The sequence below is a fragment of the Hordeum vulgare genome, chromosome 4H (assembly GCF_904849725.1).
Source record: "Hordeum vulgare subsp. vulgare chromosome 4H, MorexV3_pseudomolecules_assembly, whole genome shotgun sequence".
Taxonomy (NCBI): Eukaryota; Viridiplantae; Streptophyta; class Magnoliopsida; order Poales; family Poaceae; genus Hordeum; species Hordeum vulgare.
In genome coordinates this window covers 460,042,027-460,114,115 of record NC_058521.1, presented here as the reverse complement: position 1 = coordinate 460,114,115, position 72,089 = coordinate 460,042,027, and positions in this window count along the sequence as shown.

Here is a 72,089-nt window from a genome sequence, read left to right as displayed (position 1 = left end):
TACCACATAACATATGAAGTGATAAAAATATAGCATGGAGATGGATGAACTAATGATTGTTGATAGAGAAGGTTATGCACGGGGGCATCCCCAAGATTAGACGCTTGATTCTCCTTAAGTATTTCTTGGGGTGCATGGGGGCATCCCCAAGCTTGAGCGCTTGACACTCCTTTATCTTCTTTCATCATCTCCCATCGCATACTTGAAAACTCCCTTCATACAAAACTCATCATAAGATGATTAGAGTGGTTAGTACCCTTAATAAAATAATTCATTACCTACTGGAAAGAAATATTTTCATGAAAAGCTACTATTTCTCATGATTGCCAAAATGTTTTCGCAAAGGAAAAACAAGCTTAAGATTTGCAAAATGAAGAAAACACAAAACGTGGCAGAATATGTGAAAAACAGAACAATAGGTAGTAAATAATATATTCGGGGCACTTCTGCATCTCAAATCAAAAAACTCAGAACATATGCCAGAAAGGAAATTATATAAAGCATGCTGTCAAAAAATCATATCAAAAAGATGATCTGGTGATTTTTGCGAATTTTTTCGTCACGCAGACAGAATCTGTTTCTGGATAGGATGTCACAATTTTTGAACTTTCTTGCAATCGGAGGCTATAACTTGGCACAAAGCTTAAAAATAAAGATACAATGATGTTGCTACAGTAGTAACAAGCATCAAGACCACTAAAACTGAAAGTAAAAAAATAATTGGGTTGCCTCCCAACAAGCGCTTTCTTTTATGCCTTTGAGCTAGGCATAATGCAAGAAGATCAAGTGTTATCAACTCCAAAATAATAACTTGCCCGAGTAACGGACTCATAAGGTAACTTAATCTTCTTTTGAGGGAAGTGTCCCATTCCCTTTTTAAGGGGGAATTGAAATTTAATGATTCCCTATTTCATGTCAATGATAGCACCAACGGTGCGGAGAAAAGGACGTCCCAAAATAATTGGACATGAAGGATCACATTCAATGTCCATAATAAGAAAATCAAAGGGAACATAATTATCATTGACAATAATAAGAACCTCATCAATTCCCCCTAAAGGTTTCTTGATTGAAGAATCAACAAGACGAACACCAAAAGAACATGGATCATAAGGTTTCCAATCAAGCATATCATACATTCTTTTGGGCATAACGGAAGCACTAGATCCAACATCACATAAAGCAAAGCAAGAGATATTATTCAATTTAATTTTGACCATAGGATCCGAACCATCTTCTAGTTTTCTAGGAATAGAAGTCTCTAGCTTGAGATTCTCCTCCCTAGCTTTGATAAGAGCATTGGTAATATGCTCAATGAAGGCAATATTGAGTGTACTAGTGTGGGGGTCTTTAGCCATTCTTTATAAACAAAGATCACTTCGGAAAGACTACAATTGTCAAAATCAAGATTACTACCATTAATTAAAGTGGTAGTAATGCCATCTAAGCTCATTATTTTAGTAGTCTCTAAATTCAAAGGACCTTCTTGTCCTATATTTGAGGTATTAGCATCACCATTAATAGGTCCATTGGGACTAGGAGTGTGATGGGTGCTAAAAGTTTTGAGATCCTCAACAACTTGTATAGGAGCAATGGTAGTGTGTGTAGGAAGGCTCTTAATTCTCTCTTCCTCTTCTTTTTCCCTAGCCTATCTATCCTTAAGTTTGGCTAGCATTCTTATGTTCTCATTAATTTGGACTTAGATAGCATTCATGGGTGTGGTGTTCCTTTCCTCAAGTGGGGAAGTTCTAATTTTAAGCATCTCTACGTCATGAGCTATGTTCTCCACCTTCAAAGAGAGACTATCTAATTTTTCTAGTTTCTCTTCTACATTCTTGTTGAAGGCACTCTTGAAGAATTCGTCCGATTAACCAGTTAACTTATCAGTTAATCGCTACTCTTAGGGTGACCGAATCGAATAACACCTATTCATCGTGTTAACTTGCCATGCCAATTAATTGGCCAGTTAGACGGATTAATGAGTTGTCATACCGATTAATTAGTTGCCAGACCGATTAATCACTACTCGCCTATTAACTGGTGGGCAAACGAATCCCAAAATTTTGGCACATAATGCCTCCCACCCCCTCTTTCTAGTAAATACCTAGGGTTTGGCCCTCCTCGCACTTCCTCATGCTCCTTTCATCCCCGCCTAACCTGACTGATGGCTAGTCGTGTTCTCACCGGTGCGAGTCTCCACACTACACCTGCAAGATCTAGTTGCTCCGCCATTCTGGTCGCTTGCCTCGACCCCACCATCCTCTCCCATGGGATGCTCTCCAATCTCTTCCTCAATGGCGTTAGCAGCAGGCAAGGTACTAGCATCTTCCCCCCATATCTTAGTGGAGAGTCCAACATTCATATATTAGTAGATTATGAATTACAATTTTGTAGATGGATGGATGGAACTCTTGGGTTTGGCTGTTATCTGTAGTATATTATGTGATGTATGTTAGCAAGTATATGGATAATTTTAAATGTTTAATTGCTCATTCTAAATTTTGAGATTTTATATATTTGGATGTATAACGATTATTAATTTTGCCTCTTATTTATTTTTTATATGCCTACAATAGAATATTTTAGTATATTACATAACTAGGTGCATGGAATTATGATATGATACATAAATAATAGAGATATAAGTTGGCAAATTTCTGTTTAATATACCGATTAATGGTCGACCGATTAATCCCGTTAATAGGCCGATTCACCGATTAATCGCTACTCCCAAGCCAACCGAGCAGCTACCAGTTACCGATTTCTTGAACAATGGTTAAAGGCTTTTTTAGAAGTGATAAAATCTTTAAGCATGCTCTCTAATTCAGAAGTGGAGTTTTTGGTGCTAGGATAATTGTTGTTCTTCCCATAGTTGTTGGATGGAAGCGGTCTAGGATTGCTACCAAAATTACTCCTATAGGCATTATTATTGAAGTTGTTCCTAGAATAAAATTAAAATCAACTTGCTCTCTTTCTTGAGCAACCAAAGAATTTAAAGGAACATCATGAGGATCAATAGGAGCTTGCTTAGTAAGCAGAGTCATGATCATGTCAACCTTATCATTAAGGGAGGAGATCTCCTCAACAGAGTTTACCTTCCTACCTGTTGGAGCTCTCTCGGTGTGCCATTGAGAATAATTTGTCATCATCTCATCCAATAGATTTTGTGGCAGCACCAAACGTAGTTGACATAAAGGTTCCTCCCGCGACCGAGTCTAAAAGATTCCACGAGGTAAAGTTTAATCCTGCATAGAAAGTTTGGATAGCCATCCAAGTAGTCAAGCCATGTGTAGGGCAATTCTTAACAAGATATTTCATACGTTCCCAAGCTTGAGCAAGATGTTCATTATCCAGTTGCCTAAAATATATAATGTTACTTCTTAAGTGGATAATCTTAGCAGGAGGGTAGTACTTCCCAATAAAAGCATCTTTGCACTTATCCCAAGAATCTATTCTATTCCTAGGCAAAGATTGAAACCACACTTTAGCTCCTCCTCTCAAGGAGAAAGGAAAAAGCTTAAGTTTAACAATATCACCATCTACTTCTTTATATTTTTGCATGTCACAAAGATCAACAAAATTGTTCAAGTGGAAAACAGCATCATCTCCAGCACCGGAGAATTGATCTTTAATAATAAGGTTTAGTAAAGCAGGTTAATCTCATAGGACATAGCCCCAGTGGCGGGAGCAGCAATAGGAGTGCAGATAAAGTCATTGTTGTTGTGACTAGTGAAGTCACACAACTTGGTGTTTTCAGTGGAATCCATAGCAGCAACAACAAGCAAGAACAAAAAAAATAAATTTTTGTGGTTTTTGGTATACGACTCTAAAGGCAAAACTAAAAAGAAAATTAACAAGACTAATAAGCAAAGGTAAAGGATAGCAACTCCCCTATCTTGAAGAATGGAGTCCCCGGCAACGGCGCCAGAAAACTTTGCTTGATGACGAGATGATGTACATACTTCTCGCTCCTCGTTGGTTACCCCAAGTGGAAGGTTGAGATGTAGTCAGCAGCAAGTTTTCCCTCACACAGATACTGTAAGGTTTATCGAACTAGGAGGACTCCTAGGACCAACAAGTAAGTGTCTTCCAGCCTTGCGCTAGCAGAAGACGTGGACCTACACACACACACAAATAACTTTGCTCCCAATGAGTACAGAGAGGTTGTCAATCTCTCCGGCCTTGTAGTTTGCAAAGGATCAAAACACACGCGGGAAAAGTAATAGTGATTGCAACAGAAAAGTAAATGAAAACGGTAAATCATGAAGGTGTAAACAATGATGGTGATATGGACCGGAGTCACATGATGTTCACTAGTGATGTCTCTCTCCCAAAAGACGATAAAGAACTATGCTTGGGTAAACAAATTATAGTTGGGCAATTGACGGAATTATGAACACACCACAATGCTAATTATGCTACTTGATAATTAGAGGTTCAATAGTAATGGGTAGTACGCCAAGACAAGTAGACCGTTTATTCATCAACATCTACTTACTAATCATCCACCTTGAGATATCTATCCAGAACATCTTGCCGGTATTAAGTTGCGAGCCCCACCCAAAGTGGAAACCCCAAACAACGGACAACTTCATTAACAAACTATGCGTAAGGTAAAGAAACCTAGCAACCGTGGTCACAAACACCATTGTTTTCTACCTGGTGGCAACATCACATCCCCTAGTCTCATGTTTTTATCACTCAAGCTAGACATCGAGGGGCATGAACCCACAATCATGCATAACGCTCCCTCTTGGAGTTGCAATCTACTACTCGGCCAAAGCAATAAATAGCAACGAAGAACATGCATGAATCACTAAGGAACATAATATAAAAGGATAATGAAATATATAACTCATAATAATCTCAACATAATCTCATAATCTCATAATAATCCCAACAAACTTAGCATAGCAATAGCAAGAGAATTACATAGATGCCTTGATCATGTAGGGCAGCTCAGAAGGACTAACCATTGAAGCACAAGATTGGAGCGAAGACATCACATAGCTACTGGTCATGGACTCATGGTCCAAGGAGGACTACTTACGGCAGGTCCGGGAAGCATCCATGGTGGTGGAGAAGCTCCCGGAGGTCAATCCTCCCTCCGGCAGGGTGCCGGGAAGAGATCTCTTGACGCTCTCGATCTCGGAAGCGCTGCGGCTGTGGAAGGAAGGAGAAATTCGCAATTCTGGATGTGATGGACGGGTTTTCTCACGAAGGAGTAAATATAGGCCAAAGGAGGGCACCGGAGGAGGTGGGACCAACCCAGGCGGCCTCTTGGCGCGCACGAGGGGGTAGGCCGCGCCCACAGGTTGCCTCGGCAGACCCTGGCCCCGCTCTGTCCCATCTTCGGTGATCTGGAAGCTTCCGGTACGCTGATTTTTATATATTTTCTCAGGATTTTTCGGGCTTCGGAAAATTGGTTAAAAGCCCTTGGAAAGAAGACATCAGCAGACAGGAACTGGCACTGCGTGCACCAAGTTAGTAGGTTAGTCCAAATATGTGTAAAAATATATAAAAGTGTAGCAAAACATATAACAATATCACCCAAAAGATCATGGAACAAGCAGAAACTATAGATACGATTGGGACGTATCAACAGGTCGTTGATGTCGCACGAGAGGTTGATGGTGCCAACCGGCAGCAGCTCATCGCAGCTAAGCACCTCGGTGGGGTAGCTGTTGATACGTCTCCAACGTATCTATAATTTTTGATGGTTCCATGCTATTGTCTTGTCAACTTTGGATGTTTTATATGCCTTCTATATCTTTTTTGGGACTAACCTATTAATTCAGTGCCAAGTGCGAGTTCCTGTTCTTTCCGTGTTTTTGACCCTTTTTCAGGCGGAGTCCAAACGGAATAATTCTTTCGCGATGATTTTTTATGGAAAATATCAAAAATACCGAAAGAAAAAGATACTGGAGGGCGGTCCCGAGGAAGCCACAAGCCCAGTCGGCGCCGCCCCCCAGGCCGCACCAACCAAGCTTGTGGGCCCCTCAGGGGCCCACTTGACGCAACTCCACCACCACCTGGTCCTATAAATTCAGAAACCCCCAGAAAGAAACCTAGATCGGGAGTTCCGCCGCCGCAAGCCTCTGTAGCCACCAAAAGCCAATCTGAGCCTGTTCCGGCACCCTGCCGGAGGGGGAATCCATCTCCGGTGGCCATCTTCATCATCCCGGCGATCTCCATGATGAGGAGGGAGTAGTTCTCCCTCGGGGCTGAGGGTATGTACCAGTAGCTATGTGTTTGATCTCTCTCTCTCGTGTTCTTGAGATGTCTTGATCTCGATGTACCATGGGCTTTGCTACTATAGTTGGATCTTATGATGTTCTTCCCCCTCTCCCTCTTGTAATGAATTGAGTTTCCCCTTTGGAGTTATCTTATCTGGTTGAGTCTTTGAGAACACTTGATGTATGTCTTGCACGTGTCTATCTGCGGTGATCAACTTGCGGGTTTGTGACATTTGGAACCTATGCATATGGGTTGGCACACGTTTGATTCATGTGAGTACTCGATGTATGTTTTGGTGATCAACTTGTGGGTTCGTGACATTGGGAACCTATGCATAGGGGTTGGCACGCGTTTTGACTCTCCAGTAGAAACTTTGGGGCACTCTTTGAAGTTCTATGTGTTGGTTGAATAGATGATTCTGAGATTATGTGATGCATATCATATAATCATGCCCACGGATACTTGAGGTGACAATGGAGTATCTAGGTGACATTAGGGTCTTGGTTGATATGTATCTTAAGGTGTTATTCTAGTACGAACTCTATGATGGATCGAACGGAAAGATAGCTTCGTGTTATTTTACTACGGACTCTTGAATACATCGATCAGAAAGAATAACTTTGTGGTGGATTCGTACCCGACAATAATCTCTTCGTTTGTTCACTATTAGTGACTTTGGAGTGACTCTTTGTTGCATGTTGAGGGCTAGTTATATGATCCCATTATGTGATCTTTGTTGAGAGAACTTCACTAGTGAAAGTATGAACCCTAGGCCTTGCTTCTACGCATTCCAATACCGTTCATGCTCACTTTTGTTACTAGTTACCTTGCTGTTTTTGTAATTTCAGATTACAAAAACCTTTATCTACCATGCATATTGGACTTGTATCACCATCTCTTCACCGAACTAGTGCACCTATACAACTTACCATTGTATTGGGAGAGATAGCTGCTATTTTGCCTGCTAGAACTAGCTCCCCTAGATATGAATTGCCTGATATGCTTGAGTGTTATGTTATGGAGGGAGAGATAGCTGAGGACTTTCTTGCTTGTAAGGATAGCTATGATGTTTAGAAATTACTGCTCAAGTGGAAAGAAAAATCTCTGAACGATAGGATGAAATACGACCCAAAGTTTGCTACTTCGCCTATCTTTGTGACCGATAAGGATTATGAATTCTCTGTGGACCCTGAGTTAATCACTCTGGTCGAATCTGATCCTTTTCGCGGTTATGAGTTTGAACGGTTGTAGCCCATCTTACCAAACTACACGATATAGCCACCCTATTCACGAGTGAGGAAAAGATCTGCCACTACTATCTCCTCAAGCTGTTTCCTTTCTCGCTAAAGGATGATGCTAAGACCTGGTTCACTTCTCTTGCTCCTGGTTGTGTGCTTAGTGTTGGGGAACGTCGCATGGGAAACAAAAATTTTCCTACGCGCACGAAGACCTATCATGGTGATGTCCATCTACGAGAGGGGATGAGTGATCTACGTACCCTTGTAGATCGTACAGCAGAAGCGTTAGAGAACGCGGTTGATGTAGTGGAACGTCCTCACGTCCCTTGATCCGCCCCGCGAACAATCCCGCGATCAGTCCCACGATCTAGTACCGAACGGACGGCACCTCCGCGTTCAGCACATGTACCGCTCGACGATGATCTCGGCCTTCTTGATCCAGCAAGAGAGACGGAGAGGTAGAAGAGTTCTCCGGCAGCGTGACGGCGCTCCGGAGGTTGGTGATGATCTCGTCTCAGCAGGGCTCCGCCCGAGCTCCGCAGAAACGCGATCTAGAGGAAAAACTATGGAGGTATGTGGTCGGGCAGCCGTGAGAAAGTCGTCTCAAATCTGCCCTAAAAGCCCCATATATATAGGAGGAGGGAGGGGGACCTTGCCTTGGGGTCCAAGGGACCCTCAAGGGGTCGGCCGAGCCAAGGGGGGGAGGACTCCCCCCCCAAACCGAGTTGGACTTGGTTTGGTGGGAGGAGTCCCCCTCCCTTCCCACTTCTTCCCTCTTTTTTTTCTTTTCCTTTGCTTTCCTTCTCTTGGCGCATAGGCCCCCTTGGGGCTGTCCCACTAGCCCACTAAGGGCTGGTGTGTCTCCCCAAAGCCTATGGGCTTCCCCGGGGTAGGTTGCCCCCCCCGGTGAACTCCTGGAACCCATTCGTCATTCCCGGTACATTCCCGGTAACTCCAAAAACCTTTCGGTAATCAAATGAGGTCATCCTATATATCAATCTTCGTTTCCGGACCATTCCGAAAACCCTCGCGACGTCTGTAGGAGAGGAGAGAGGAGTGTCTTGCGACAGAGCTGCTAGCATACATTTTCCCGTGCTTCAGTACTTCTCACTATTCGTGGGAAAATGTTTGATTGGCCGTGGGAAAGCTGGGTCCGTTAGCTCCCCAGATCTTGCGGTCTTGCGCGAAGCCCTTTATAATGAAAATACTTATAGCTTGGGCGCTATAGTAGCTCAATGGTTGAACACGAACCATTCTAAAGGCCTTGTCTATGGAAGTATCTATGCTACCCGTCTTGCTAGACACTTTGAGATACCTATTAGACTGGACGAAGAAGAAGAGATTCTTCTTCCCGAGAGATATCTAGATTATGATAGCATGGTTCGCCATGACTTTCTTGATAGAGATATATAAAGAAGGATGATTTATAACCTGATATTTAGTCAGGGTACTCGTGAGACTATTACTTTGCCTACTCCTTCTTTGTTCAATCTTCATGCAGGTAGGTACATTATTATGCCCTTGGACATCTACGCATATTGGGTCATAGCCCAACCACAGGTGCCCGTGCCTGAGCCACCAGTCGCGTACCAGACGCCAGTTTATCAGTGGGAGCCAGAGGAGCTCACACAGCAGTGGCATCCTCAGTCCACTCTGGAGTACCCTGGAGCTGGTTATTTCCCTCCATGGGAGTAGACCAACTTAGGCCAAAAGCCTAAGCTTGGGGGAGTACGTGTTTCTCACCGACTTTATATTCTTGCTTATGTTTTCACTTTGTTCGTCGGTGTTCACACTTTGCCACTGTATCATCCATGCTAGTTTATTTTCTTTTTCTCGTTTTCTTTTCGTGTGTCTGTCTAGTTTGACAAAACCCAAAACGATTTTCTTGTTCTTCTTTTGCTTGTTGGGAGCTTTCCCGTGTAAACAATTTTCTTTTTTCTTTGGGTCAAGGTAGAAGACCATGGTTACAATGTTTAGTGGCTCTCGCATGCGTATCTGTTTATCTGTCAAAGCGCCATATTACTTTGTCTTCTCCTTTGTGTTTGCTTGCAGATTCCAGCTTTAGACCAAGGCACGAGCACTCTTATTATTGTTCACATCATTCGGTCATGCAAGTGAAAGGCAATAATGACGATATATGATGAAGTGACTCAGCCTGGAAAAGCTGGTATGAGCTCGATCTATATTTTTTGTAAATATGACTAGCTCATCGTTCCTAGTTCAGCTTTGTTGTGAGAGAAACATGTTTGCAATGACAACTTAGAGATCATAGTTTCTGATGCCATGCTTAATTAGCTAGGAGCTTATAATGGTTTGTCTTGGATGTCCACATGAATTTTGAGATGACTATGATGTAGTATGATAGGATGGTATCCTCCTTTGAATGATTCAAGTGGCTTGACTTGGCGCATGTTCACGCATGTAGTTGAAACAAAATCAACATAGCCTCTATGATATTCATGTTCATGGTGATTTATGTCCTACTCATGCTTGCACTCAATGTTAGTTAATCTCAATGCATTTTGATGACTGTTGTCGCTCGCTAGTTGGTCACTTCCTAGTCTTTTGCTAGCCTTCATTTGTACTAAGCGGGAATACTGCTTGTGCATCCACTTCCATAAACCCAAAGTTGTTCCATATGAGTCCACCATACCTACCTATATGCGGTATCTACCTGCCGTTCCAAGTAAATTTGCATGTGCCACTCTCTAAACCTTCAAGAAATAATCTGTTTTGCATGCCCGAACCACTCAGGTGGTGACAGGGGGCTATCAGTATCTTCCATGCTAGGCGTGTTATCCTCGATATGCGTTTATTCACTATCATTCACGAGAAAGGGGCCGATAATTGGAATGCCCAGTTCCATGCTCAAATCGTAAAGATAATTGCAAACAAAACTCGACGGCACCCGAGTATTCGGCTAGTCGTGGAGTGTGATTGATCGGTGGTGGGGGAGTCAAAACTTTACTTTTCTATTTGGGAACCTCCTATAGCATGTGTAGCGTAGAAGATGGTGAAAACTCTTGGTCATTGCGTTGACAATGAAAGCATGCCACCCAAAATTATTATCTCTGTTTTCAAAGCTTGAGCTCTGGCACCTCTGCAAATCAATGCTTCTCTCTGCGAAGGGCTTGTCTATTTATGTTCCTGTTGAGTCATCCTCCTCTTATAAAAGCACCAATTAGAGAGCACCTCTGTCATTTTTATGCTTTGCTTTTAACTGTGATTGAGTATGACTGTGACTGGATCTTCTTTGCCATGAATTACAATGTTTAGTCAGTCCTTGGTCTTTGAAGGTGCTCTGCATTTATGTTTTGCGGTCCTAGAAAGAGATGGCGAGATACCATCTGTTCGTACTGCTTCATGATTGTTTTGATTGAAGTGTTGACGTTTGAGACTTATTATTATTTGCTCGCTAGTTGATTATGCCATTGATATGAGTTTACCATGAGACCTAGATGTCATTTGCTTATGTGGTTAGCTTGTGATCTTGCTGAAATTCTGGTTATGAGTTAGACATAGTTGCAACAACAAGATCACACAGAGTTCGTAAAAGTTTTTCTTTTGTCTCTTTCAGTTTGTCAACTGAATTGCTTGAGGACAAGCAAGGTTTTAAGCTTGGGGGAGTTGATACGTCTCCATCGTATCTACTTTTCCAAACTCTTTTGCCCTTGTTTTGGAGTCTAATTTGCATGATTTGAATGGAACTAACCCGGACTAACATTGTTTTCAGCAGAATTGTCATGGTGTTGTTTTTGCGCAGAAATAAAAGTTCTCGGAATGACCTGAAAATTTACAGAGAATTTCCGTGGAATATATAAAAAATACTGGCGCAAGAATCAGCGGAGGAAGTGGAGCGTGGAGCCCACAAGCCCACCAGGCGCGGCACCCCCTGGCCGCGCCTGGCAGGCTTGTGGGGCCCACAAAACTCCACGGCCTCCAAATCCATCTCTATTTAGCCCGGAAAAAAATCTTGGAGAAGAGTTCATCGCGTTTTACGATACGGAGGCACCGCCACCTCGTGTTCTTCATCTAGAGGGCAGATCTAGTGTCCGTTCTGGGCTCCGGAGAGGGGAAATCGTTTCCATCGTCATCATCAACCTTCCTTCATTGCCAATTCCATGATGCTCTTCACCGTTCGTGAGTAATCTCATCGTAGGCTTGCTGGACGGTGATGGTTGGATGAGATCTATCATGTAATCGAGTTAGTTTTGACGGGGATTGATCCCTAGTATCCACTATGTTCTGAGATTGATGTTGCTACTACTTTGCCATGCTTAATGCTTGTCACTAGGGCCCGAGTACCATGATTTCAGATCTGAACCTATTATGTTCTCCCAATATATGTGTATTCTTGATCCTATCTTGCAAGTTGTAGTCACCTACTATGTGTTATGACCCGGCAACCCCGGAGTGACAATAGCCGGAACCACTCCCGGAGATGACCATAGTATGAGGAGTTCCTGTATTCACCAAGTGTTAATGCGTTGGTCCGGTTCTTTATTAAAAGGAGAACCTTAATATCCTGTAGTTTCCATTAGGACCCCGCTGCCACGGGAGGGATGGACAATAGATGCCATGCAAGTTCTTTTCCCTAAGCACGTATGACTACATACGGAATACATGCCTACATTACATTGACGAACTGGAGATAGTTACATTTCCCTCCGTGTTATAACTGTTGCATGATGAATAGCATCCGACATAATCATCCATCACCGATCCAATGCCTACAAGTCTTTTACTACTGGTCCTTGCTACGTTACTTTGCTGCTACTACTGTTACTTTGCTGCTACTGTTGTCACTTTGCTGCTACTGGTTACTATTGCTACTGCTGCTATCATACTACTTTGCTACTGATACTTTTCTGCTGATACTAAATCTATCAGATGTGGTTGAATTGACAACTCAACTGCTAATACTTGAGAATATTCTTTGGCTTCCCCTTGAGTCGAATCAATAAATTTGGGTTGAATACTCTACCCTCGAAAATTGTTGCGATCCCGTATACTTGTGGGTTATCATCGTGGTATTTCCGAGACAGATGCCATGGGGTGGCTTAACTCGTGGTTGGGGGCCGATGGGCTCCGATGGCGTCTAGGAACGGGTGTTGGCGCAACAAACATGACGCCGGTTTACCCTGGTTCAGGGCCCTCCGACGAGGTAAAACCTTTAGTCCTGCCTGTGTGACTATATGAGAATCACAATACCAAGGTTGCTCCTTCAGCTGTTCGTGAGGAGGGAGACAGAGCGCTGGCTGCCGGTCTCGCTGCCTCAAATGGCGTTCTATGTATGTATGGTGTCTCTCTATGGCTTGCTGAACGTGAGCCCCCCACTCTCAGTGCGTTGAGGGGTGGCTTTATAGTGTAGCCATGTGATACAATGGTAGGGGTAAGATAGGAGGTGGGGCCGGCTGCCAACATCTTGGGTCGGCTGCGGGGCCCACCTGCTATTGAGCCTTGTTGCGGGGCCCGACGGACGTGTGGAGCAACGGCTGACGTGTCGGGCTGTCAGCATGCGTGCTGAGGGGGGTCATGGCTACAAGGGCCGGCACGCCCGATCAGGGTCGGTGGCGACGGGTGGTCTCGTAGCCATGATGACCCTCCCATCATCACGCCGCAGCAGGCCGAACATGTTAGTGCGCACTGCCACCATGATAGCTTCTGATCATCCGTCTTGTCTTGTCTCTCGTACGATGGTACGACCGAGTGGGACGGGAGTCGGTCGTCCGACTGGCGGCATGCCAGCCGGCCAGATGAGCCCCGCCAGCCGGCCGGTCTTGGGTTTGTCGTAGGGGACGGCTATCGCCAGCCGGCCATAATGTGTTGGCCAAATAGGCCGGCTATCGCGAGCCGGCCTCGGGGGGCCAGGCGGCCCCAAATATCTTGGAGATGGCAAATCCACGCTCTTGGTATACTGAGAGGCACTAGCCCCATCAATGGGGAGTAGGAACTCCCCCTGCCCGTCCATAACCCCTCGCGGTTTCGACTGCACGGTAGTACCGCATGTCATCATGGTAGTACTGCCTGGCCAACGGTAGTCAAAAATTACCAACGCTTGCTGGGCGGTCGTACCGCTCTTCCAATGGTAGACAAAAAATATTGTCGCGCTGGATGCAGTAGTACCGTGCCGGTGCTGCTACTGCACGAGTGCGTCAGTAACACTTCTCCAGCGGTAGTACCGTGGCAATCCACTGTAGTACCGCTCAACAAAGAAAAGGCAGATTCGGGCCTTTGTAGGTAAAAACGAAGAAACACAACAAGCTCCAAGCGAAAGGGACACACACTAGAGAGGACAAACAAATCAAATCAAACACGAACAACAAACACGGAAACGAATCCTCTCATGAAGAGAGGGCGATGGCCGGAGCCACCTATGCTTGAGACAATTGGTATGACACCGCGAAAAATTATTCTTGGGTCCATGACCAAAGCTCGACTTTTAAGCACAAGTGCCACCAACAATGGCTAATGTGAAAGACGTGATCAATATATGCATAATGGGGGGAGGGAAAGTTCATTGAGAGAACAACACCCCCCCTATGTCCATGCCTACACCTAGAGCAAGATATAATGATGAGTGTGGTGCGGTGTTCCTAGTTTCAAGACACATTGCTCGAATCAATGATATTTAGCTCATGCCTTAACTCTCGAAACCTTGCTTCATCTATAGGCTTTGTGAAAATATCCGCAAGTTGCTCTTGTGTGTTGATGTAGATGACCTCATTATCTCCATGCTTGATGTGATATCGAATGAAAGGATGATGAATCTCAATATTCTTGGTATTGCTCTGTTGCACCGGATTGAGAGAAATCTTGATAGCACTTTCATTGACACATAGAATAAGCACTTTGTCACAAGTGACACCGTAATCCTTTAAAGTTTGCCTCATCCATAGTAATTGAGCACAACAACTTGCGGCAACATCATACTCGGCCTCGGTGGAAGAAAGTGACACAAAATTTTAACTCTTCGAATATCAACTTACCAGAGAGCGACCAAGGAATTGGCATCCTCCAGAAGTTGACTTCCTCTCCAAACAGTCTACACCCAATCTGAGTGAGAGTAACCCACAAGATCAAAGCTTGCGCCTTTGGGGTACCATAAGCCAAAGTTTGGGGTATGGGCCAAATATTGAAAGATTCGCTTGGCTGCCGCTTAGTGGCTTTCCTTTGGTGTGGATTGAAACCATGCACAAATTCCTACACTCAACATGATATCTAGTCTAGATGCACAAAGGTAGAGCAAGGATCCAATCATGGAGCGACATACCTTTTGATACACTTCTTTACCATTGGGATCACTGTCAAGCTTGCATTTGGTTGGCATGGGAAACTTGACCGGCTTGATGTCCTCTAGCTTGAATCTCTTGAGCATGTCTTGGGTGTACTTGGCTTGGTTGATGAATGTTCCTTCTCTTCTTTTCTTGACTTCGAACCCAAGAAAGAACTTCAACTCTCCCATCATAGACATCTCAAACTTCTCGGCCATTAGTACAGCAAACTCTTCATTGAAAGATTTTTTAGGAGAACCAAATATAATATCATCAACATATAGTTGGCATATGAACAAATCCCCTTTGACCCTTTTGGTATAAAGGGTGGGATCAATTTTCCCAATTTCAAACCCACGATCTTGCAACAACTCGGTAAGGTGCTCATACCACGCACGTGGAGCTTGTTTAAGGCTGTAGAGTGCCTTCTTGAATTTGTATACATGAGTAGGGAACTTGGGATCCTCGAATCCCGGGGGTTGTTTCACATATACCAACTCATTCAAGGGACCATTAAGAAATGCACTCTTCACATCCATTTGTTGCAATTTGAAATCATGATGAGATGCATATGCAAGCAACATGTGAATAGATTTAAGACGAGCAACGGGGGCAAAGGTTTCACCGTAGTCGATACCCTCGACTTGGGAGTAGGCTTGAGCCACCAATCTTGCCTTGTTTCGAACAACAACGCCATTCACATTTTCCATGTTCTTGAAGATCCATTTGGTCCCAATGACATTATGTTCCTCCTTTGGCCTTGAAACTATTTCCCAAACTTTATTGCACTCGAAGTTGCTAAGTTCGTGATGCATGGATTCAAGATAATCCTCATCATCGAGCGCCGCATGTACCTTTTGGGGTTCAACACACGAAACAAACGCGTGATGCTCACAAAAGTTTGATAATTGTTTACGAGTAGTTACCCCTTTTCTCAAGCTTCCAAGCACATTTTACAAGACATGTTGCTCATGCTCGATCTTGGAAGCCACCTTGGCGGTGCGGCACTCCAAGAGTTCCTCAATAGGTAATTGAGGATCCTCATATTGATCATCTTGAGCACCGTCTTGAGCTTGCTCACAAGCTTGTCGTGATCTTGTGGTTGCACTTGATCTTGAGCAAGCTTGGAGTCTTGAGCATGATCTTGGACATCATTTGGTGCATCACCATCTTCATGAGGTTGATCTTGTCCTTGATCTTGTTCATCGTGTTGAGGGCCTTCACTTTGTTCTTCGGAAGCATGTCGGTGTGATGTCTACTACACAACCTTCTTCTTGTAGACTCGTGTTGGGCCTCCAAGCACAGAGTTTTCTACGACAATATCAAGTTTCTCTCAAGTGGATGACCTAAGGTTTATCAATCTATGGGAGGCATAGGATGAAGATGGTCTCTCTCAAGCAACCCGGAAATCAAATAACAAAGGGTCTCTTGTGTCCCCAACACACCCAATACAATGGTAAATTGTATAGGTGCACTAGTTCGGCGAAGAGATGGTGATACAAGTGTAATATGGATGGTAGATATAGGTTTTTGTAATATGAAAATATAAAAACAACAAGGAGACTAATGATAAATGTGAGCACAAACAGTATTGCAATGCTTAGAACAAGGCCTAGGGTTCATACTTTCAATAGTGCAAATTCTCTCAACAATACTAACATAGTTGAATCATATCTTAATACCTCTCGTGCGACAATGAGTTCAGTCCAATTTCACAAATAGCGGAGAACTAACGAAAAAATTATTGTAGGGTACGAAACCCCTCGAAGTTACCTTTTCTGATCAATCTTATGAGCTATCCCTATAAGTGTCACGAACAACCTTTGAGTTCATACTAAAATAACACCTTAAGACACACATCAACCAAAACCCTAATGTCACCTAGATATTCCAATGTCACCACAAGTACCCATGGGCTTGATTATACGATATGCATAACACAATCCCAAATTCATCATGTTCAACCCAACACAAAGAACTTCAAAGAGTGCCCCAAAGTTTCTATCCGAGAGTCAATACGAAAACGTGTGCCAACCCCTATGCATAGATTCCCAAGGTCACGGAACCCGCAAGTTGATCACCAAAACATACATCAAGTGGATAAATAGAACATCCCATTGTCACCATGGATATCCCATCGCAAGACATACATCAAGTGTTCTCAAATCCTTAAAGACTCAATCCGATAAGAAAACTTCAAAGGGAAAACTCAATTCATCACAAGAACATAGAGAGGGGAAAACTCCATATGATTCATCTATAATAAAGCTCGCGATACATAAATATTGTTCCTTCTCAAGAACATGAGAGAAAGAGAGAGAGAGAGAGATCAAACACATAGCTACTGGTACGTACCCTCAGCCCCGAGGGTGAACTACTTCCTCCTCGTCATGGAGTCCGTCGGATGATGAAGATGGCCTCCGGTGGTGGTTTCCCCCTCTGGCAGGGTGATAGAACGGGCTCCTGGTTGGTTTTTTGTGGCTCTGGAGGCTTGCGGCAGCAGAACTCCCGATCTAGGATTTTTTTTCTGGGGATTTTGGTATTTATAGAAATACTTGGCGTTGGAATCACATTAAGGGGGTTCTCAAGGAGTCCACAAGCCACAGAGGCGCGACCTAGGGGGGTGGTCGCGCCTAGGAATCTTGTGGCCTCCTCATCCACTTCCTGGCCGAGCTCTTCGCTCCAGTATTTTTTATATTTTCCAAAAATATTCTCCGTAGATTTTTAGCCCATTCCGAGAACTTCTATTTGTGCACAAAAACAACACCACGGTAGTTCTGCTGAAAACAGCGTCAGTCCGGGTTAGTTCTAATAAAAGCGTACCAAAATCATATAAAATTATTGTAAATATGTCATGAATAATTCATAAATTATAGATACGTTGGAGACGTATCAGCATCCCCAAGCTTAATTCCTGCTCGTCCTCGAGTAGGTAAACGATAAAAGAAATAATTTAGGAAGTGTGAATGCTAGCAAGTGCAGAAGTTTGATCAATGATACTTCCAATCACTTTTTCTAGCATCAATATAAACCATAAACAGTAGCTCATCTCATTAAACTTATCATGATCAATTAACAAGCTATTCACAATTTAAAGTATAGACCATAAAGTATCTTCAAAACTAACAAACCATAATCCTAGTCATCGAACAATTGCAATTCATGTTATTTTCGAAGGGTCTATGTAAGAGCTTTGATTTGGCAAATTCCACATACTCAACTATCATATAGTCTTCCATGATTATTGACAGTCAAAGCATATTCTTAGAACAAATAACATCCATCAAACATAGAGAAAGATAGGGGCTTAATGTTTCGCCTCCCAACTTATTTATCATATAGATAATTGTCAACAATAATAATTCATGATCAAATATATTTGTGTGGATATATATGTCTAGATCATTCCCCAACACATGATGCTTGCCAAGAGAAAAAGGCGAAATATAGGAAGTGGTGAAGATCACCATGACTCTTGCATAAAGGTAAGTACTAGAAAGTAAAAGATAGGCCCTTCGCCGAGGGAAGCATTGATTTGTAGAGGTGTGAGAGCTCAAGCTTTTAAAACAGAGACGAATAATAATTTTGAGCGGTATGCTTTCATTGTCAACATAACAACTGATAGATCTCGGTATCGTCCATGCTAGATACATTATAAGCGGTTCCGAAAAAGAATGGTAAAGTTTTTACTCCCACTTCACCAGTCAATCACACTCCATGGCGAGCCGAATCCACGGGTACCGTCCATACAAACAACAATCCTGGGGGAGTTTTGTGTCATTATATTTTGATTTGATTTTTTGAGCATGGAACTGGGCATAGCGAATACCAACCACTTTCTCGTGAATGATAGTGAATCACCACATATCGTGAGAATAACCCACCTAGCATGGAAGATACTGACAGCCCCTAGTCACTAAATGAGCGATTTGGGCATACAAAACGAAATATTATTTGAACGTTTAGAGTTTGGCACATGCAAATTTACTTGGAATGGCATGTAAATACCGCATATAGGTAGGTGTGGTGGACTCATATGGAACAACTTTGGGTTTAAGGTTTTTTGGATGCACAAGTAATATTTCTACTTGGGGCGGAAGTTTTGTCTAGTATGAGGTGGAAGCAAGCAACACATGTTGGAGGATCCATAACAACATAACTTCTATACAAATATACCCAAGCATAACTCATTACATTGTCTTCCTTGTCAAACTTCAACTAATTTGCTCAATTTTGAAAATAATTAATGGGTATTCACAATCATAGAAGATTTCCAAGATAGTATATTTATATGTGAAATCTCTCTTCCTTCAATATTCTTTCATGAATTGTTCAAGTGACCAATGCGGTGTTTGCTAACTTTCAATAATTTTACCACCTACATTTATTATATGTGAAGTCATTACTCCACATGGGATAAGTATATAAAACATATATAATTTCAGATTTATGATATTCAATTCATTCAAACATTTACTCATAGGATATAAGTGAAGCACGAGAGTAAATGACAAAACTACTCCAAAACATATAAGTGAAGATCAATGTAGTCAAACAGTGAAGTAGCTATGTGAGGACTTTCTCTCTGTCTCTCTCTCTTAGCAAATATTTTCAGATCTGAGTGTTTTATTTAAGCAGCAAGAAAAATAAAAATAGCACTCCAAGAATAGGACGCATCATGTGAACGAATAAAAATTTAGGCTCAACATAGGCTAGACGATAATTGTTGATGAAGAGAGGTGGGATGCATAGCATCCCAAGCTTATATGCTTGAGAGTTCTTGAAATATTTACTTGTGGTGCCTTGGGAATCCCCAAGCTTGAGATTTTGTATCTTGTTCAATACTCTCGTATCCCAGTTTCACCTATTCTCGGAAACTTCATCCACACAAAACTTGAAAAGAACTTGTGAGATAGGTTGGTGCACATAATAATAAATCAACTCCTTACGTACTGCCAAGACAACTTTTATAATAATTGCAAACATCATCTACTGTTTACTATCATTCCCATAATTCATATCTATCAATATAGGACATGGAAACTATATGATAAGTAGATAACAAAACTATGATAGAAATCTGTTCAAACAGAACAGTTTGTAGAAATTTATGAAAACAGTGTACTTATGTAACTCAAAACATTATTAAAAATTAGTACATGCTATAAAATGTATATGATAACATTGTGTAAAAAATGCAGAAACTTTTCACGTTCCAGTAAAATATGAAAATTCAAACACTACAACACCAGTTTCTGTTTTTACACAACACCTATCAAAGCATGCAATGCAAGCATCCTAATGCAATTCTCAGAAATTTTTATTGAAAAACAAGATTATAAATAACGCCTAAAATAGAACAAAAAAATAAAATGGCACTCCAAGCAAAACTCAAATTATGTGACGAATAAAGATATAGCTCCAAGTGAGATATACCGATAATGTTGAAGACGAAAGAGGGGATGCCTTCCAGGGCATCCCCAAGCTTAGGCGCTTGATTCTTCCTTGGATATTAGATTGGGGGTGCCTTGGGAATCCCCAAGCTTAGGTTCTTGTCACTCCTTATTCTCCTCATATTGGTTTCTCATCCAAAACTTGAAAACTTCAATCACACAAAACTTAATAGAACTTCATGAGATGCGTTAGTATAATAAATAATGATCATTCACTTAGGTACTGTCAGGAAAAGATTCATAATTGTCCCTACATGATACCTACTGTATTATACTATTCCCATAATTTAGATCACTGAATATAATCTATGGGAATACTAAAACAAGCAAACTATGCACGCAAAATAGAATCTGTCAAAAACAGAACAGTCTCTGACGATTTGTAGTGTAACCTTACTTCCCTGTCTCTAAAAATTCTGAAAAATTAGGACAATACAGGCAATTCGTATATAAATCGTTTATAAAAAAGTTAGTTCAAAAGCACGTTCCACTGAATTTACAAAATTCCTGGACTGAGAGCAAATGTTTCTGTTTTTGCACAGAATCAAGTCAACTATCATCCACACTATCCCAAAGGCTTTACTTGGCACTTTATTGAAATAAAAGGCATAAAATATGATTAATACAATAGATTAATCATGTGAACACCAAAAAACAGAAAGTAAAAGTGTTGGGTTGTCTCCCAACAAGCGCTTTTCTTTAATGCCTTTTAGCTAGGCATGATGATTTCAATGATGCTCACATAGGAATAATTATAACATGCAAAAAGCATCATGAATCTCATGACAAGGACATTTAAGTCTAACTCACTTCCTATGCATAGGTATTTTGTGAGCAAACAATTTAAGGGAGCAATAATCAACTAATATAGGAAATTAAAATAAGCACAACTTCAGAACTTTGAACACACAGGGAGGAAACTTGATATTATTGCAATTCTTACAAGCATATGTTCCTCCCTCATAATAATTTTAAGTAGCATCATGAAGGAATTTCACAATATAACTATCACATACAACATTATTTTCATGATCTATAAGCATAGAAAATTTATCACTCTCCACATAAGAAAACTTCTTCGCATTGATAATAGTGGGAGCAAACTCAACGAAATAACTATCATGAGGTACTTGATTGACATAACCACTTTGAATATTAAAATCATGATAAGAAGTTTCATGGTTACTATCACTCTTTATATCATACATTTCATCGCAATAATCATCATACATAGGAGGCATGCTATCATAATAATAGTTTTGCTCATCAAAACTTGGGGAAATAAAATTATCATATTCATCAAGCATACCATCCCCAAGCTTGTGGATTTGCATATCATTAGCATCATGAATATTCAGAGAATTCATACTAACAATATTTCTATCATGCTCATCACTCAAATATTTAGTGCCAAACATTTTAATAACTAATTCTTCTAACACTTGAGCACAATTTTCCCTTCCATCATTTTCACAAAAGACATTGAAAAGATGAAACATGTGAGGCAACCTCAATTCCATTTTTTCATAGTTTTATTTTATAAAAACAAACTAGTGAAAAACAAGAAACTAAAAGATTTAATTGCAAGATCTAAACATATACCTTCAATTACTCACCTCCCCGACAACGGCGCTAGAAAAGAGCTTCATTGACGGGATGTGAGTGCCGCTTACCTAACCCCCCCCCCCCCCCCCGGCAATGACTTGACGTCCTATAGCTTGAATCTCTTGAGCATGTCTTGGGTGTACTTGGCTTGGTTGATGAACGTCCCTTCTCTTCTTTGCTTGACTTCGAACCCAAGAAAGAACTTCAACTCTCCCATCATAGACATCTCAAACTTCTCGGTCATTAGTGCAGCAAACTCTTCATTGAAATATTTGTTAGGAGAACGAAATATAATATCATCAACATATATTTGGCATATGAACAAATCCCCTTTGACCCTTTTGGTAAAAAGTGTGGGATCAATTTTCCCAATTTCAAACCCACGATCTTACAACAACTCGATAAGGTGCTCATACCATGCACGTGGGGCTTGTTTAAGGTCGTAGAGCACCTTCTTGAGTTTGTATACATGAGTGGGCAACTTGGGATCCTCGAAACCTGGGGTTGTTTGACATATACCAACTCATTTGAAGGACCATTAAGAAATGCACTCTTCACATGCATTTGTTGCAATTTGAAATCATGATGAGATGCATATGCAAGAAACATGCGAATTTATTCAATATGAGCAACGGGGGCAAAGGTTTCACCGTAGTCGATACCCTCGACTTGGGAGTAGCCTTGAGCCACCAATCTTGCCTTGTTTCGAACAACAATGCCATTCACATCTTGCTTGTTCTTGAAGATCCATTTGGTCCCAATGACATTATGTTCCTCCTTTGGCCTTGGCACTAATTCCCAAACTTGATTGCGCTCGAAGTTGTTAAGTTCATCATGCATGGCTTCAAGACAATCCTCATCATCGAGCGCTTCATGTACCTTTTTGGGTTCAACACGCGAAACAAACGCATGATGCTCACAAAAGTTTGATAATTGTTTATGAGTAGTTACCCCTTTTCTCAAGCTTCCAAGCACATTTTCCAAGACATGTTGTTGACGCTCGATCTTGGAAGCCACCTTGGCAGTGTGACGCTCCAAGAGTTCCTCATTGGATAATTGAGGATCCTCATCTTGATCATCTTGAGAACCTTCTTGAGCTTTCTCACAAGCTTGCTCGTGATCTTGTGATTGCACTTGATCTTGAGAAAGCTCGGAGTCTTGAGCATGATCTTGGACATCATTTGGTGCATCACCATCTTCATGAGGTTGATCTTGTTCATTGGTCTGAGGGCCTTCACTTTGTTCTTCAGAAGCGTGTGGGTCTGATGTCTACTACACAACCTTCTTCTTGTAGACTCGTGTTAGGCCTCCTAGCGCAGAGTTTTGTAGGACAATAGAAAGTTTCCCTCAAGTGGATGACCTAAGGTTTATTAATGCCTGGGAGGTGTAGGATGAAGATGGTCTCTCTCAAGCAACCCTGCAATCAAATAACAAAGGGTCTCTTCTGTCCCCAACACACCCAATACAATGCTAAATTGTATAGGTGCTCTAGTTCGGCGAAGAGATTGTGATACAAGTGTAATATGGATGGTAGATATAGGTTTTTGTAATCTGAAAATATAAAACATCAAGGTAACTAATGATAAAAGTGAGCCCAAACGGTATTGCAATGCTTATAAAAAGGCCGAGGGTTCATACTTTCACTAGTGCAAGTTCTCTCAACAATACAAACATAGTTGAATCATATGTAAATACCTCTCGTGTGACAAAGAGTTTAGTCCAAAGTCAGAAATAGCAGAGAACTAACGAATAAATTATTGTAGGGTACAAAACCCCTCAAAGTTATATTTTCCGATCAATCTTATGAGCTATACCTATAAGTGTGACGAATAGCCCTAGAGTTCGTACTAAAATAACACCTTAAGACACACATCAAACCAAAACCCTAATGTCACCTAGATACTCCAGTATCACCAAAAGTACCCATGGGCTTGATTATACAATATGCTTCACACTATTTCAGATTCATTATGTTCAATCCAACACAAATAACTTCAAAGAGTGCCCCAGAGGTTCTACGGGAGAGTCAAGACAAAAATGTGTGCCAACCCCTATGCATAGATTCCCAAGGTCACGGAACCCGCAAGTTGATCACCAAAACATACATCAAGTTGATCAATTGAACATCCCATTGTCACTGCGGATATCCCACTACAAGACATACATCAAGTGTTCTCAAATTCTTAAAGACTCAATCCGATAAGAATACTTCAAAGGGAAAACTCAATTCATCACAAGAACATAAAGAGAGGAAAACTCCATATGATTCATCTATATTAATAAAGCTTGCGATACATCAAGATCCTGCCATCTCAAGAACACGAGAGAGAGAGAGATCAAACACATAGCTACTGGTACATACCCTCAGACCCCAGGGTGAACTACTCTGTCCTTGTTATGGAGACCGCCGGGATGATGTAGATGGCCTCCGGTGATGATTTCCGCCTTCGACAGGGTGTAGAAATGGGCTCCCTATTGGTTTTTCGTGGCTCTGGAGGCTTGCGGCAGTGGAACTCCCGAGCTAGGTTTCTTCCTGGGGGTTCTGGTATTTATAGAAATACTTGCCATTGGAATTGCATTGAGGGGGTGCTCGAGGAGTCCACAAGTCACAGGGGCACGGCCTAGGGGGGTTGTCGCGCCTAGCAGGCTTGTGGCCTCCTCATCCACTTCCTGGCCCAGCTCTTCGCTCCAGTATTTTTTATATTTTCCAAAAATATTCTCCGTAGATTTTCAGCCCATTTCGAGAACTTTTATTTATGCACAAAAACAATACCACGGTTGTTCTGCTAAAAACATCGTAAGCCCGGGCTAGTTCTAATAAAATCATACCATAATCATATAAAATTATTATAAACATGGCACGAATACTTCAGAAATTATAGATACGTTGGAGACGTATCAGGGTCTAGCGAGGGTCATGGCTCCACTTGGGTAGAGCATTATCCTTCTCCTTCGGCCACAAAGGGTTCCTCAATGGGGAGTATTTGACCAATCCCCATTCTTATTACGGCTCGAGGAGGAATTTCATAACCTACATCACAAATACCACTTTGCTCCACTTGGAAGCCATTATTTCATCAAACTCTATGTTACACGTCTCTTCAATGAGTTCGGTGGACTTGTTGAGGACACGGTAAGCAAGAGAGTTTGTAGCATAACCAACAAATATGCCCTCTTGAGCTCTAGTATCGAATTTAGACAAACAAACACCTTTCTTGAGAATGAAACACTTACAACCTAACACCCGGAAATACTTGAAGTTGGGCTTGTTCTCGGTAAGAATCTCATATGAAGTATTGCTCAAGCCTTTGCGGAGGTAGATCCGATCGGATGCATGACATGCGGTGTTGATGGTTTCGACCCGAAAGTTGTACAGAGGTTTGAACTCCGCCATCATGGTTCTTGCCGCGTCCATCTACATCTGGTTCTTCCTCGCCACCACACCATTTTGTTGAGGGGTATATGGTGTTGAATATTGGTGCTTGATCCCCTCGTCACTAAGGAACTCATCCAAGGTGTAGTTCTTGAACTCGGTGTTGTTGTCACTTCTAATCATCAATATCTTTGCTTCATGTTGATGTTGAGCTTCATTAGCAAAGTCGATGATGGTTTTTTGAGTGTCACTCCTCCTCTTGAAGAAGTACACCCAAGTGTATCTTGAGTAATCATCCACAATCACCAAGCAATACTTTCTTCCCCCAAGACTATCAAAGGATGGAGGACCAAAGAGATCCATGTGAAGGAGCTCCAAGGGCCTCCTAGAGTAAATAATAGTCATGGGATGGTGAGCCGTTTGATGAAGCTTTCCTTCAATACAAGCACTGCAAGCATGTTCTTTGGCAAAACTCACATTTGTTAGTCCACGAACATGATCCTCTTTGAGGAGACTTTGCGAAGATCTCATATTCACATGAGCTAGCCGGCGATGCCTGATACGTCTCGAGTGTATCTACAATTTTTGATTGTTCCATGCTACTATATTATCTATTTTGGATGTTTTATATGTAATAATATGTTGTTTTATATTATTTTTGGGACTAACATATTAATCTAAAGCCTAGTGCCAGTTTTTGTTTTTTCCATGTTTTTGAGTATTGGAGATAAGGAATATTAAACAGAGTCCAAACGGAATAAAATCTCCGGAATGATTTTTCTTGGACTAGAAGAAACCTCGAAGACATGTAGTAGGATCCAGGGCACCTGCCGGGAGGCCACAAGCCTGCAGGGCGTGCCCTAGGGGGGTCGTGCCCCCTGGCTTGTGGGTCCCCTGCAGTTCTCCTAACCCTATTCTTCGGCCTATAAACTCCCAAATATTCCCCCATCGCTAAAAAGAGCCACGAAAATACTTTTCTACCGCAAGAGCCTATGATCCCGTGATCCATTCTGGGAGCCTTTTTCGGTAATCTACCAGAGAGGGAATTAATCATGGAGGGCATCTACATCAACTCCATTGCCCCTCCGATGATGCGTGAGTAGTTCACCACAGACATACGGGTCAATATCTAGTAGCTAGATGGCTTCTTCTCTCTCTTTGTTCTTCAATACCATGTTCTTCATGATCTTCACGAAGATCTATCCGATGTAATACTCTTTTGTGGTGTGTTTGTCGAGATCGGATGAATTGTGAGTTTATGTTCAGATTATCAATGAATATTATTTGAGTCTCTTCTGAATTCTTATATGCATGCTTTCATACCTTAGCAAGTCTCTTCGAGTTATTGTTTTGGTTTAGCCAACTCGATTGGTAATTCTTGCAATGGGAGAAGTTCTTAGTTTTGGGTTCAATCTTGCGGTGTCCTCACCCACTGACAAAGTTGGGGTAGCGAGGCACGTATTGTATTGTTGCCATCGAGGATAAAAAGATGGGGTTTTCATCATATTGCTTGAGTTTATCCCTCTACATCATGTCATCTTACTTAATGTGTTACCCTGTTCTTCATGAACTTAATACTCTAGATGTAGGCAGGAGTCGGTCGATGTGTGGAGTAATAGTAGTAGATGCAGAATCGTTTTGGTCTACTTGAAACGGATGTGATGCCTATATGCATAATCATTGCCTTGGATATCTTCATAATTATTCGCTTTTCTATCAATTGCTCGACACTAATTTGTTCACCCATAGTATTATTTTCCTTTATGAGAGAAGCCTCTAGTGAAACCTATGGCCCCGGGTTCTATTTTCCATATTATACTTTCAGATCTATACACCAAAAATACCAAAAATATCTTGCTGCAATTTATTTACAATTGTTTCCGCAATCTTTTATATTTACCTCTATCGGATCTCATCCTTGCAAATAACTTTGAAGGGATTGACTACCCCTTTTTAGCGTTGAGTGCAAGTGTTTGATTGTTTCTGTAGGTACTAAGATTGGGGCCTTGCTTGTTCCTCCTACTAGATTGATACTTGGTTCTCAACAAACTGAGGGAAATACTTATCTACTTTGCCGCATCACCCTTTCCTCTTCAAGGAAAAACCAATGCAAGCTCAAGAAGTAGCAAGAAGGAGTTCTGGCACCTTGCCGGGGACGATACATAGCAAGATCAAGCCTACCAAGTACCCATCACAAACTTATCTCTTGCATTTACATTATTTGTCTCTTGTTTTCCTCTCCCCCACTTCACCAATTTTTCCGTTTTATTCTCCTTTTTCTCACCGGATCTCTTTTTGTCTACTTGTGTTACGATGTGACTTCTATTTGCTTGCATCTTTGCTTGCTAAAAATCTATTGATATGGATCCTCATCCACTTGCTAATCTTTTCAAGAGATCCAATTATGATGAACCAAATGCTAGTGAGTTGAGTATACTTGATTATCTCCATGAAGTTTTGCTTGAGATTCGTGAATCTAAAAATTGTGATGATGTGATTCATGATGTTTCCTTGAATGAAAAGCATGTTTGCAATGATATTGTTATAAATTCTATTAATATCAATTGTGTTAATGATATGCAAACCCACAAGCTTGGGGATGCTATATTTGATGAGTTTTCCATGACCACTACTTATTGCAATGATCATGATTGGGGTGACAATGCTTCTTATGATCTTGATAATTTATTTAATACTCTTGATGATTATGATACCGAAAGTGGTTTGGAAGAGTGTCAACTTTAGGTAAAAAGAATCCCACATATTTGGAGAGTGTTCAGTCTTATGAATTTTTTGATAAAAATGGGTTTGGAAAGGTCATGACTTTAGTGAATGTTAATCCCACTACCTTGGAAGATTACAAGACTTTTATGCATGTGGATCAAGAAAATAATGCTTTATGTGATAGCTATATTGTTGAAATTATTCATTATGCTACTGAAAATTACTATGAGAGAGGAACATCTACTTTTACATATTGCAATAATGTCAAGTTTCTTCTCTATGTGTTGGAAATTTTGAAGTTATACTTGTTTTCCCTTCCTATGCTAATTGATTCTTGTTCCCATAATTTGTTTGCTCACAAAATACCTATGCATAGGAAGTAGGTTATACTTAAATATGCTGCCCATGTGATTCATGATGCCATGTTTATGTTTCACTGCTTTACCTCTATGCGAGCATCATTGAAATCGTTAAGCCTAGCTAGGAGCGTTAAACAATAGCGCTTGTTGGGAGGCTACCAAATTTTATTTTTATGCTTTTGTTTTTGCTTCTGTTTTTGAGTGATTCACACATTATTACCTTTGTATTATTATTATTTTTCTTGTTTTAATTAGTGTTTGAGCCAAGTAAGACCGTTGGGATGGCCTACAGTGTTTGCAAGTTGATTTCGCTGAAAAACGGAAACTTTCGCTCTCAGTCCAGGCATTTTGTAACTTCACTCGAACATGATTTTGAGCTGAATTTTTTACACAAGATTTATTTACAAATTTCCCAGATTGTCCTAATGTTTAAGAATTTTGGGAGTTACATAAGTACTCGAAGTAAATATATTGCTACAGACTATTCTGTTTTTGATAGATTCTATTTTCTTTGTGTTGTTTGCTAATTTTGATGAATCTATGGGTTGTATCGGGGGGGAATGAACCATGGAGAAGTTGGAATACAGTAAATATTACATAAATATAAATAAAGAATGAGTTCACAACAGTACCTAAAGTGGAGATTTATTTTTCTTATACAAATGGACCTCATGAGTTTTCTGTTGAGTTTTGTGGTGTGAAGTTTTTAAGTTTTGGGTAAAGATTTGATGGACTATGGAATAAGGAGTGGCAAGAGCCTAAAACTGGGGATGCACAAGGCACCCCAAGACGTATCAAGTATACCAAATAGCCTAAGCTTGGGTATGCCTCGGAAGGCATCCCCTCTTTTGTCTTCAATCCATCGGTAAATGTACTTGAGGTTATATTTATATTCACCACATGATATGTGTTTTGCTTGGAGCGTCTTGTATGATATGAGTCTTTACTTTTTAGTTTGCCACAATCATCCTTGTTGCACACATATTTTGAGAGAGACACGCTGAATTGTGAATTTATTAGAATACTCTTTGTGCTTCAGTTATATCTTTTGAGCAAGGAAATGTTGCTCTAGTGCTTCACTTATATATTTTAGAGCACGGCGGTGTTGTGTTTTATAGAAAATATTAAACTCTCGTACCTAACTTATATTATTTGGAGGGTTCTTTAAACAGCATGATAATTTGTTTAGGTTATGAATTTAGTCCTAATATAATGGGCATACAAGAGGGATATAATAAAAACTTTCATATTAAGTGCATTGAATATGATGAGAAGTTTGATTCCTTGCATATAGTTTTGAGATAGGAAGATGGTAATATGAGAGTCATGCTAGTAAGTATTTGTGAATTGGAAGAAATACTTGTGTTAAAGCTTGTGATTCCCGTAGCACGCACATATGGTGAACCATTATGTGATGAAGTCGGAGCATGATTTGTTTAATAATTGTCAACCTTTGTGTGGAGGTCGGGATCGCGCAATGGTTAACTCCTACCAACCCTTCCCCTAGGAGCATGCCTCTAATACTTTCCTTCTATAACTAATAGGCTTTTGCAATAATAATGTGAGTTCTTTATGACTAATGTTGAGTTCATGGATTATACACACTCTCACCCTTCCACCTTTGCTAGCCTCTCTAGTACCGCGCAACTCTCGCCGGTACAATAAACCCACCTTCTTCAAAACAGCCACCATATATTTTTCCCCAAAACAGACACCAAACCTACTTATTATGGCATTTTGATAGCCATTCCGAGATATATTGCCATGCAGCACCGTCGTCTCATTTTTATGACACGCACCATCACTTCCATATTGCTTATAGAGTCATATTTTGTTCTAGGTATCGAGTTGTAATCTTTGAGTTGTAAGTAAATAAAAGTGTAATGATTTGTACTATTAGAGCATTATCCCATGTGAGAAAAGGATGATGGAAGCTATGATTCCCTCACAAGTTAGGATGTGTCTCCAGACTTCACAAAAAATACATGAGGCCAGCGAAGCCCATAAAAAAAAAAGAGGCCAAAGAATCCCACCAAAAAATGAGAGAAAGAGAGAAGGGACAATGCTACTATCTTTTTTCACACTTGTGCTTCAAACTAGCACCATGTTCTTCATGTGTTGCGTGAGAGTTGAAAAGGTTTGAGAACATAGATAGTGTGAAACAATTGCTTGATTTTCATCGGGGTCTGATCCTGCAATATGTGGCGTTAGCTAGACGAATTCTTATGACAACAAACCTTCTCCTTCAACGTCACCAGAAGAATGCTGATAGCACTCCCAGTAATGAAACTAGAAGAATGTTTTTGACGGCCCACCAGCGCGTGGGTTCGCAACAGTCTTCGAGGGTAGAGTATTCGACCCAAATTTGTTGGTACGCCGCGCAGGAGGTGAGAGAATACTCTCGAGTATTAGCAGCTGAATTTGTCAGATTCAACCACACCTGAAAGATTAGTATCTGCAAGCACAGTAGTAACAGCAAAGTAATATGATAACAACGGTGTCAGAAACGATCTGTTGACGGCAGACTATTCCTAACGATTGTATCAATGGCGCCTCCGTTGCCGCGTTGACGGAAGTTGTGAGTTCCCATCAACGGTCAGTGAATCAACAGTGTAGCAGGTAGCAGCAGTGTAACGAGAAATAGGAGTGGCAAGGAACAACAGTAGTGACAACAGTAGCAAGTAGCAATAGTAGCAAGCGTCAGTAGTAGCAACAGTAGCAGAAGAGCAAGACAAGTAACAACAGTAGCAACAGTAGTAGCAGCAGAGCAAGACAAGTAACAGCAGTAGCAACAGTAGCAGCAGCAGCAGCAGAGCAAGAAAAGTAACAGCAGCAGAGCAAAACAAGTAACAACAGTAGCAACAGTAGTAGCAGCAGCAGAGCAACAGTAGGACAAACTCGTAGGCAATGGGACGGTGATTTGTTTGGATGATATTCATCATGCAACAACTATAACACGCAGAGATAAGTGGCTACCTCCCGTTCGTCAATGTGATGTAGGCATGCATTCCGTGTGTCGTCATACGTGCTTAGGGAAAAGAACTTGCATGACATCTATTGTCCATCCCTCCCGTGGCAGCGGGGTCCAAAAGGAAACTACGGGATATTAAGGTTGTCCTTTTAATAAAGAACCGGACCAATGCATTAGCACTTGGTGAACACATGAACTCCTCAAACAATGGTCATCACAGGGAGTGGTTCCGTTTATTGTCACTTCAGGGTTGCCGGATCATAACACGTAGTAGGTAACTACAACTTGCAAGATCGGATCTAAAACACACATATATTGGTGACAACATAATAATTTCAGATCTGAAATCATGGCACTCGGGCCCTAGTGACAAGCATTAAGCATGGCAAAGTAGTAGCAACATCAATCTCAGAACATAGTGGATACTAGGGATCAATCCCCATCAAATCTAACTCGATTACATGATAGATCTCATCCTACTCATCACCGCCCAGCAAGCCTACGAATAGATTACTCACGAACGACGAAGAGCTTCATGGAATTCGAGAGGGAAGAAGTTTGATGATGATGATGGCGATGATTTCCCCTCTCCGGAGCCCAAGACTGACTCCAGATCTACCCTCCGGATGAAGAACAGGAGGTGGCGGCGCCTCCGTATCAAAAACGTGACGAAAACTTCTGTTTTTATTTTTTTGGGATGAAAGGCAACTTATAGAGCTGGAGTTGGGGGCGGCAGGTGCGTGTGGGCCCCACAAGCCTGCCCACCGCCACCAGGGGGTGGTGGCGGAGCAGGGGCTTGTGGCCCACTGGCCCACCCCCTGAGGTGGAACTTGGCGTAGATATTTTTGATATTTTCCAAAACTGCTCCTTGTAAATATTCAGGACGTTTGGAGAACTTTGATTTCTGCACAAAAATAACACCAAGCCAATTCTGCTAAAAACAGCGTCAGTCCAGGTTAGTTCCATTCAAATCATGCAAATTAGAGTCCAAACACAAGGGCAAAAGAGTTTGGAAAAGTAGATACGATGGAGACGTATCAACTCCCCCAAGCTTAAAACCTTGCTTGGCCTCAAGCAACTCAGTTGACAAACTAAGAGAGAAAGAAAAACTTTGACAAACTCTGTTTGATCTTGTTGTTGCAACTATGTCTAACTCATAACCAGAATTTCAGCAAGATCACAAGTTAACCTCATAAGCAAATGACACAAAGGTCTCATGGTAAACTAATATCAATGGCATAATCATCTAACGAGCAAATAATAATGAGTTTCAAATACCAACACTTCAATCAAAACAAGCATGAAACAATATGAATAGGTGGTATCTTGCTAGCTCTTTCTGATTCCGCGAAACATAAATGCAGAGCACTTTCAAAGATCAAGGGCTGACTAAACATTGTAAATCATAGCCACGAAGATCTAGTCATAGTCATACTCAATATCAATCAAAATCAAAGCATAAAAATGACAGAGGTGCTCTCTAATTGGTGCTTATATAAGAGGAGGATGACTCGACAAGAAAATAAATAGACAAGCCCTTCGTAGAGGGAAGCATTGATTTGCATAGGTGCCAGAGCTCAAGCTTTCAAAACAGAGATAATAATTTTGGGTGGCATGCTTTCATTGTCAACGCAATGACCAAGAGTTCTCAATATCTTCCATGCTACTCATGCTATAGGCGGTTCCCAAACAGAAAAGTAAAGTTTTAACTCCCCCACCACCAATCAATCACACTCCACGGCTAGCCGAATCCTCGGGTACCGTCCATACTAACATCAATCCGGGGGGAGTCTTGTTTTACAGCTATGTTTTCGATTTGAGCGTGGAACTGGGCATCCCAAATACCGGCCCCTTTCTCGTGAAGGACTGTGAATAAACACATGTCGAGCATAACACTCCTAGCATGGAAGATACCAATAGCCCTCTGTCACCACATGAGCGGTTCGGGCATGCAAAACAGATTATTTCTTGAAGGTTTAGAGAATGGCACATGCAAATTTACTTGGAACGGCAGGTAGATACCGCAAATAGGTAGGTATGGTGAACTCTCATGGAAAAACTTTTGGGTTTATGGAAGTGGATGCACAAGCAGTATTCCCGCTTAGTACAAGTGAAGGCTAGCAAAAGACTGGGAAGCGACCAACTAGAGAGCGGCAACAACCATCAAGATGTAATGAGTTTGACTAACATTGAATGCAAGCATGAACAGGATATAAATCACCATGAACATGAACATCATAGAGGCTACGTTGATTTTGTTTCAACTACATGCATGAACATGCGCCAAGTCAAGCCACTTGAAACATTCAAAGGAGAATACCATCCTATCATACTACATCATAGTCATCTCAAAATCTATGTTGGCAATCAAGACAAACCATTATAAGCTCTCAGCTAAATAAGCATGGCATCAGAAACTATGATCTCTCAGTTGTCATTGCAAACATGGTTCTCTCACAACAAAGCTAAATCTGGGTCGACAAGCTAGTCATATTTACAAAAACAAAATAGATAGAGTTTGTACCATCTTTTCAGTCTCAGTCACTTCATCATATATCATCATTGTTGCCTTTCATTTGCACGATCGAACGATGTGAACAATAATAAGCGTGCTCGTGCATTGGACTAAGCTGAATCTGCAGGCAAACACAAAGGAGAAGACAAAATAATATGGCTCTTTGAAAGCTAAATAGGTAAGCATTGTAACCAATATCTTCTACCTTGACACAAAGAAAAAGAAAACTATTTACATGGGAAAACTCCCAACAAGAAAAATAAGAAAGAAAAATATTTTTGGATTTTCTCAAAAGGACACAAAACAAGAAAACAAGAAAACGTAAAGAAACTAGCATGGATAATACAGTGGCAAAGTGTAAACACCGGCTAACAAAGTGAAAGCATAAGCATGAATGTAAAGTCGGTGAGAACACGTACTCCCCCAAGCTTAGGCTTTTGGCCTAGCTTGGTCTACTCACAAGGATGATCCTGGCGAAACCCAAAGTCATAATGGGTGTTATACGGGAGTGCTGCAGCCAATGCCTGAATAGCTGCCTCACGAAGTCGAGCAACCATCGCCTCCCTTTCATACTCCTCTGCCTCTCCCATGGTTATGTAGTATCTTCGTTTTACCTAAAAGTCAAAGAAATCAGGAGCATGAAGGGTAATATGGAAAACACACTGCCGGTTAAATATCAAGCGGTATAGGAGGGATCCATGATCTCTCTCAAGGAACTGGTAGGCTGTACGGAGAGGAGGGTCTTCTGGACGGATGGATACTCCAAGAAATTTTGCTAAGCGTGTGGCATAAACGCCACCAAAGAAATCCGGCTCACTGGCATTTTTATTCAGCCTCCCTGCTATTATAGCTCCCATATTGAAGCTCATGTCACGTGTTACTGCGCTCTTAAGGATACTAAGGTCGGAAGTGCATAGGTGACAATGTGCACCCTTGCCGTTAATGCGCCTACCTATGAAGAGAGCAAGGTAGTGCAAGGCAGGGAAATGGATGCTTCCTATGGTGGCTTGAGTGATATCTCTGGTTTCTCCCACAGTTATATTGGAGACAAAGTCTCTGACGAAGACTTAGGAGGATCATTAACACTACCCCAATCGGGTATCTTGCAAATCCTATTGAAATCCTCCAAATCCACGGTATAGGTTTATCGTACAACTCAAACAGTATGGATGATTCACGGCCAGCTAAAAATTTAAATCTACGCACGAAGGAGGCAGTGAGTATAGCATACTGTTCACATTTATCTGAGAGGAATTCTTCTAACCCGACATTGCGGACAAGTGCATCAAACTCATCCTTGAAGCCTGCTTCGATCATGAACTCATCGGAAGGCCATTCACATGGTTGCACCGGTGTGTCCCTTAGTTGAAAAGGTTCGGGCTCCCGAAAAGAGAGACATGGACCCTTCTTACTTGAGGAACCACCATGAAACTTCCTCCTGAACATAATTTCCTTTTGCTTAAATTTTTGAAGTTCAAGAGAAAATTGAATGAGGACCAACCACACCTTGTAGCAACTACTCCTACTAGTGCCTAGAGACCGTATCACGCGCTAAAACTACTTGGGACCAGGTAAAATCAACTTTTCTAGCTCAAGAACAGGGTCACCAAGGTAGCAAGAATACACGAAGGATAAAGCACTAGAGCAAAAAATAATTGGACCAATGGAGGAGTCACTTACCAAGGAGTAATTTCCCCAAAACGGTTCGGAGAATGGTGCTTTGAGCAAGGAGATCGAAAATCACAGCCAAATGAGGAAGAACACGGGTTTGAGCTACGAAACAATTTTTTCTAGAGATCGAAGAAGAGGCTAGGAGATGGAATGAGTGGAGGGGGTGCCTGTGGGCCCCAGAAGCTTGCACCCCGCCACCAGGGGGATAGGTGGCGGTGGGGGGGCTTGTGGCCCACTGGTCAGGCCCCCAGGCCAGCTCTCAGGCCCAGAAATTTTCAAAAATTCCAGTAAAAATCATACTAAATTTTCAGGACCATCGGAGAACTTTTATTTTCGAGGTATTTTTCTCGGGGACGCTAAAACAGAAAACATGAAAAGCTAAACTAATTCCATCATTTTTATTCTAAACAAAAAAGAAAAGGAAAACTCAAAACAGAGGTATGTGACTCTTTGATTCATCCGTTTCATGGTCATAGAAAGAAATCCATCGATGGGATTGATCAAGTCCTTATGACAAAACCTTCTCGAATCGCAAGAGAGAACGGAGAATTTTAGAATAGCCACTAAGTCACCTCAATGGGATATGTATCTCCCCAACAAGAAAATCATACTTCATCTTGACACGAGGAATAGGGCATTCAAAGCTCCCAATGAGAATCAATGAAGTCTTTTTGATAGCATTGATGCAATGTACTGAATATCGTTTCTTCGGAAAGTGCACTGTGTGCTCATTACCATTGACATGGAAAGTGACATTGCCTTTGTTGCAATCTATAATAGCCCCTGTGTAGCGACCCGACTCAACGAGTCAAGCCTCTGGTGTTTCTGTACCATCCCAAGATCATGCTGGTACACACACAGTACATAATGTATATATTCAAGAGTGCAATCACACAACTTTATTAATCGAAATCTCATAAAGAGTACTTTGTTACAATAAAGGAGTACAAGAAAGTGGCTGAAGGCCAACTCATGAGATTATCTAACGAAGACTAAGCGGAAGCATCAGGTAGACGAGTCCATCCGACTCCAAGGGCATGTCGCTGAGCGTAGAATCGTAGCCTCACTCCTGGTCGGAAAAGTACTCTACAACATGATACGTTGCAGCCGTGTAGGTCAGCATATTGAATATGCTGGCAAATCATCAAGAGAGGGGGGGGGGGTAAAATAATAATCAACTATCTCTACATGCATATTTGGCCGGTGGAGCTAAGTTTTGCATAAATCCAGTTTTCTCCTACAACAAAAGGGGTTTGAAAGCAAAATATTACTACATAGTTTGTTGTTAACGAGATGGTTCCGCCAACCAGTTCTCGTACCCGAATAGTTGTTAACACCCACATCATTATTAAGTTGTGTCGAGAGTTCAGGGGAAATTCAATGCCTTCGGCTCAAGTTGTCCATGACCGTGGACACGGCTAATCGATTAGGTTGAGTACTCTGCAGAGTTTTGCACACGTTCCCCACAAGATTTGATCGCCTCCGGGTTTGTCCTCGCACTTCAGGGTGTTTGAAGACCGGATGATCAAAACATGGTCTTTCAACGGGTCCCTCTGAATCCCTGTCGGTGCCCATCCATTCCTACCGTTCGTCTACATCTGCTAGCACCGCCTGTCCAGAGTCGCCGCGTTGTCCAACCAAGCCAGAGCCCATAATGACTTGTGGCTGTGCAGGTAAGCCTTGAGTCTTGAAGTCTCCGTCCGTCCCTTTGAGCCTGGGTGAAGCTTTCCGCAGGATGACATGGCCTCTCCAGCATCCCGGGCATCCACTGGTTTCTCCAGGGAGCCGATCAACCGTCCTTCACCCAGTGTTGCATTGCGTCCGAGGTCTTGAAAATCTTGTCTTAGTCCGGTCTTGGTTATTATATCAACCTCGCATCACTCGTGGAATACACTCAACCGATAACCCGTCTACTAGAGCATAGCATTATAACTTTGTCGTCCCGGGGCCAAGTATCGGGGTGTTCGTGTTCCTACCACATGATACTACACCTATGACTAAAGTTTCCAAGTACCTAGGCAGCATGCAAATAGGGCAAAGAAGGTGATCTACTATGCATTGAAAACATAGGTAAAAAATAACATGATCAAAGATGACTTGCCTTGATGATAGTTGTCCTGCTCGAGCGTCTCTAAGTAACACGCTTCGCACTCCGGATGATCTACCAATACAAACACAAAGCACACCATAAGCAATTCAATCATGCCACGAGTAAAAATAACATCATATGCAATGATTGGCAAACGACTACGCAAAAGAATTTTATCGCGCGTCGGTAGGATAGAAACTTGTTTCTGTTGAAAACACTAGTAAAAATACTTGGAAAATTCTGAAAATTCTACTACAGTAAGGTTTTATCACTAGAAAACAGTAGCAAAAAGAATCAACTCAATATCATTTTTCAAACTCCTGGAATAGGCAAAACAGTGTTTAAACTAAATCTGCTCTAACTTATATTTGAAAATTCCAAACACAGAACAATTATATATTTTTAAACACTACAGGAAATTTGTGAGCTACTGGAAAAAGAATCAATGTCATTGGACGTAGGTATAAAAAGTTGTGATCAAATCAAGATTGAAAGTTTCTGTTTTCGAAATCTGGACAGAAAAATTACAAAACTGCTAGTGCTAAAGAGAGGCACACGTGGCAAGTTCTATTGGCTGTAGTGGCTGTGTGTTTCTTGGTTTGGAGCAAACGTCCTATGGCTAGCAAAACCACTGGCTAAATCTTAAGTGAACAAGAGAACCGTTGGTTTTCCGGAATAAACCGAAGGGGTATAGGTGATCTCATCCTAGCCATTGCATGGGATTGCATGGGATCTAAGGGCTGAGATGGAGTGCATGAAATATAGAGAGAGAGAGGTTGCTACCTGCTGCTGGAGGTGTTGCACCGGCAAGAAAGAGATGGCCGGCGAGGAAGGAGGGAGTAGCTCCGGGCGGTGGGGCGTCGGGCGGCGGCGGTGAGGTTCCTCCTCCGCGGGGAAGAGGCGGCGGTGGAGAGAGAGTTCGGGGAGGGATCCTCCTCCGCGGCGAGGCCGAGGTGCAGCAGCTTTCGGGCTGCTGCCGCTGCTCGCGGCGGTGGCTAGGGCGGCGGTGAGGTGAGGCGCCGGCGGCGGCTTGTGGAGGCGGCGGTGGATGAGACGGCGGCTAGGGTTGGGGAGAGGTGACGGTGGGGGGGGGTTATATAGGCTTAGGGGAGGAGAGTAAAAGGAAGGAGAGGGAGAACTTTGGGAAGGAGATCATCGGAGAGAAAATAGGAAAGAGAGGGAGAGGTGGCGGTGGAGACAAAAGGAAAAGGAGGGAGTAGAAATAGGAAAGAGAGAAATAAGGAAAGGGAGGGAGTACTCACGTGGGGGAAGAGAAGAAGAGAGAACTTAGGAAAGAGAGGGAAACGTGGGGAGGGAGAGGGAGGTTGGGACGTGGGGGAGGGGGCTGCATGCATGCATGCATGGGGGCTGGGCTGAGCCCTGGTGGCTCGGCCTGGCAGTTCTTTTTTTTTTAAACAAACTAACAGCAGCAAAAAAGAAAAGAAAGAAAACCAAAACAGTAAAAAATATATATATATTCCTAGCTAACAAAAAGTAGGAACTAATATACATATATGCACTAGAACTTAGGAGAAAACAAAATAACATATACAACTAATATATATATAATATATATATATAGGAATCCTAGTTCCACCTAATGCAACTTTTTAAAAAAAAGTTTTATGCAATAGGTCACACAACTCAATCAAAAACTCAACAAAAAAAATACTTCGGAGTTTAGAAAATTTGCAAAACCAAAATGGTGACTTTAACTCAGAGGGGAGAAGTCATATTATCTCCACTCTGATAAATTGCCCGTAGTCACATAACGATAATTTTTTTTTCAGAGGAACGCAATGATGCATAAAATATGGAATGCAAATGAATGATCTATTAACATCCGAATTTACGAAAATTGGGATGTTACAAACCTACCCACCTTAAGATGAATCTCGCCCTCGAGATTCGGGTTGGCTAGAAAATAGGTGCGGGTGGTCTCGACGAAGGTCCTCTTCTCGTTCCCAGGTGGCTTCTTCCTCGGTGTGGTGGCTCCACAACACCTTGCAGAACTTGATGATCTTGCTGCGGGTAACTCTGTTGGCGGTCTCGAGAATCCGGACGGGTTTCTCCTCATATGTCCGATCGCTGTCAAGCTGTATGGCCTCTTGGGGCACTGTATCTCTCAACGGAACATCGGCCATCTCAGCGTGGCATTTCTTCAACTGGGAAACATGGAAGACATCATGAACTCCGGACAATCCTTCCGGCAGTTCCAGTTTGTATGCAACTTCCCCTCTACGTTCAAGAATTTTGTAGGGGCCAAAGAAACGTGGTGCTAGTTTTCCTTTCACACCGAATCTCTTGATTCCTCGAAGTGGAGACACCCGAAGATATGCTCGGTCTCCCACTTCGTACGTTACTTCCTTGCGTTTGCTGTCGGCATAACTCTTCTGCCTGGACTGAGCTATCTTGAGTCGGTCACGAATAAGCTTGACCTTCTCTTCAGAATCTCGGATGAGGTCGGGACCAAAAAGTTGTCGGTCTCCAACTCCATCCCACATCAACGGTGTTCTGCACCTCCTTCCGTATAGAGCTTCGAAAGGGGCCATCTTCAGACTGGTCTGGTAGCTGTTGTTGTATGAGAACTCGGCATACGGTAAATTGTCATCCCAACTAGACCCATAGTCTAGTGCACAAGCTCTCAACATGTCCTCCAGAATCTGATTAACTCTCTCGGTCTGTCCATCTGTCTGCGGGTGAAATGCTGTGTTGAACTCCAATCTCGTTCCCAAGGTTTCATGCTGTTGGGGCCAAAATTTTGATGTGAACTGAGTCCCTCTATCAGACACAATGCTCTTTGGTACTCCGTGTAGACATACGATCCTTGTCATATAAATCTTGCCAGCTAGGCACTAGTGTAGGTAGTCTTCACCGGAATGAAGTGAGCTACCTTGGTCAACCGATCGACCACAACCCAAATAGAATCATAGCCAGAACGGGTCCGAGGTAATCCTGTGATGAAGTCCATACCAAGCTTTTCCCATTTCCATTCGGGTATCGACAGAGGTTGGAGCAAACCTGCTGGCTTCTGATGCTCGGCTTTTACTCGCTGACAAACATCGCATATAGCTATGAACTCGGCAATGTCTTTCTTCAATCCTGTCCACCAGAAACTTTCTTTCAGATCCAGATACATCTTGGTGTTACCGGGGTGTATCGAGTACGGGGAATCATGAGCTTCCTGAAGTATCAACTTCCTGAGTTCGGGATCATTGGGAACATAGATGCGATCCTCAAACCATAAAGTTCCGTGTTCATCCTCACGAAAACCTTTAGCTTTCCCGTCTTCCATTTTCTGCTTAATCTCAGCTATCTCTTTGTCAGCTTTTTGTGCTTCACGGATCTTTTCCGTCAAAGTAGACTGAATTTCCAGAGTGGCAACAAATCCTTTGGGAACTATCTCCAGTTTGAGCTCTCGGAGATCATCGACTAACTCCTGGGGTAATCCTCCCGCTGTGAGCGTGTTCACATAACTCTTGTGGCTCAACGCATCGGCTACAACATTTGCTTGCCTGGGTGATAATGCAATCTCATGTCATAGTCCTTGATCAATTCTAGCCATCGCCTCTATCTGAGGTTCAACTCCTTCTGCATGAAGATATATTTCAGGCTCTTGTGATCAGTGTAAACATCACAACTATTTCCGATCAGGAAATGTCTCCAGGTCTTGAGAGCGTGCACTACGGCTGCTAGTTCCAAGTCATGTGTGGCATAATTCAACTCATGAGGTCTGAGTTGTCTGGATGCATAGGCTACAACTTTGCCTTCTTGCATGAGCACTCCTCCGAGTCCTTGACGAGAAGCGTCACAGTAAACCTGGAAATCCTTCTCAATGTTCGGCAATATCAGCACTGGGGCTGTAACAAGACGTTTCTTCAGCTCTTGAAAACTGGTTTCACATTCCACAGTCCAAACATACTTGGATTCCTTCTTCAATAACTCTGTCATGGGCTTGGCAATCTTTGAGAAATTCTCAATGAACCTCCGGTAATATCCGACAAGTCCGAGGAAACTGCGGATCTCCTTGACTGAAGTGGGTGCTACCCATTCGGTGACTGCTGCGACCTTGGCAGGGTCCACTGCTATTCCTTCTCCTGAGATGACGTGTCCGAGAAATCCGACTTCCTTCAACCAAAACTCACATTTGCTGAACTTTGCATATAGCTTATGCTCTCGAAGCTTCTCCAGAACTAGACGCAGATGTTCCTTGTGTTCCTCTTCGTTCTTGGAGAATATCAGTATGTCATCGATGAACACCACGACAAACTTGTCCAAGTATTCCATAAATACTTTGTTCATCAAATTCATAAAATATGCCGGAGCATTAATCAGTCCAAATGACATGACCGTGTACTCATACAAGCCGTACCGAGTGGTAAAGGCTGTCTTGGGTATATCTTGTTCACGAATCTTCAATGATGATACCCGGATCGAAGATCGATCTTTGAGAATATGCGAGCTCCAACTAACTAATCAAACAGATCATTGATCATCGGCAAGGGGTACTTGTTCTTGATGGTCACATCGTTCAATGCACGATAATCGACAACCATTCTTAAGGACTTGTCCTTCTTTTCAACTAAGAGCACTGGGGCTCCCAAGGTGAAGAACTTGGGCGAATATACCCTTTGTCCAACAACTCCTTAATTTGCTTCTTGATTTCTATCAAGTCACTTGCGGGCATCCGATAAGGTCTCTTGGATATCGGGGCTGTTCCGGGTAATAGCTCAATCAAGAACTCAATCTCTCTATCGGGTGGCATGCCCGGCAATTCTTCCGGAAATACATCTGGGTACTCTTGTACAATCGGTACTTCCTCCTGGACTACTCCCGTGAGAGAGTTTACTCGCTTACTCCGGGTCGGGCGCTGAGACACGTACTTAATCCGCTTCTGCTCGGGGGTGGTGAGCAAAATAGACTTAAGGGCACAATCGATATTCCCTTCATACTTGGCCATCCAATCCATGCCTAGGATTACATCCAATCCCTGGGACTCTAATACGATGAGGTCGGTGGGGAAATTATGGTTCCCGATGTTGAGACTCAAAGCATGGCATCCTATCCCGGCTGTCATCATGCCTCCTGGGGAACTGACCTTAATAGGTTGGCCGAGGGTTCTAGTTGGCAAGCTATACTTTTCCACAACTACCCTTGATATGAATGAATGCGTTGCACCAGAATCAAAAAGTACCAATACTGGATGTGAATTTAGCAAAAACTTACCAACCACAGTATCGGGGTGATCATAGACTTCTTCCACATCAATGTGGTTCACCTGAGCTCGAGGAAAAGGATTGGGCTTCTTAGCTGCTGAGTTGCCGTTGCCGTTGCCGTTGCCGTTTCCATTTCCCTGCTTGTTCCGGGGACAATCAGTGGCATAGTGTCCCTTCTTCTGACACTTGAAGCAAGTGATGTGAGTCAGATCCTTCTGAGCTGGAGCTGACTGCTGCTGAGTGCCAATACCGCCATTCTTGAAGTTGCTGTTGTTGCGGTGATTCCCATTTCCTCCATGGTTGTGGCCTCCATGGTTGTGCACAGGGTGGTTATGCTGAACATGTCCACCAAACTTACCGGCTCCAGTCCCGGCATTCCCTGGATAAGGGGTGTAGCGAGGCTTCTGCTGAGTGCCGGAGTTGAACTTTCCAACCCCATACTTTTGCTTGCGGTTCTCCATTTGCTGATGTTTCCCCTCCAAGATGAGGGCCTTATCAACCAGCTCCTGGTAGTTGTTGAAGGTGGCTACCGTCAACTGAATGCTCAGCTCATCATTCAGTCCTTCCAAGAACTTTTCCTGCTTGGCCGCATCATCGGCCACATCTCCAGGTGCATAACGGGCGAGCATGCTGAAGTCATCAACGTACTGGGCCACAGTGCGATTCCCCTGGCGTAAGTTGCGAAACTCACGCTTCTTCAAACTCATTGCACCAGCTGAGACATGCGCGGTGCGGAAGGCTTGCTTGAATTGCTCCCAAGTGACTCCAGCAATGGGATAAGTGGTGGTGTAGTTCTCCCACCAAGCAGCTGCAGGGCCTTCAAGTTGATGCGCGGCAAAACGCACCTTCTCAGCTTCAGTACAACCAGCAGTGATAAGTTCACGCTCCATCTTGCGAAGCCAATCATCTGCCACAATGGGCTCAATGCTGCTGGAGAAAGTTGGAGGGTTCAACCTCAAGAAACGGGTGAGGTTATCAGCCTGGGGTGGATGATGGTTGTTGTTGTTGTTCTGGTTCTGGATGATCAGCTGCATCAGGGTGTTTTGTTGCTGGATCAACTGGGCGAGTTCCGGCGGAAAGTTGGACTCAGGGGCGCGTCTCGGAGGCATCTGATGTTTGTGGAGGGGTGAGATTAGCATAGAACAATGGTCTAAGAGGAATTACACTACCCATATGAATGCAACACACAAGTATCACACCATACATTTTATTCAATCATCACAAAGGATCACACGAGGATACAAAATTCAATAATCCTAAACATCGGCCTAAAACGTAAAACGATAAAGTAAATTTGGTGGTCTAGTCTAAGTGTCCTCCTCAGAATAGCATGGTGTCGGGTCCTTCGGTGGAGCTTTCTTCATAGTCCTCGTCGTTCCTGATCACGGGGGCTACGTCTCCTTCGGGATGAAGGTTCTCGCCCATGTCCAGTTCCTCCTCGAGGTACGCAACTCGAGTCTTCAGCTTCTCGATCCACTCCAGAAAGTCCTTCACCTCCAGCTCATGTTCATACTGGGCTTCCCAGGCTGCATCTTCAAGTTCAAGCTCGCGGAGTTACAGTTGCTTGATCTTCCTAGCGTCCTTGATCGCGTGATACTCCAGAGTTCCGCTGTGCTTCTCCAAGGTCTGGGCATAAGATAAGAGAGCGTCGTTGGTCTTGCTTGAGATGATGTCTCCGTCTTCATTTCTCCGGGATACAGCGAATAGGTCTGGAGAGATAGGGCAGCCTTTGTATTCATCCTTGATACGTCCGAGTGCGCAATGGATCGACATGTCCCTTCCGAGAATCCAGCTGGGTGCGATGAACTTGAAACCCATTGGCTCAGTGCGCGGCTCGAATGTCCTTCCGGGAATATGCACCTTGATCCTGTAGCGTGAATCCTCCGGGTAAGACGAAGTTGGCTTCCCTGTGATAGACGGCAGAGCAATCCTCAAATCCTTGGTGATCTGCACCAGCTCTTTTCCGAACGGCATAGTGGGTCAGGCTGGCAAAACTCCGTGAACTTAACAGGGACGAAGGTGGCCATCTAAACATTGGAAAATCGGAGAGAAGTCAGAAATGATCAGGAGAGGAAATAGAAGATTTATAGACATAAGAGAAAAAATAGTTTTCTTCCTAAGGCTTTTCCATTCCTAGAGGTTACGTCCTAAGGTCAGCGTGTGCTCTGAATACCATTTCTGTAGCGACCCGACTCAACGAGTCAAGCCTCTGGTGTTTCTGTACCATCCCAAGATCATGCTGGTACACACACAGTACATAATGTATATATTCAAGAATGCAATCACACAGCTTTATTAATCGAAATCTCATAAAGAGTACTTTATTACAATAAAGGAGTACAATAAAGTGGCTGAAGGCCAACTCATGAGATTATCTAATGAAGACTAAGCGGAAGCATCAGGTAGACGAGTCCATCCGACTCCAAGGGCATGTCGCTGAGCGTAGAATCGTAGCCTCACTCCTGGTCGGAAAAGTACTCTACAACATGATACGTTGCAGCCGTGTAGGTCAGCATATTGAATATGCTGGCAAATCATCAAGAGAGGGGGGGGTAAAATAATAATCAACTATCTCTACATGCATATTTGGCCGGTGGAGCTAAGTTTTGCATAAATCCAGTTTTCTCCTACAACAAAAGGGGTTTGAAAGCAAAGTATTACTACATAGTTTGTTGTTAACGAGATGGTTCCGCCAACCAGTTCTCGTACCCGAATAGTTGTTAACACCCACATCATTATTAAGTTGTGTCGAGAGTTCAGGGGAAATTCAATGCCTTCGGCTCATGCTGTCCATGACCGTGGACACGGCTAATCGATTAGGTTGAGTACTCTGCAGAGTTTTGCACACGTTCCCCACAAGATTTGATCGCCTCCGGGTTTGTCCTCGCACTTCAGGGTGTTTGAAGACCGGATGATCAAAACATGGTCTTTCAACGGGTCCCTCTGAATCCCTGTCGGTGCCCATCCATTCCTACCGTTCGTCTACATCTGCTAGCACCGCCTGTCCAGAGTCGCCGCGTTGTCCAACCAAGCCAGAGCCCATAATGACTTGTGGCTGTGCAGGTAAGCCTTGAGTCTTGAAGTCTCCGTCCGTCCCTTTGAGCCTGGGTGAAGCTTTCCGCAGGATGACATGGCCTCTCCAGCATCCCGGGCATCCACTGGGTTCTCCAGGGAGCCGATCAACCGTCCTTCACCCAGTGTTGCATTGCGTCCGAGGTCTTGAAAATCTTGTCTTAGTCCGGTCTTGGTTATTATATCAACCTCGCATCACTCGTGGAATACACTCAACCGGTAACCCGTCTACTAGAGCATAGCATGTATAACTTTGCCGTCCCGGGGCCAAGTATCGGGGTGTTGGTGTTCCTACCACATGATACTACACCTATGACTAAAGTTTCCAAGTACCTAGGCAGCATGCAAATAGGGCAAAGAAGGTGATCTACTATGCATTGAAAACATAGGTAAAAAATAACATGATCAAAGATGACTTGCCTTGATGATAGTTGTCCTGCTCGAGCGTCTCTAAGTAACACGCTTCACACTCCGGATGATCTACCGATACAAACACAAAGCACACCATAAGCAATTCAATCATGCCACGAGTAAAAATAACATCACATGCAATGATTGGCAAACGACTACGCAAAAGAATTTTATCACGCGTCGGTAGGACAGAAACTTGTTTCTGTTGAAAACACTAGTAAAAATACTTGGACAATTCTGAAAATTCTACTACAGTAAGGTTTTATCACTAGAAAACAGTAGCAAAAAGAATCAACTCAATATCATTTTTCAAACTCCTGGAATAGGCAAAACAGTGTTTAAACTAAATCTGCTCTAACTTATATTTGAAAATTCCAAACACAGAACAATTATATATTTTTAAAAACTACAGGAAATTTGTGAGCTACTGGAAAAAGAATCAATGTCATTGGATGTAGGTATAAAAAGTTGTGATCAAATCAAGATTGAAAGTTTCTGTTTTCGAAATCTGGACAGAAAAATTACAAAACTGCTAGTGCTAAAGAGAGGCACACGTGGCAAGTTCTATTGGCTGTAGTGGCTGTGTGTTTCTTGGTTTGGAGCAAACGTCCTATGGCTAGCAAAACCACTGGCTAAATCTTAAGTGAACAAGAGAACCGTTGGTTTTCCGGAATAAACCGAAGGGGTATAGGTGATCTAATCCTAGCCATTGCATGGGATTGCATGGGATCTAAGGGCTGAGATGGAGTGCACGAAATATAGAGAGAGAGAGGTTGCTACCTGCTGCTGGAGGTGTTTCACCGGCAAGAAAGAGATGGCCGGCGAGGAAGGAGGGAGTAGCTCCGGGCGGTGGGGCGTCGGGCGGCGGCGGTGAGGTTCCTCCTCCGCGGGGAAGAGGCGGCGGTGGAGAGAGAGTTCGGGGAGGGATCCTCCTCCGCGGCGAGGCCGAGGTGCAGCAGCTTTCGGGCTGCTGCCGCTGCTCGCGGCGGCGGCTAGGGCGGCGGTGAGGTGAGGCGCCGGCGGCGGCTTGTGGAGGCGGCGGTGGATGAGACGGCGGCTAGGGTTGGGGAGAGGTGACGGTGGGGGGGTTTATATAGACTTAGGGGAGGAGAGTGAAAGGAAGGAGAGGGAGAACTTTGGGAAGGAGATCATGTGAGAGAAAATAGGAAAGAGAGGGAGAGGTGGCGGTGGAGACAAAAGGAAAAGGAGGGAGTAGAAATAGGAAAGAGAGAAATAAGGAAAGGGAGGGAGTACTCACGTGGGGGAAGAGAAGAGAGAGAGAACTTAGGAAAGAGAGGGAAACGTGGGGAGGGAGAGGGAGGTTGGGACGTGGGGGAGGGGGCTGCATGCATGCATGCATGGGGGCTGGGCTGAGCCCTGGTGGCTCGGCGTGGCAGTTCTTTTATTTTTTTAAACAAACTAACACCAGCAAAAAAGAAAAGAAAGAAAACCAAAACAGTAATATATATATATATATTCCTAGCTAACAAAAAGTAGGAACTAATATACATATATGCACTAGAACTTAGGAGAAAACAAAATAACATATACAACTAATATATATATAATATATATATAGGAATCCTAGTTCCACCTAATGCAACTTTTAAAAAAAAAATTTTATGCAATAGGTCACACAACTCAATCGAAAAACTCAACAAAAAAAATACTTCGGAGTTTAGAAAATTTGCAAAACCAAAATGGTGACTTTAACTCACAGGGGAGAAGTCATATTATCTCCACTCCGATAAATTGCCCGCAGTCACATAACGATAATTTTTTTTTCAGAGGAACGCAATGATGCATAAAATATGGAATGCAAATGAATGATCTATTAACATCCGAATTTACGAAAATTGGGATGTTACACCCTGCAGTGTTTAAAAAGGATCTTCTGAGGATGATCTCCATGGCATCGTCCTCGGGAATATCCAAGATAACAAAGTCTGTTAAGATAGTGGTGTTAGCAACCACAATAGGCACATCCTCGCAAATGCCGATAGGGAAAGCAGTTGATTTGTCGGCCATTTGCAGAGAAATTTTAGTAGGTGTCAACTTATTCAACTCAAGTCTTTGATAAAGAGAAAGAGGCCTAACACTAACACCGGCTCCAAGGTCACATAAGGCAGTTCTTACGTAGTTTCCTTTAATGGAGCAAGGTATAGTGGGCACTCCGGGATCACCAAGTTTCTTAGGAGTTCCACCTTTAAAAGTGTAATTGGCAAGCATGGTGGAGATCTCAAGATCTGGTATCTTCCGTTTATTAGTCACGGTATCTTTAATGTACTTGGCATACGGAGACATCTTGAGCATATCAGTTAACCGCATCTGCAGAAAGACGGGTCTTATCATCTCAACAAAGCGCTCAGAATCCTCATCATCCTTTTTCTTGGATGGCTTAGGAGGAAAGGGCATAGGTCTCTGAACCCATGGCTCTCTTTCTTTAGCATGCTTCCTAGAAGTGAAGTCATTCTTGTCGTACTTCTTAGGTTGTGCATTATCAGGATTAACCGTAGGTTCAATCTCCACATCCTCGTCATTACTAGGTTGAGCATCATTACGAACATCACTGTCCATGTTGTCAGCAGGTTCATGTTCATCACCAGATTTTGTTTCTGCATCAGACGTAGAAATATCATTAGGTTCTTCAGGTGTGACAGTATTTGGTGAACTGGCGTGCAGGTTCCTATCATCCTTCTTCTTCTCCTTAGGATGACTAGGTGTATCAGCATTGATTCCTTGAGAATCTTGATCAATTCTCTTAGGATGACCTTCAGGATACAAAGGTTCCTGAGTCATTTTGCCTCCTCTAGTAATGACTCTGACAGAGTTGTCATTTAATTCATTGAGCAAGTCATTCTGAGATTTAAGTACTTGTTCTACCTGAGGAGTAATCATAGAGGCAAGTTTACTCAGAAGCTTCAGATCGTTGACATTTCTGTCTACGCAAGCACTTAAATGGCTAAGCATACGAGTACTTTTTTCCAAATGTCTGCTAACATAATCATTGAAACTCTGTTGTTTGGCAACAAAGTTCTCAAATTCATCAAAGCATAGGCTCGCAGGTTAATCAAAATGAAATCACTCTCATCGAACCTACGCAGAGAATTCACTTCTACTACCTGTATCGGGTTATCGAGACCATGGATCTCTTCAATAGGTGCTAGATTCTTGACATCTTCAGATCTAATGCCTTTCTCTTGCATACATTTCTTGGCTTCTTGCATATCTTCGGGACTGAGGAATAGAATACCTCTTTTCTTAGGAGTTAGCTTAGGAGGTGGTTCGGGAATAGTCCAAGCATTATCGTTCATCAAGAGGTTATTCAGTAGAGTCTCAGCTTGTTCTACAGTTCGTTCCCTAAAAACACAACCGGCACAACTATCTAGGTAGTCTATAGAGGCATCGGTAAGTCCGTTATAGAGGATATCAAGTATCTCGTTCTTCTTAAGAGGGTGATCAGGCAAAGCATTTTGTAGCTGGACGAGCCTCCCCCAAGCTTGTCGAAGACTCTCTTCTTGGAGTTGAGCAAAGTTGTATATTTCCTGCAAGGCAGCTTTCTTCTTATGGGCAGGGAAATATTTCTCACAGAAGTAATAGACCATTTCCTGGGGACTACGCACACATCCAGGAGCAAGAGAGGTGAACTAGGCTTTAGCATCATCCTTTAGAGAGAAAGGAAACAGCTGAAGGATATAGTAGTGGCGGATCTTCTCCTCATTAGTGAAGAGGTTGGCTATTTTGGATAGTTTGGCAAGATGGGCTATGACCGTCTCAGACTCATAACCGTGAAAAGGATCAGTTCGACTAGAGAGATTATCTCAGGGTCGACAGAGAATTCATAATCCTTATCGGTGACAAAGATAGGCGAAGTGGCAAACCTCGGGTCATTTTTCATCCTAGCTTCCCGAGATTTTTCCTTCCACTTGAGAAGTAATTTCTCAGCGTCATAGGCATCCTTACACGCAAGAAAATTCTCAGCTATCTCTCCCTCCATAACGTAAGCCTCAGGTATATCAGGCAATTCATATCTAGGAGAGCTAGATCTAGCAGGAGCAAAAGCAGGTTCTATCTCAATAGTATCGGCAGTTTCAGAAGCATCACGAGCATTGGTAGTAACTCTAGCAATATGAGCATCAAGGAACACTCCTAGTGGAACAGCAGGAAAAGGAGTATCTCCTGCAGTATCAAGCATAGCATCATCAGGCAAAATAGCATCTCTAGCATCATCAGGCAAAACAGTATCAAGCATAGAATCTCTAGCAGTATCAGGCATAGTATCATCAGGCATAGTATCAAGCATAGCATCTCTAGCAGTATCAGGCATAGTATCAAGCATAGTATCAAGATTTCTAGCAGGAGGTGATGTCGCAAACTTACTCATAACTGAAGGTGAATCAAGTGCTGAGCTAGATGGCAATTCCTTACCTCCCCTCGTAGTTGAGGGCAAGACTTTGGTCTTCGGATCCTTCAGATTCTTCATAGTGATCAGCAGATATAAATCCCAAGTGGCTCAGAGGATATAGCAATACCTCCCCGGCAACGGTGCCAGAAAAATGCTCATCCTGCAATCTCTGGCGTTAGCTAGAAGAATGCTTATGACAACAAACCTTCTCCTGCAATGGCACCAGAAGAATGCTGATAGCACTCCCCAGTAATGAAACTAGAAGAATGTTGTTGACGGCCCATCAGCGCGTGGGTTCGGACCAGTTTTCGAGGGTAGAGTATTCGACCCAAATTTGTTGGTACGCCAGGCAGGAGGTGAGAGAATACTCTCGAGTATAAGCAGCTGAATTTGTCAGATTCAACTACACCTGAAAGATTAGTATCTGCAAGCACAGTAGTAACAGCAAAGTTATATGATAACAACGGTGTCAGAAACGATCTGTTGACGGCAGACTATTCCTAACGATTGTATCAATGGCGCCTCCATTGCGGCGTTGACGGAAGTTGTCAGTTCCCGTCAACGGTCAGCGAATCAACAGTGTAGCAGGTAGCAGTAGTGTAACGAGCAATAGCAGTGGCAAGGAACAGTAGTAGTGACAGCAGTAGCAAGTAGCAACAGTAGCAAGCGACAGTAGTAGCAACAGTAGCAGCAGAGCAAGACAAGTAACAACAATAGCAACAGTAGCAGCAGCAGCAAAGCAAGACAAGTAACAGCAGTAGCAATAGTAGAAGCAGCAGCAGAGCAAAACAAGTAACAACAGTAGCAACAGTAGTAGCAGGAGCAGAGCAAAACAAGTAACAGCAGTAGGACAAACTCGTAGGCAATGGGTCGGTGATTTGTTTGGATGATATTCATCATGCAACAGCTATAACACGGAGAGATAAGTGGCTAGCTCCCGTTCGTCAATGTGATATAGGCATGCATTCCGTGTGTCTTCATACGTGCTTAGGGAAAAGAACTTGCATGACATCTATTGTCCATCCCTCCCGTGGCACAGGGGTCCAAAAGGAAACTATGGGATATTAAGGTTCTCCTTTTAATAAAGAACCGAACCAACTGTCACACCCTGTTTTTCATCACAAGTATTTTATGTTGCAAAAATTAGAGCTTGTTAAAACTTTTTCAAATAATGTTGTGAGTGCAATGTCAGCCCTTGTATGAGTGAATGCTTGCTTGCTTGATGACTCAAACCCATGAAAAACTTATTATTTTTCTCTCTTCAAAAACCCTTTTTCCTTTATATCAAGATCACCTTCATCATGTTGGGATACACTACTAGCTCATGAAGCCGAGTGGCACTTCCAACCAAAGTTGGTGATCTGATCCAGATATTATTTTCATTCATCAAAAACATTAATTGGTGATTTAAAATATTATTTTCCTATTTTATATTTATGTCTATTTCTAAGGCTAGGAATGATATTCCCACAAGGAAAGTTGCTTTCCCGCCTTAGAAAATTCTGAGTAAATTCATGGAAGCTCAGAAGGACATATATTTTCCATATATAAGATTTTCAACCCTATTTTATATTAATATTATTTGAGTAAAACCCTGAAAACCATTTCTGTCTGTTTTAGCTTTTTGAGATGTTTCCAAAGGAAATGATCTCAATAAATTCCCATAAAATTACAGGAGCCCTCCCAAGACATATTAGGTGCTCACATAAAATGTCACCTTGATCCAAGGTGGGGAAGTGCACCTAGTGAGCCCAAAACCCTCTCTGTCCAGAGAAGAGTTGGAACAACTCTACATTGCAATGTTTCTCCAATGGAGCTGAAACTTTGCAGAGGTGTTTGACACCCCAAATGAGGACTCCACACCAAAGATGGGATTTGTGAGACTCTATTTGGCCACACTTCCTTTGTAAAGTACTGGTCATTTTGAGGAATTTTCAAGTTTACAAAGCTAAACTTGTTCAATGGAGCTCAAATTTGGTGAAACCCCATGTTTTTACCCCAAGACCAAACCTGTTAAGTTTCAGTTCCAGTGGTGGGGTGGAAGCACCCCAAATCACTGTCGAACACCTACTGACAGGAAGGTAAAAACCCTCCTAGCCACTATTTTACCCCATGTCAAAGCCCCAAACTTGGTGAGGTAGAGCCCCAGAACACCCTGAGCACCCAGTCAACTAGCCCCTCCCCAACTCCAAGCACTAGTGACAAGATCTTCAATTTGAGCCGCAGGCCAGTACTGGCAACACTGGTGTTCCTTGCCTCCTTGACCAGCTCGTGCTCCCACTAGCACGCAACGGCTAGGCACACTCCCAGCAACACTCAGGACATGGAAGACACTTCACAAAGGGCCCAAAGCGCGCCAGCATGCCGTGGCATGCCAAAACTGCGCTCTGGACGCGCTACAGAGAACCTCCAGCGAGGGGACGTCGCCCCGGCCAGTTCCAACCCCCCCAGTAATGTCCAAACACTCCCCCGACACCCACTCGGTGCAAAGCTACCATCAGGGGCCCCCTCTCCTCGCGCAAGAGCTCACGCGACGCGTGCCCGCGCGCGCCCGACGCTGCCGAGCATGCACGATCGCTGCGGCTCGACCCCACTCGCTTTCCCTCTACGGCCAATGCACCAGGAGGTCCTAAACCACGTCCCGAACCCGTGGTTTCGGGGCCAGCACCTCACTATGCTCGCACGCCCGCCACGGTGAGTCACCGGCGCGCCCGAGTCGGCTAACCACCGCTGGCCTATAAATAGGTCTCCCCCGGCACCCCAGCACCCTCCAGGAAGCTTCAGCACAGCCATTAGACTCCCCCTAGCTGCCCAATAGAGCTCGCAGAGCCCCGGTGCTCAAGATCGACCGAGGCCCCTCCACCTCGGAGCTCCGGTCGATCTCCGGCTACACGCCGGCTCCTGCGCCGCCCGACCTCCCATTGCACTCCCCTTGACGCCAGGACCATTTCCCCCAACTTCCCCGAGCGAATCCTTGCCCCTAGCCACTAGCTCGACGCCAAACCAAAACCTTTCCGCCACGATCACCTCGTCGCCGACGACCCAGACCACCTCCGGTGACGTCCCGACCATGAGCAGGTAGGCGGAGGAACGAGGGATCCATTCCCGCTCTTAGATTGGCCTGAGGGCAACGGTAGCCTCGCCGGCGTCCGTCTCCACCTCTCTGGCTGGAGGTAGGAGAAGGACCCGATAGGTGGAGCCCACCTGTCAGTGTCCTGGCTTAAATGATTTTTATAAAAATATTTAGCCAGTAGAAAAATATGATTCTTCCACCAACAATTTTCTAAAAATGTGTAGTAATTGATTCTGTAGAGTTTGACATTTATCAAAAACAAAATCTGTTTTGGTATAATAAAATGATGTTAAAAGCATTTGTTTGCTCCTGTTTGCTTTTAAATAAATATGCTTAGCTAATAAAAACCATAGGAAACATTTTCCAAAATAATAAACTGAATTTATTCAAGCTTTGCAACATTTTTAATAACACCTTCTGATCTGTTTTGGTGTGAGCTATTATTTATTTATTCCTTTCTCGACGGTAGAGTTACCGAGTGACGGAGGATCCGGAGCGGAAGACCTCGAAGACCCGGGATACCTAGCTGACCAAGGCAAGCAGCCCTTTGACCATGACTTGAGCACAAACATTGTTGCATGCTAGTATAGTTGGCATTCTCCCGTTGCATGTGATCACGATGCCGGTTCATCATTGTGGTGATGGCACCGGAGGCTTCTTCAAAGCCCTTGCATGTTGATGATGTTACTCATGTGGCTCCTCGGAGCACAAACATGATGAGATTGACCCTACCACTTATGAGGATCATGCTACTGTCATGTTGACTAGTAGAGTAAGATCATTGCATTGAGCTTGACCCTACCCCTTGAGGGTCATGTTATACCATGTTGACAAGTAAAGATAGAGCATTTTATCATGAGCATGATGATGAGTTAAATAAAGAGTTTATGAAAACCCCGTTGGGTGCCACTAATGCCCGAGGGTGATGATGAGTTGGTGGTCACTTTTGGTGAAGTGATGCACCGGTGTTTTTGTGTGAGTATGGTTTTGGAAATGGGATTAGATTTATGATGTGTCGACCGTCCCAACCTTACCAGTACGACCACGATACCTCTTTATGGGACGGGGCTTTGTTGATTACTCTGGTTGGTACTAGCAAAGAGCCACATTACTAGTGGCGGGAGTGATCGGTGTCACTCTCGTGATGGGGTTGTGCCAGGTAGGGCGACTATGCCATTATTATGAGTTCTAGGCACACCGTTGGTCCCCGCATGGTTGATACTGTCCAGAGTCGGTGCTCGTAAGACGTACAACATGTGGGCTGGGTACCAATCGAGTGGACCTCTTTGTCTAGTATCGTGAGGGGAAAGATGATGGTCGGGCACTTACCTCGGGTATATGTGATATACGGCGAGTTGTGGATGACACGGAAGTTTCCCGTTTCTCGTGGGTCCAGCATACTACCTCTGCAGAGTGTAAACTATTCGAATAGCCGTGTCCATGGTCATGGACAGTTGGGTGGTGCTGCTTAAACTACGTCCAGCGTTTCCGCATAAACAAAAAGTGTGTGTGAGTGTGTGGGTTTGGTGTTAAAAAGGTGTTGTTATAAAGATAATAATATGACCAAGTTCGGTGACTTGGCATATAGGGTAAACCCGGAGGGTTTAGCCCTCATTAATACATTGAGGTTATGACAAGTCCGATGACTTGGCATATAGGGTGAACCCGGTATGTTCAACCCTTAGCAGATATGTTGATATCTGTAACCTGTTCTTCAAGAGTAGTTCTTTAACTTGTTGCATATACCTGATCATTCCACCAAATTGCATTCCACCATAGATACATGTTACTATTATTCTTCGCTATAAATGTTCATATCATGGGCTGTTTGCCAGTACAATCAAAGTACTCATTGGCTTGCCACTGTTTATATTATTGACCAGACATGGAAGGACCGGAGTTTGGCGACGAGTACGCCGTCGGAGACGAACCTGCGATCTAGGACGCTTCCAAGTCAGAATGCCTGTCGGTGTAAGCTTGATGGCATGGGCACCGCTTAGCCCTTACGAGTTTCCGCTACTCGATGTATCTGTTTAATGTGGCTTTAGGCCTCGCTCTTGAACCCGACCTTCTGGTCGTTTGATGTAATAATTTCGGTACTTGGATGTAAGACTCTATTATTCAGTATCTGTGTTCACTGAACATTGATCCTTGGGGTCACTGGGCACGGCGAACTCGACTTGCTAGTCGGGGTCCCCACACCAACGCATTAGCACTTGGTGAACACATGAACTCCTCAGACTATGGTCATCACCGGGAGTGGTTCCGGTTATTTTCACTCCGGGGTTGCCGGATCATAACACATACTAGGTAACTACAACTTGCAAGATCGGATCTAAAACACACATGTATTGGTGACAACATAATAATTTCAGATCTGAAATGTGACAAGCATTAAGCATGGCAAAGTAGTAGCAACATCAATCTCAGAACATAGTGGATACTAGGGATCAATCCCCATCAAAACTAATTCGATTACATGATAGATCTCATCCTACTCATCACCGCCCAGCAAGCCTACAAATAGATTACTCACGAACGATGAAGAGCTTCATGGAATTGGAGAAGGTTGATGATGACGATGGCGACGATTTCCCCTCTCCGGAGCCCAAGACGGACTCCAGATCTGCCCTCCAGATGAAGAACAGGAGGTGGCGGCGCCTCCGTATCGAAAACGTGACGAAAACTTCTCTTTTTATTTTTTCTGGGACAAAAGGCAACTTATAGAGCTGGAGTTGGGGGCGGCAGGTGCGTGTGGGCCCCACATGCCCGCCCACCGCCACCAGGGGGTGGTGGCGGAGGAGGGGCTTGTGGCCCACTGGCCCACCCCCTGAGGTGGAACTTGGCGCAAATATTTTTGATATTTTCCAAAGCTGCTCCCCGTAAATTTTCAGGACGTGTGGAGAACTTTGATTTCTGCACAAAAATAACACCAAGGCAATTCTGCTGAAAACAGCGTCAGTCCAGGTTAGTTCCATTCAAATCATGCAAATTAGAGTCCAAAACAAGGGCAAAAGAGTTTGGAAAACTAGATACGATGGAGACGTATCAGGGTCGTGCATGATTTAGATACTTTGTGTGGTGAAGATGGAGCATAGCTAGACCATATGATCTTGTAGGGATAACTTTCTAAGACCATGTTATTTCGAAAAGAAGGAATTGCCTTATTAGTATGCTTGAAGTATTATTGATTGTATGTCAATATTAGACTTTTGTTTTGAATCTTATGGATCTGAATATTCAGGCCATAATGGATAATATTACATGGATAAATATGTTAGGTAGCATTCCACATCAAAAATTCTTTTTATTATTTACATACTCGAGGACGAGCAAGAATTAAGCTTGGGGATGCTTGATACATCTCCAACGTATCTATATTTTTGTATTGTTCCATGCTATTATATTATCTGTTTTGGATGTTTTATATGCATTAATATGTTGTTTTATATTATTTTTGGGACTAACCTATTAATCTAGAGCCTAGTGCTAGTTTTTGTTTTTTCCTTGTTTTTGAGTATTGTTGATAATGAATATTAAACGGAGTCCAAACGGAATAAAATCTCCGGATTGATTTTTCTTGGACTAGAAGATACCCAGAATACTTGGAGTAGGGGGCTGGGCACCTGTTGGGAGGCCACAAGCCTACACGGCGTGCCCTTGGGGGGGGGGGGTCGCGCCCCTATCTTGTGGGTCCCCTACAGGTCCCCTAACCCTATTCTTCAGCCTATAAATTCCCAAATATTCCCTCATCGCTAAAAAGAGCCACGAAAATACTTTTCCGACGCCAAGAGCCTGTGTTCCCATGAGATCAATCTGGGAGCCTTTTCCAGTAATCTTCCAGAGGGAAATTGATTACGGAGGGCATCTACATCAACTCCATTGCCCCTCCGATGATGCGTGAGTAGTTCACCACAGTCCTACAGGTCCATAGCTAGTAGCTAGATGGCTTCTTCTCTCTCTTTGATCTTCAATACAATGTTCTTCTTGATCTTCATGGAGATCTATCTGATGTAATACTCTTTTGCGGTGTGTTTGTCGAGATCCGATGAATTGTGAGTTTATGTTCAGATTATCTACGAATATTATTTGAGTCTCTTCTGAATTCTTATATGCATGATTTCATATCTTAGCAAGTCTCTTCGAGTTATTGGTTTGGTTTGGCTGACTAGGTTGGTAATTCTTGCAATGGGTGAAGTGCTTTTTTTTGGTTCAATCTTGCGGTGTCCTCACCCAGTGACATAGTAGGGGTAGCGAAGCACGTATTGTATTGTTGCCATCGAGGATAAAAAGATCGGGTGTTCATCATATTGCTTGAGTTTATCCCTCTACATCATGTCATCTTACTTAATGTGTTACTCTGTTCCTCATGAACTTAATACTCTAGATGGAGGTAGGAGTCAGTCGATGTGTGCAGTAATAGTAGTATATGCAAAATCGTTTCGGTCTACTTGACACCGACCTGGTGCCTATATGCATAATCATTGCCTTGGATATCTTCATTATTATTCGCTTTTCTATCAATTGCTCAACACTAATTTTTTCTCCCACCGTATTATTTTCCTTTATGAGAGAAGCCTCTACTGAAACCTATGGCCCCCGGGTCTATTTTCCATATTATACTTTCAGGTCTATAAACCAAAAATACCAAAACTATCTTGCTGCAATTTATTTACTTTTGTTTCCGCAATCTTTTATATCTACCTCTATTAGATCTCATCATTGCAAATAACTATGAAAGGATTGACAACCCCTTTTTAGCGTTGGGTGCTGATGTCTAGCACGCTTCTATTCTTGTAGACTTTGTTGGGTCTCCAAGCGCACAGGTTTGTAGGATAGCAACAATTTCCCTCAAGTGGATAACCTAAGGTTTATCGAACTCATGGAAGTAGAGGTTGAAGATGGTATCTCTCAAACAACCTTGCAATTAAGAAACAAGAAGTCTCATGTGTCCCCAACACAACTAATACAATGGTAAATTGTATAGGTTCACTAGTTCAGCGAAGAGATGGTAAAATATGGTGATAGGTGTGGCAAAGCAAGGTAATATAAATTTGTAATAAAAATTACAGCAAGGTAGCAAGTGACAAAAGTGAGCATAAACGGTGTAACAATGGTGATAAACAAGGCTTAGGTTTCATACTTTCACTAGTGGCAACTCCCAACAACATTAACATAGTCTAATCACATGATATTTCCACTAAAACATCCAATGGAGACGTACTCGGAGGTCATTCCTTTGTGATCAAGAGAGGATGACAATTATGTAGGGCTACAGAAGCACACCTCAGAGTTCGTAGTTCTCATACTTGGATTTCCCAATGTCACCGCAACCATCCAAAGATAGTACCACAATCACCACAACGTATCTCAACGATAGTCAAAGAAAAACACCAAGAGACTCTCGATATTCAATCAATTCCCAAAAGAGGAAATCACTCATCAAAACATTCTTCTAATCCATGTCGAATAGACCGTTGTCACCATGGTCTCGGAGATTATACTAGATAAGATCAAGTGAGTACATCAATCCAATACATAAAAGAAGGGGAAACATCATGGGATCACCCTAGGTTAACATAGCCTATGATCACAATCAAGATCACATCATGGGAGAGAGAATTAACCACATAGATACTGTGGAAGACCTCAGCCCCGAGGAGGAACTACTCCCGCTTCATGGAGGGAGGAAGTAACATCGATGGAGATGAATCCGGGGCACTTCCCCGTCCTGGCAGGGTGCTGGCACAGGAATTTTGGTCCCCCGAAACTTGTTGGCGATGGCGGCGGAGATCGGAATTGCTTCTGGAGAAAAGGGTTATGGAATCAGGGTTTCCTCGACGGGGTAAAAATAGGAGCCAAGGTAGGGCACTAGAGGGGGTGGGCCCCACCCAGGCGGCCTCCCTGCGCGGCCAGGGGCCAGGCCGCGCCACCAGGGCACCGGGGGGCCTGGTGACCCCCCTCTAGCCCTCCTCCGGTCGTCTGGAGTCTTATGGAATGCTGATTTTTTTATATATTTTTGTGGAATTTTTCGGGCACTGGAAATATGGGTATAAACCTGCAATTCACAGACATCAGTAGACAGAAACTGGCACTGGGTGCACTGAGTTAGTAGGTTAGTCCAAATATGTTGAAAAAGGTATGAAAGTGTACAAAACACATAGAAATATCACCCAAAACTTGCATGGAGCAAGCAGAAATTATAGATACGTTTGGGACGTATCAGGTGCTAGTGTTTAATTGTTTGTGTAGGTACTATGATTGGGGCCTTGCTTGTTCCTCCTACTGGATTGATACCTTGGTTCTCAACAAAATCAAGGAAATACTTATCTACTTTTTTGAGTCACCCTTTCATCTTCAAGGGAAAACCATCGCAAGCTCAATAAGTAGCAATGCCAAAGCCAATCCACATCAACTTTAGCCATTAGAAAAATCATGGTCTTAGTGGGTTGCTCCGAAAAGTTCACCAAATAGAGACCGTTCTCGACATGTCCAACAAAGGCTACTTTAAGAGTCTTTCTCCACAAAAGGTCCACGGTATCGAGATCAAAGAATGTGGCAAAGCCCATAATTGCAAGTTGATGAACGGAAAGCAAATTGTATGCAAGGGACTCGACAAGAATGACCTTCTCTATAGATAAATCTTGAGAGATGACCACCTTGCCAAGTTTCAATGCCTTCGATATTGAGGCATCACCAAATTGGACATGGGTGGGCATAGATGGAATTGGATACACATCCACCACCAAGTCCTTGCTCCCGGTCATATGATTTGTGGCTCCACTAGCGAGCAACCATGACACCCCTCCGAAAGCAAACTCCTACAAGAGATCAATGCTTGGATTTAGGTACCCATTCTTGAATGGGTCCTTTGATGTTAGTAACAAGGGTCTTAGGAACGCAAATAGACCATTCATTGTAGTCATAATAAGAACCAACAAATTTAGAGTAAGCATGCCCATCACTAGCACGGCATAAAACATAAGAGGGGTTAAAGTCGTCGACTTTGTTGGTAGAGACGGTTTTCCCTTCTTGGCATTGCCACCCCCATCCTTGTTCTTCTTCTTCTTCTTATGAGTACCGTCCCCCTCTTTGACAAAAGTGTCATTGAGAAAAAGAGATTGCTTGGTCTTGTTCTTCTTTTTCTTCTTAGACTTGGGTGCAAACCCAAGTCCTTCCTTTCCTACAAATTCCTTTTGGTTACTCAAAAGGTCATTTAGGTTCTTGTCGCCTTGGATGCATGACACAAGGCCCTTCTCTTGTTGTTCTTTCAACTTGGCATTCTCCTCCACAAGATGCACATGCTCACAACAAGAGTTAGTAACACAAGAATTTTCAATTAGAACGAAGGGAGGACAAGTGGAGATCTACTTGGTTAGTTTTACTTGGAGTTGATCATGAGACTCCTTAAGAGAGGAATGAACACCTTTCAAGACCTTGTGGGCCTTGTCAAGTGTGCCAAATTCTTCTTTGAGTCTATCATCGCCAACCCCAAGTGAAACTTTCTCGGACTTAAGCACACGGGTAAGAACGATAGCATGATCAAGATCTTTTGGCAATTTAGAATGGTCAACGTTGTGTGACTCCTAAAGATCTAAACAAACACCACACTCTTCCTCTATAGCAATAGATAGTTCCACAATCTCATCAGCATATTCACGACTATCTCCCTCCATCTTGGAGATAGTATCCTCATGAGACTCAATGATATCATTGGCCTCACCAAGCTGTTCCAAAAGAGCAACAAAGTGCTTCTTGGATTCACCTTTGAGCTTACTCAAGAATTTGTCAAACCCATTCTCATCAAGCTCCACGACTTCACTATGATAAACACAATCTAACAATGAAGGAGTAGTAGTGATAGTGGTCTTGATGTTGGGGGGGTACCTTATTGGTACCTTTTGCCACCAGGCACTTGGTGATGCGGTTCTCGTTGGGGGCGCCGAAGAGAGACACCTTGGGGGAGGAGGTGTCAATGGCCACGGTAGTCATTGCCATCCCCTCACGGCTTGTATCATCCTCGTCATCATCGAAGGTGTACTATTCAAGGGCCACCAAACCCTTTGGAGGAGTCATCTTGGTGAAGTTGTTCTTGCTTGGAATTGACTTGGCTTTGTCTTTGCGAATGAGCTTGACCCTGTTGTCTTCCCTCTTCTCATAAGGACAATCCACCACACACTGACTCACATTGCCGCAATTGTAGCATGTCCTAACTTGTTGCTTGTTCTGGGACCCACTAGAGTTGTTCTTGGAGAAGTTGGGCCTGGAGTTTCTCTTGTTGCCCCAAAATTGCCTTGATGCAAGAGCCATGTGCTCGTGATAAGCATACTTTGTGTCTTCGGGGCAACCCTCTTCTTCATCTTCCTCTTCTTCTTTCGAAATGGCCTTGCCACTCAAGGAAAGGTTGTGTGAGGCTTTCTTTGACCGGACACAAGCTAGAGCATTGTCGGCGGTCTCGTTCATGATATTCATGGTGATGAACTCATCCAACACTTCACTTGAGGTCAAGGTGTGGAAATCCGGCCTTTGACGAATTATGGAGGACATGGCTTTGTTGAAAGGCATGATGGCCTTGAGAAACCTGCGCTTGATCCAATTGTCATCCGTATCCTTGCTCCCTTGATCTTGGAGAGAAACGGCAAGAGTAGTCACCCTTCGGTAGAGATCGCGAGAATCCTCATCTTCTAGCATCACAAACTCATGGGCCTCATCAAGTAGCACTTCAAAGTTGGACCGTTTAATGCTTGAGCTCCCCCTCTACAACAACATGATGTGCTCCCAACAATCCTTTGCATGAGTGAAGGGGCACAAGTGAGATAGATCCTCAGGAGGAACTGCGGCTTGAAGGATGAACAACGCGGAATGGTTAAATTGATTGTCCGCCTATTCTCCTGGAGAGAAATTGTTTGGATCATGTGGGTAGAAGCCTTGTTCGGTGATTCTTAACAGATTTGTTAAGCTATGATTCTAATGAGACTTGATGCAAAAAGCCAATTAGCAAAATAACCTTTAACAATCTTAGGAGGAGGACTAAGGTTATTAATATGCGGTGTAGGGACCGGTCCTCCATAGATTGGGGGAGGAGGAACCGAGGCAAAGGTTCCCATCCCATTCTGGTCAAGAGGGGAAGAAGTTTGAGTACCTCTAGCCGCTTCCTTGTAGAAATTGGCCTCCAACTTCAATGCAGTGGGTTTATCCACAAGCAACAGTTCAGAAGAATGCTTCAACCCCTCAAGCAATTCTTTAAGCATGGACTTGACTTCGATCTTCATGGACGTCTTGAGTGAGGCCATAGCCTCATTCATGTCATCACGTGTGATCGAATTCAAGTCCACGACCTCGGGCACTTCATTCCCACCACCACCGTCGTCAACCATACTCTTCGGGTGGTGAAACCCTCAATAGAGAGACGAGGCTCTGATACCAATTGAAATGATTGGTATGGTTGACTAGAAGGGGGTGAATAGGCAACCACCAATTTTAGCTTTTCTTAACAAATTAGTATTAGCAACAAAAGGTTCTCTAGATGAACAACTAGGTGAGCAACCTATATGATGCTAACAACAATAACAACTAGTGCATGCAAGGAATACAACACAACAATAGCAAGCACAAAGTAAAGGTAAGAGATAACCACAAGTGGAATCGGTGGATACGAGGATGTGTTACCGAAGTTCCTTCCCTTTGATGGGAAGTACGTCTCCATTGAAGCGGTGTGGAGGCACAATGTTCCCCAAGAAGCCACTAGGGCCACCATATTCTCCTCGTGCCCTCACACAATGCGAGATGCGGTGATTCCATTAGCGGTGCCCTTGAAGGCGGCGACCGGACCTTTACAAACAAGGTTGGGATAATCTCCACAACAAGCTTGGAGGCTCCCAACAAGACCAAGGAGCTTCACCATAATGGAATGTGGCTCTGGGGTGACCTCAACCGTCTAGGGTGCTCAAACACAGAGGAGTAACAAGATCCGAGAGGGATTAGTGAGGGAATCAAATTTCTCTTGGTGGAACTGTAGATCGGGCCTTCTCAACCAATCTCTAGAAATTCAACAAGTTTGATTGGCTAGGGAGAGAGATCGGGTGAAAATGAGCTTTAGAGCAACAATGGAGTTTAGGAAGGGAAGAGGTGGTCTTCTTGGAGAAGAAGACCCCTTTATATAGTGGGGGGAAGAATCCAACCGTTACCCCCACTTTCAGCACAAGAATAGCGGTACTACCACTGCCCCGTGCTGTATTACCACACGCACTGTAGTGGGAGAGGGAGGAACTAATGCACGGGGCAACGAGCGGTACTATCGCATGCCCTTACGATACTATCGTAGGGTAGTATCCAACTGCCACACGAGGTACACAGAAGTAAAAAATTACTTTCGTGTCTACCTCCGCTGAGGCTATGGCTGTTTAAAAAATCCAGCACGGTAGTACCGGACACGGTTTTGCGGTACTACCGCCTGAGGGCAGTAGTAAAATACTATGTCCGCTCTTACTACCATAGGAGCTCGTAGTAGAAGCTGGTGACAGTGGTACTACCGATGCTAGGAGCGGTACTACTGCTGGCGCCTATGGTACTATCGATGGCCACCGAAAACAAGCACCTTGCTGCTTTCACTTTGCACAGACAAGGGGAAACGACTTGAGCTCCATTGAAGTGAAGGAAAGGTGGTGCAGAAGAACAGATGTGAACATGTTGATTCCACCCTAACCTTTCCGAAGTGGACCCCCTCTTAATGGTACAACTTTCCTATGACTCAAATCCACTAAAAAGAAATGTAGAAAGCAACCGTCTTTGATAGACTCTGAGGGGCACCGAATCGTCTTGTGCCTAGACATGAGTTACCTGAAATGCTCAATGCACACGATTAGTCCGCACAGGCATTGTCATCAATCACCAAAGCCACTTAGGGAGAAATATGCCCTAACAGTCATAATGTTAACGCAACAGTCATAATGTTAACGGCAAATACTTCCCAAATCCCGATGATTTCGTATGCTCCGCATGCGCAACGGGGAAGTTAGTCATTAGGTCATCGCCTCTCCAGACAGGGACGAAATCCCCACGTTCTTCGAACGTATCCATGGGGACATATGCGGTCCAATTCAGCCGCTCACGGGGCTGTTTAGGAACTTCATGGTGCTCATTTATGCTTCCTCTAAATGGTCCAATGTTTGCCTCCTATCAACATGGAACCATGCCTTTACAAAGTTGATCTCTCCGAGCATACAAAGGAGGAAAATTTTCCCTGATCATCGTATAAAGTCTATTCAAATGGATAACGTCGGAGAATTTACTTTAAAGGCGTTCGATGATTATTGCATGGCAATATGAATCAAAGTTGAGGACTCGGTACCACATGTTCATACACAAAATGGAATTGCCGAGGCATTGATTAAAATAATTAAATTCATTTCCCGACCGCTCCTTCAAGGTTTTAATTTACCAACTACATGTTGGGGCCACACTATGCTACACGCGGCCAATCTCATCAACATTAGACCATCGGCCTAAAACATCCACTCTCCTGTTCAGCTTGGGAAAGGGTCGGCACCAAAAATTTCCCACCTTCGTAGGTTCGGTTGCCAGGTATATTTACCAGTACCACCACCCAAGTGATCAGCAATGGGCACGCTCCCTAAGTCGGGGATATGCGTTGGTTATGAGACTGTGTCCATAATAAGGTATCTGGACCCCATGACAGGTGATTGTCACATGGCTCGTTTTGCTGATTGCATTTTTTACGAGGATTTTTTCCTCACTTTAGGGGGGGGGGCGAGAATCAACCCCTTAATGCTAAAAGTCGGGAAATCATGTGGCATGCCACGGGAATCCACGCTCATGATGCATGCACTGCTGATACTGAGAGAGAAGTCCAAAAGATAATAGATTTGCAGTCATTAGCGTTCTGATCAGGTTTTGCACATATCCTAAATCTTGTACTCATGGCCCTAGCGCTACTCTCTAATTGTTTAACTTTGTGCAAATTGTAGATTTGCAGTCATTAGCGTTTTGATCAAGGGGTTGATTCTCTCCCCCTAAAGTCCAAAATATAAGAGATTTAGGATAATAGATAATAGATTTGCGGAGCATTCTGATCAGGTATATTGCTCACAAGTCCCTATTTCATGTTTGAAGTTTTTTATTATATTTTTATGCTCTCTAATTGTTTAACTTTGTGAAAATTGTAGGTTTATTTATGTCCCCGCACCACATAATGCAGATGTTATAGCCGAACAACTATATGAGTCCTTGGTTGATTGGAATCTTGGTGAAAAGCTGATGAGTGTGACTGTTGACAACTGCACAACAAATGAAAAGGCAATTGGGTTGATTGTGGACAAGATAGGGAAGAAAAAGCTCCTGTGTGAAGGTAATAAAGTTCATATGCGTTGTTGTGTACATATCCTAAATCTTATAGTGAAGGATGGGTTGGATGTATTGAAGTCAGCTATTGATAAAGTCCGTGAAAGTGTGGCATACTGGATTGCCATAGCTAAGAGGTGGGAGAAGTTTGAGGAGATGGCAAAATTTCAAAAAGTCAAAATAACAAGAAGGTTCAAACTTGATTGCTGGACTAGGTGTGTAGCGACCCGACTGAAAACGAGTCAAGCCTGTGCGTATCTGTGCCATCCCTGGATCAGTATGCTGGCACACATAGTACATCAATGTATATATCAAAGTGCAATCACATGTAAATAGCGTAAAACTGATATATACCTTAATCATCTCAGTGGAAGCGGTCAAGGGAGTGGAGTCCCAATAAACACCAACGGCAAGTTGAGTGTAGACCGTAACCCTGAATCGTACTCTTACTCGTCGAAGAAAATATCTGCAACATAAGACGTTGCAGCCGTGTAGGTCAGCATATTGAATATGCCGGCAAGTCACATAAGCGAGGGGTGAAAAGTAATCATCTATACTATATGCATATATGGCAGGTGGGGCTATAAGTTTTTAGCGCAAAGCAAAATTTTCTCCTACAACAAGAGGGGCTAAAAGCAAAATATTACTACAAAGGTTGGTTGTTAACGAGATGGTTCCGCCAACCAGTTCTCGTACCCGAGTTGTCAATAATTACCCTCATCAAATATATTTAATGGTGTTGAGAAATCCAGATAACTTCAGTTCCTTTGGCTCAAGTTGTCCACGACCGTGGACACGGCTAATCGATTAGGTTTGAGTACTCTGCAGAGTTTTGCACACGTTCCCCACAAGATTTGATCGCCTCCGTGTATGTCCTCGCACTTCAGGGTGTTTGAAGACCGGATGATCAAAACATGGTCTTTCAACGGGTCCCTCTGAATCCCTGTCGGTGCCCATCCAATCCTACCGTTCTTCTACATCTGCTAGCACCGCCTGTCCAGAGTTGCCGCGTTGTCCAACCAAGCCAGAGCCCATAATGACTTGTGGCTGTGCAGGTAAGCCTTGGGTCTTGAAAATATCCGTCCGTCTCTTTGGGCCTGGGTGAAGCTTTCCGCAGGATGTCATGGCCGTCCCCAGCATCCCGCGCATCCACTGGGTTTTCCAGGGAGCCGATCAACCGTCCTTCACCTAGAGTTGCATTGCGTCCGAGGTCTTGAAAATCTTGTCTTAACCTGTCTTGATTATTTAATCAACCTCGCATCACTCGTGTTATGCACTCAACCGACTTCCCGTCTACTCAAACATAGCAATATGGAAATTGTCGTCCCGAGGCCAAGTATCGGGGTTGTTGTGTGCCTACCACATTATACTACAATCTATACTAAAATTTCCAAGTACCTACTCAGCATGCAATTGGGCATAGGATGGTAGAACTACGATGCATAAAACATAGGTGATAGTATGATCAACGTGACTTGCCTGGTGATGTTGACGAAGAAGAATTTCTCGAGAAAATAACTTGATAGACTACTCATCACTCTCCGATCAAATCTATATAACAAACATATCATTCACATAAGCACTCATACTAGCAATCATTCTAACAATCAAAACAAAAGAGAGAGCAAAATAGAAAACCGAAAGGAACTTCAAATAAGACTAGGGAGTCTTCTACTACATCAAACACTAAATTATTTTTGTCCAACAGAAAATAATAACATGGAACTAAGATATAAGTTTAACTAAGATAAAATAAAGTACTTTTCACAAAACTACTTGAAAGGATTTCCAAACGGGATTTGAAACAATGCGGAAACCAATTGCAAGTTACTAAGGAACTAGAATTGATTTCATGAAAACAAATAAAAAGAAAATAAAAACTTGTTGCAAAACTACTGTTTAACTAACAGAAACAAAACATAATAATCTTTCTGAAATAATAAAGAAAATATTTTAAAACAAAAATAGAAAAGGAATTAGCCGAAATCCTAAAAGAGGTGAAACAGAAATTGTTTCACAAGAAACAGTGAGCTAAGATACTCAAACAAATCTGAACTTTTTACCAATGATACATAAGATCACTAGTGATCAGTACCAAAAGGAATCAAATTAAAAGCTATTTTTAAACTCCTGGAATAGGCAAAACAAGGTTTAAACTAAATCTGATCTAACTTATATTTGAAAATATCAAACATAGACAAATTATATGTTTTTAAAAACTACAGGCAATTTGTGAGCTACTGGAAAAATAATCACTATCATTGGACTTCGGGATCCAAAGTTATGGGCTAAACAAGATTGGAACTTTCTGTTTTTGAACTAAATCTAAAAAAACAGAATAAAAGCTAACTAATGAACGGGCCACGCGGCGATCTCTGGTTGGCTAGGGGGTGTGCGCTGCGGTGCTAAACTAACAATCGTCCGCACCATAGAAGAAAACTGTTTGGCTAAATAAAACAACTGCCGGTTCTTTTTAGAAAACCGAAGGGGTAAGTCACTCTAATCTATACCGTTAAAAATAGATCTAAGGGTAAACTAAAAAACAAAACAAGAAAAAAAAGGAAGAAGGCCTTACCGTGGCTGGGGAGTTGCTCCCGTGGCTGGAGTGGTGGCCGATGGGTGGGGCTCCGGCGAGGGTGGGGAAGGGGCCGGCGGGAGGAGTGGTGGAGGGGGGGGGGCGAAGGGTGGAGGGGTTCCAGGGAGGCGAGGGAGGCGAGGTGGAGGTAGGGCTGCAGGGGAGCGAGGTGGAGGAGGAAGAGCTCCTGGCTGCTGGTGATGGAGAGGAGCAGGGGGGCAAGGTGCAGCGAGGTGGAGGGGTGTGTAGGAGGGTGGTCGGCGGGGTGGGGTGTTGGAGGAGGGGTGGCCGAAGGGTGGGAAGCTCCTGGCGATGGGGAGGAGTGCAGGGTGGTGGCGAGGTGGAGCTCCTGTGATGTTCTCTGGTTGTCAACTCCGGCGAGGGGTGCGCGAGCTAGAGGCGAGGAGAGGGGAAGTTTTTAACGGGAATGGAACGAGGAGGTGCAGGGGGTTCTTATAGAGGCGACGGGAGGCGCTGGGAAGGAATGTGCTTCGTGAATCCCGGAGGTGGGGATCCTCTATCCATGGAAGGAAGGTTTTCTATGACGTGAGGGAGAGAGGAGGAAGAAGATGATCTTCTTGTGCCAGAATAGGAAAGTCTTAATGGGCCAGCAGGTATTTCCTAATAAAAGTGATTTCCTTCCTATTTTTAAAACTAGGAAACTAAAACGATAAAAAGGCAATCAAATCAATTCGGAATAAAGAGTTTTTATATACTAAAATTATCAGAAAAATAAAATATAGAGGATGGGCATTTTTCCACGGCAAAAATAAAAATTCAGAATAAAATTATTTTCACAAAATTGCCTAAAAGATTTATTCTCTTTTGCAAATAATTTTCAAATGACCCTCTAAGTTTGAGGGTTCAAATAACTTTCTAAATGCCCGTGGGTTCGAGGGTCATGTTCCTCCTCTCTTTTCTGTTTGACAGAAAGTATTTCCCGGCATTTCTTGCATGAAGAAAAAAAATAAAAATGCAAGAGAATTCAAATGCAAATATCTCCGTTCAAATTCTTTATAGTTGAAGAAGTCATGTCATCTTTTCTCGTTGCTTTTAAAAGATTGAATTTGAATTCACCGGAGAAGGGGAAAGTCATTTTATTCCCTCTCATTCAAAATTTTTGAAAAGTTTCAAATTTCACACAAGTTTCAATCACTCAGGCAACCATCAAACAATCTAATAATAATTATATTAACATTCCAAAATTTATAATTTTGGGATGTTACAAACTACCACACTTAAAATGAATCTCGTCCTCGAGATTCGAAGAGGCAAGAAAGAAAGGTTAGGGTTTGGGGGGTCTTCTAACAAATCCAATCTCCGGCAAGGTGGGATGCTACCACACTTAAAATGAGAGATACTGGTCCCTCAAAATGCTTTAACGATCCTCTGGGGTTTTGGTAACTGACATCGCACAGTCTTCATATCTTCCGTTATATTCATAACGTCTCCATCAAAACGAGGGCTCTTCCGTTTGATATAAGTTTCTTCCGTCACGGGGTCTTCTTAACTGACAGTCTCGTGGTCAATTCTAAATATCATATCGATGGTTCTCATGGTGGTCTACCATTTGTGGTTATCCTGCAGAGAGAGGGGTCTTGGTTTCATTCTCACCGTAAAATTTCCTACGTGTGACAGCAGGTGCCATGTACATGGGGCTTTTCTTATACCATTCTAAGGCTTAAACTAAAGCTTCAAAGAACGTCGTCTCTCACTATGGGTAAGTCTCTCAGATTTACCATTTCGAATAGCAAGAGAATGATAATAGTAAGTCGTCATGGTGGCCAAGCCATGTCGGACTGAAATCATTACCTTGTATAAGGTTTAGTGAATCTCGTATTCTAACACTTGGGCATCCTCACAAGCGTTGCAGAGTTTCTCTTGTCCACGAACGAAGTTCGGATAAACCATTGGTTCTGCAAGCTGAACAAACATCTATCGTTTCTTCACCACTCCCGGGTTGTCGTATGCTCCTAAGAAAACGTTTGTTGAAACAAGTTTCCTTCTCGAAAAAGATAGTACTTGATCCTTGTTAGTCCCGGGGTCTGTGGGTTTCAGGCATACTTGGGGTAAATTTGACACGCCGCTGGGTAGTGGGTGGTTCCTTCACACAAGAAACAAGTCACCTGACTAGTTGGGCATTCCTCAGCTGGGTGATTTTCTTCACAATGAGTGCATCCATCCTTGTGTTCTTCCTGGGTGTGTCCTATTTCTCCATAGATCTTGCATGCACAAGTCTTCTCCTTCAGATTATCATAGCACTTCTGAATAAGACGGGGTCTTAACAAAGTCTTCTTGAATTCGTCCCAGGTTTCTGCTCCACTAAATCCTTGTATGGCATGATGCATTTTCCACCAGATTGCAGCACTTTGGGTAAAGTACTGGAGAGCGTGTTCCACTTCATACTTCCTTGAGATCAAGTTACTCCCGAAGTGGTTCTCCATGTTCTGAATCCATATTTCAGCCTCTAGCTGGGTCATTGGTCCAGAGACTACAAGTCCAGCTTCATACTCCATCTGGTAGGGTTGAGGTTTTGGGGATGAGACGGGTAAGAGAGGGAGGGAGATACACACAATACAAACAATATTTTTGAGAATGGGTTTTATTGTGGCCGTCGGAAAACACACACCAATGATGGCTCACAAATCATCGTATCTATCGTGGGTATATAAAAGGGGTTTGGACTTCTAATGGTCATATAATTATTCGAACACTTCAGGGTCTTCGAGTTCTTCGGGTCTTAAGAGTCTTCTGTTGGTGTAGCTTCAATTCTTGAAACGCGTGGTGAAATCATCTTTACTTTGAAGTAGAACTCCGTTGATTATTCATGAGGTCAAAGGGGTAAGGGGATTGTATAACTATTTGAGGTGAGGGAGAACATTTGATGAAGTCAGAAGAGATGAGAAGTAAAAGGTGTTCTTGAAAATAAAGTTTTTTGAGAGATCCTTTCCTAAGAGATTTCCAATTTCTAGGGTCACGTCCTACCGTCAACATATGTTCTGATACCATTTCTGTAGCGACCCGACTGAAAACGAGTCAAGCCTGTGTGTATCTGTGCCATCCCTGGATCAGTATGCTGGCACACACAGTACATCAGTGTATATATCAAAGTGCAATCACATGTAAATAGCGTAAAACTGATATATACCTTAATTATCTCAGTGGAAGCGGTCAAGGGAGTGGAGTCCCAATAAACACCAACGGAAAGTTGAGTGTAGACCGTAACCCTGAATCGTACTCTTACTCGTCGAAGAAAATATCTGCAACATAAGACGTTGCAGCCGTGTAGGTCAGCATATTGAATATGCCGGCAAGTCACATAAGCGAGGGGTGAAAAGTAATCATCTATACTATATGCATATATGGCAGGTGGGGCTATAAGTTTTTAGCGCAAAGAAAAAAATTTCTCCTACAACAAGAGGGGCTAAAAGCAAAATATTACTACAAAGGTTGGTTGTTAATGAGATG